Genomic DNA, 69,986 nt, shown 5'->3' with positions numbered 1-69,986 from the left:
GTATATTCTTGCCTCCTTTATCAAAGATAAGATGACCATATGTGCGTGGGTTTATCTCTGGGCTTTCCTGTTCCATTGATCTATACTTCTGTTTCTGTGCCAGTACCATACTGTCTTGATTACTGTAGCTTTGTAGAAGTCAGGGAGCCTGATTCCTCCAGCTCTGTTTTTCTTTCTCAAGATTGCTTTGGCTATTCGGGGTCTTTTGTGTTTCCATACAAATTGTGCAATTTTTTGTTCTAGTTCTGTGAAAAATGCCCGTGGTAGTTTGATAGGGATTGCATTGAATCTGTAGATTGCTTTGGGTAGTAGAGCCATTTTCACAATGTTGATTCTTCCAGTCCAAGAACATGGTATATCTCTCCATCTATTTATGTCATCTTTAATTTCTTTCATCAGCATCTTATAATTTTCTGCATACAGGTCTTTCATCTCCTTAGGTAGGTTTATTCCTAGATATTTTATTCTTTTTGTTGCAATGGTAAATGGGAGTGTTTCCTTAATTTCTCTTTCAGATTTTTCATCATTAGTGTATAGGAATGCAAGAGATTTCTGTGCATTAATTTTGTATCCTGCTACTTTACCAAATTCATTGATTAGCTCTAGTAGTTTTCTGGTGGCATCTTTAGGATTCTCTGTGTATAGTATCATGTCATCTGCAAACAGTGACAGCTTTACTTCTTCTTTTCTGGTTTGGATTCCTTTTACATCTTTTTCTTCTCTGATTGCTGTGGCTAAAACTTCCAAAACTATGTTGAATAATAGTGGTGAGAGTGGGCAACCTTTTCTTGTTCCTGATCTTGGTGGAAATGGTTTCAGTTTTTCCCCATTGAGGACGTGTTGGCAGGTGGATTCTTAACCACTGTGCCACCAGGGAAGTCCCCCAATTCAAGTTTTGCACCAGCTTACTTTTAAAATTCATTTACTGAGTTAAATTTATTTTAAGCTTAGTCAATCCTGACCATTCTCAAAACTCTTTTCTTGGGGTCCACTTTCCACAAAGCTTTTTGTCAGTTTCTGTATCCATTACTTTATTTTTCCATCTAGAAACAGCCACCTGTAAGTCAGACCTACTTCTTTTTCCCTTAATAAAATGCAATTCCATTCCTCATATCTTCTTTACTAAAAACACACATCCTACTTTCTTTAAGCAACCATGAACTGTCCTTTGTATCAGCACTCTGTAGATTGGTAAACATAAATCCAAATAATAATTTCCTGAAAAATGTGCTTTCTTACAGAAAATATCTCAGTGTGGCACCAAACATATTTATTAATAGTTCTAGATCTTTTGTTTCTCTGTAAAAGGAAGCCAGTGTTCAGTAATGAATGTTTCAGTATCTTATTTTATTCCTAAAGAGTTCACCCGAAGCTCTTATCTCATTTGAATTTTTTTCCTTAGAAGTTTGTTCACATTGAGTTACTTTCCTTGCTGACAAATTTACAACGGATATAACAAGATTTTATTTAGCTTATATTAAACCTAGATGCAATAAAAGTGTTATACTTAATGTTGATGACTCTAAAGACATGTCTATATTAATTAGATCAACAAACTTAAACATTAATACCAGGTATTAATTTAATACTGAATATTTCCCAGTTCATGTGAACCTGAAATTCACTTAGCTTAATTTCTCTTGTATTTAGAATTGCCTGATTTGTAAGTGCTTACTTTCCTTTAAGCCAATTAAATAGAGCTCATTTACAAATTAACCTCAGCAATATTATCCGAAGACAAAGACATACACTGAGACATACATATATCCAGACAGATCCAACGAGAGATCTAACTTCATTTTCTAAACTTAGTCATGAATTAGATATCACAGTGTAAAACTCACTAGTTTATAAATAACAGTTGGAATAAGAAAAATTTTAAACGGCTTCATTCCAGTTTTTTTCCTCAGCTTCAGGAATTAGAGATGGTCTAGATAAGTGTTCCTGACAGCCCTGGTCTCAAGGCACAGGGAGAGAAAATCAAGTTCTGCTAGTAGGACTTGTTCCTCAGTGTCAGAATTCTGAAAAAAGTAACAAGCTAGCTTTTTCTAATTGCACATGAAAAAAGAACCAGTTTTGGAATTTAAAAAAAAAAAAAAGTTTTTTTTCTTAACCAGTTTTCTCCAGAGACTAAAGAATATTGTGGCCACACTCAAAAATCATCTTTCTTTTTCCTTGGTCATAGTTTCATAGCTAAAATTTAGACCAATTTAACGCTCAGATTGGCCTGGATACAGGGGCAGACTGGCTGATAAAATGTTGTCCTGGCAGGGATTGTCCCTCCAGAGAGGTGGGCGTCTTAGTTTGATCAAAAGAATCTGAAGGAGTAAGGGAACTTGCGGGAGTCGGGGGAGCTTGGTTTCCCCCCTGAGAGTTGGGAGAAATTAGAAGGGATCATTTAGAATGTCAGGAGAGTTTTCCTGAGTCCATTTTCCCATACTATGGCAGTAAAGATCTAATTGTAAGAGACCCATTTTCAGGCCAATTTTTTCCATTCCCCTACTTAAATAAAGGCCAGGCAATGTTACAGCAGGACCTAAGCTTTCCTTTCTCAGCCCATCTGGCTTAACTGCGCTCCTAGAAATGAAGTCCAGCATTCTGGAAACATTACTAGGAGGCACCTGAAGGAGATTCAGAGCGTCCTCTGAATTTCCTTCAAATCCTGTGCTTGGTGGGATTTTGAGTGTCCTCTACTCTCCCACTGATCCCTGACCAGACATCTCTGGTCTACCCAGTCCCTCAAGTGAGGGGTTCCTTGAACCACTGCTGGTGCATTGCCAGGGCTCTCCTTGAGCACTGCAGTCTGCTTGAAGGTGGCCAACCCAATAGGCTGTCCGTTGCAGTGTATGGACTGCCGACGCCTGGAGTGAAGGGGGAACTCTGGAGGAATTGGAGTTGGCCGCAATGGAAAATGCCATGGGGGTCAGGACCTGAGGGCCTGAGGGGTGGGATTTGAAAAGAAAGTGAAGCAGAGAGCAAGAGAAAGAGGGCAAGAGTGAAAGTCAGAGGCCTCAAGCCGCAGCTGGGCAAAGCCCGCAATTTACCTTAAATTCCCTGGTTTTGGCACCAAATAAGATCTCAGGTGGCCTCAGCCTGCAGCGGCTTGAAGCAGGGTTTTGGTTCCCGGCCAGAGACTGAGGTCGGGTCGTGGCGCTGAGAGCACCAAATCCTAGCTGCTAGAACAGTGGTCAGTGACAAGGCCCTGGCCCTTTGGCTTTGCAGAAAAGAATTCCCACGAAGATGGAAAGTAGTGAAACAAATAAAGTGTCTATTAGGAGAAAAAAAAAGAGTACAGTACGTGTGGATAGACACCCAGGTGGGCTCAGAGAGACAGTCACGCCCTTGTGGTAGTTTGAATCACTTTTATGGGGCATTTCTTCCAGGTTTCCTTTGACCAGTCATCTTGCTTTGCCTGGTTCTGAGTCCATATTTGGTATATCTTAGGGTCCTCCCCTATGTGCTTGCACATCTCTTAGCCAAGATGGATTCTAGCGAAGAGGCCTATGGGTAGTTGACATCACTTACTATGAGTTGGCACCCCCTCGCTTTTTGACCTCCAAGGAGGCTTTCTGTGCATGTGTAGTCGGGGAGGTCTCCTTGACTTCAAGAATGAGGAATATGTGGTCTTTTATCTCTTATCTGGGCAGGGCCCAGCCTCCTCCATCATCCTGCTTTCATGGAGTTTCTGCTATTATGGAGTTTCTGTCCACAGGGGACAAACTTCAGCTGTTTGGCCTGGGTCCCATCTATCTCCTGCTTCACTATCACCTTTCATCCAGGTTTTGCTGAGTGAAATCTGGTCTCTTCTGCAAGTTGTTTGGGCACTTTCTGAGACCCTTTGTTTTGCTAGGTGTCCATCCCTCTGTGGGCAAACCCTGGGAACCTAGAAGTCTTTTCTGAAAAAGAGGATGTTTTTGCAGAATGAGAAGAACGAGTACTCCCATAACAAGATGTTGACTGGAAAAAAAACCCCTCACAACTTAAGAGCAGTGAGTTTCAGTTTTATTTGGGGACCTTACTGAGGACTGTAGCCCGGGAGACAGACTCTCAGAGAGCTCGGAGGAACTGCTCTCAAGACGTAAGGTAGGAGACAGTAGGTATATGAATTTTTGGCTGGGAAGTACATGTAGTCAAGCATGCATCTTGGTAAAAGATTTGTGCTAATTATCGAAAAACAAATATCTCAAGTTAATGATTTTAGTGTTTTTCTATGTGCAGGTAGATGCACAAATCTGGGGTGACTGAAATTCTTTGTTCGATGTGCATCCTAACTCTTTAAGGTCCCCCATATCCAAAACACAGAATGTGTCATCCTGGTTTTCTCCATCCTGAATTCCCCTCAGGGCGCACTGTCAGTGGGTGACTGCAGTGGGTTGCAGCTTCCTCCTTTCTAAAACCGATAATGAGGGAGACTCTTTAGGCTTTTTACTATTCGTGGAAAAGACTTTAAGATTTACGTTCATTCTTGACAAATCCTTAAAAGAGGCTGTGAATTAGATTTTGGGTGAAGGAGGCTTTCTAACCATTTGAATTTAAAAAGGCCTCTTTTCCTTTATTTTTTCCCTTTGGTTTCAGGTTCTACCTTATTAAGTTAATCAGGCTCAGTCTCAGGTCATTGTGGGCTGTATTTACATTTCTGAAATGTGGGGATTCGCAAGACAAACATAGTTGCTTTTATTTTTTTGTTTTTAAAAAATATTTATTTATTTGGTTGCACCAGGTCTTAGTTGTGGCAGGTGGGCTCCTTAGTTGCAGCTCATGGGCTCCTTAGTTGTGGCATGCAAACTCTTAGTTGCAGCATGCATGTGGGATCTAATTCCCTGACCAGGGATTGAACCTGGGCCCTCTGCATTGGGAGCTTGGAGTCTTAACCACTGTACCACCAGGGAAGTCCCCACAGTTGCTTTTAATTCCCCAAAGAACTGGGCTGCCACCTAAATGATACCAAAAGATTGATTTGCCCAACTACATTTTCTTTAATTTGTTTTCTTATATCAGAAGGAAAATTTCCAACTAAACTGGAAATCAAAAGATTTCCATATTCCAGAACTTTAGGGATCAGTGTATCATGCCTTCAAATGTTTGCAGAAGGTCCTCTTTCTGAGTGCACAAGTCAAACTCAGACCAATTTACCCTAGGGACAAACAAAGCAAAACAAACAAAACCCCCAAACCAAACTCCATTATTGCTTCTGTTAGCCCCTGAATATTAGACCCCAGCTTTTACCTCATACTCTGTGGACTCATGTAACCCTATTGGTTTCCTTTATCATGTTTAATTAACATTGCCTGAGAGACAGATTATATACCCTGTCTTATACCAGGCAGGGGAGCATTCCCCAGTGAGACATATTGTACATCCCCACAATATATCAGGTAAAAGAGATGAACCATCTTACATAAAGCCTGTTCAAATACACCAATTTTTTGGGACTTCCCTGGTGGGGCAGTGGTTAAGAATCCGCTTGCCAATGCAGGAGACACGGGTTCGAGCCTTGGTCTGGGAAGATCCCACAGGCAGCGGAGCAGCTAAGCCTGTGCACTGCAACTGCTGAGCCTGTGCTCTAGAGCTCATGCTCCGCAACAAGAGAAGCCACCTCAATGAGAAGCCCGCGTACCGCAACGAAGAATAGCCCCCACTCGCTGCAACTAGGGAAAGGTTGAGCGCAGCAACAAGGACCCAATGCAGCCAAAAATAAATAAATAAATTTATTAAAAAAAACACAAATACACCAATTTTTAATAAACTTTCATCTCAATTCTATCAACTCTTATACCTTTAACTGTTGCCCTCATTAGGACCCTATTAACCAGTCTTGGTCTTATAAGGAGTCCCAGAAACTTTCCATTTTATTCCCTGGCCATTTTACCCATTTCTGTATAAAAGGCTTTGGGGTCTCCAGTGAGGGGTTGAGCCAAGGGACCCAGGGCTTTTTGTCAATCTTTAACTTGATTGATTGGCATGTTGCCCTGAGCAATTGCTGGTCACGTATCTGAATGTAATTTTTTTTACCTTTTTGCCTTTAAAATTTTTCTAAACTGGGGTAAATAGAGTGGACTTCTTTGGGGCCCTTTAACATTAGGAGGACCAATAAGGGGTCTTTTTGGCCTCTCCAAAACATCCTTTTTGGTAGTGTTGTATCAAAACCGTTGTTTTAATGCTGTCGAAATCTGTTTCATTTATCCCATCTCTTAATAACCATCTAAAGATTTCCATCCTATAAACTAAGGGAGTTCTTAAGGTTAGCCATTATATTTCTTTGTATCCACCTTCTAGTTTGGTGTTTCCATAGATACCAATAAAACAACTGTTTACAATGAGAGGTTTCTAAAAATTTACCAATTTAGAAGTTTTTCCAATTTAAAGGATCAATTGTTAGGATTTTTAGTTGTGATTCAAACCAATAAGATGCAAGAGACATCCCCAAAAGAAAGTGCAGAGGATGTAGCCTTCACCAGAACCAGAAAGTTTACTCCCAAATATAGTCTAAGAAAGTAAAGGCCTTTGTTGTACAGGGACACAAGGAAGGTTGAGACAACAAAGGCGCTTTATGGACTGGGACCACTTATAACACGTTTCCCTGAAGCTGGCATAGCTGGACAAAAAGACTGCTTGGAATCCCAGTCTATGCAACTTTCTGCCAAATGTATACCATATGTGTACCTTCTCAATTGCAGAGACTAAGCTACCAAAACACAGTAGAAGATGCCTAAGATCAGGTAGAATATTTATATCTCAAAGGCATGGGGAGATGATGCACGTTCCTCCTAGAAGGGCATTTGTTTCCTTAAGGTCAGAATTTTGGAAAAAAAATAGTTTTAAAAACTTTTTGGCCAAAATAATCACAATTTTACCAAGGCTTTTGAATTATTGTTGCTTTCTGTGGGGAATCAATTTTGGTGTTACAAAAACGAAGTTGAGAGAGAGACGAATAGCATGAAGGAGAGCATTGCAGTGGACACTCAGAGGAGCGGGGAGGAGCAATGGAGAGCAGGTCCAGCTTCAGGGGCCTTTTAAAAATTCGGATATAATTTCAAGCCATTTTTTGTTGATTTTCTGCAAGAAGTTACTTTCTCATTTCCTCTTTTAGAAGCTTCTAAATACCAATCGAAATGAGCATTCCATTCAGTCTGTTTGATCTTATAGCCTGCTTTCTCTAGCTGTATACACCCAAAAAACCCAGTATTGGAATGTCCAAAGAACCCCGTTTTGGCCATTTTTAGGATGAGATCTCCTTTGGTATAGCTTCCCCAATTACGTATTTGCAAGTATAAGCTCCGTATGTAATGTACCTAAACCTGGCTGTGGTGTTAGTCATAGGTTAGCAATCTGTCACTCTTCTTTCTTTTGTTTAGAAAGCTTTGTTTCCCATTTCAGAGTCTGTTTTTCAGGATAAATTACTATTGAAACTGTATGTGGTGGGCCAGTGTGTTGTTTTTGAGCTGAACTCTCCTAGTTGTCACCCTAGAGTCATTTCAGGTCTTTTACACGTCTCAGTTTCTCCCTCTGACAGTCTAAAGCCTCGATGGGCACTGGGAACACTGGATGGCCAAATCTTTTTGTGTGTCCCCAGATGGGCCACTTTCTGTAAATTAAAGAATGGGTTTCCCTATGGGACTGCTGTGTGGTATAAAGGACTGGCCTCCACCACTCCTGCAAGTTTCTCAGTTGCCTGAGAAAGCCATACCTGGCCAGGAAGAGCTCTGTCCCTTATCTTTGGAGTTAAGAGCTCTTATATGGTATCTACACTATATTCCAACTAATTCTGTTAAAGTTGTCAATTCAAGGAAAGATGCCAACCAGCCCCTTACCTACTCACCCAGCCTGAACCTTCCCAGTGGCTCTCGACTGGGTACTTTCTCAGTATCTCTGAACTGAGAAGTCAGGTACCTTTTTCATCTGCCACTGAATAAAACTCAGGATTGTCAGCCAAGATGGTAAAACTGAGATCAGGAGAGACTCACCCAAATTCGTATGGACATGTAGAGAGGTGGACCGGCACAAGGGGCCTTGCTGGTACCAAGGCTCCAGGTCCTTGTAAAGTTCCGGTGAGGGGAAGAAGTCTCCTCTGGGCCCCTTTGTGGCCACTAAAACTGTCCACTGGAAAGTAAAACCCACACAACGTAAGAGCAGTGGGTTTCGCTTTTTTTGGGGAACTTACTGAGGACTATATCCCGGGAGACAGCCTCTCAGATAGCTCTGAGGAACTGCTCTCAAGAAGTAGGGGAGGAGGTTTGGGAAATAAGAATAATCAACTCTGAGTCTTGGTACAAGATCACTGCTAATCACCAAAAAACAGGTATCTCAAGTTAGCGATTTTAGTGCTTTTCTGTGGATGGAAAGGTGCACACATCTGAGGTGATTGGAGTTTTTCCTTAGTTATGCATCTTAACTATCTAGCGGCCAGGTATCCGAAATACAGAATGTTTCATCTTGTTTTTTTCCATCCTGAATACCCCTCCAGGCACACTGTTGGTGAGCAACTGCCCTGAGTGACGACTTAACTCTTTGTATAAGTGGATGATGAATGAACCTTGTTCTTTTTGTTTTCCGCTGCGAGGAAGGGAGTGCAGCAGAAAGAGCTCAGAATGGAGAGTGAGAGCGAGCCAGGCTGCATTCTAGACATATTACTTAGGAGCTGTGTGACCAGGAGGGAGGTGCTTATCCTCTGTGTGCCTCAGTTTCCCTTCTGATAAATGGTGACAGTAGAACCTATCTCGTCAGGTAGTTGTGTAGAGATTCTAAACCTATATTATCATCTCTAGTGGATATACAGCACCTTATACAGGGTAGAGTCTCCACATGTGATAAGTCTTATTAAGAAATCAAATGAATTACAGGAAATTGGAAGAGTCAACTTTCCAGAGCTGAGCATCCCCAAAGACTGTCTATTGCCCCAACGTTTGACCCCACATGGAAGGGCTGTACCAGGGTACCAAACCTGGGGAGGGCTGCATGAGCCCCAGTGGGGCAGCAGACCTGAGGCCTGGCCTTCTTTTTCCCACCCTCAGGGCTTGAAGAAGATCTCTGCCTACATGAAGTCCAGTTGCTTCCTCCCAGGCCCTCTGTTTCTAAAGACTGCCACGTGGGGCAACAAATACTGCCCTGTAACCAGGAGACGGGAGTGAGGAGCCATTGTCCTGGAGACCAGGTGGACCTCCCTGTGCACAGAACCGTCTGTCTTTTTCTTTCTCCTTCTTTTCACTCTAGATGCCGTCTTGGCCCCCTTTATCTCCCTCCCAACCCCCTTTTCATCCATCCTTTATTCAGTTCCCCACTTTTCTTCAGCAAAGTTCCTCCCCCACCCCACATTATCCCTCCTGCACTAAAGCCAACTAGACTATCCTTCCCTTCCATGGTTGCTTCTGCTGTGAGGAGCCCGACCAGACCCCTGGCCCGCAGAGCTCTGCTCTGAGCTCCCAGCACTGCCCTGAAGATCAGAATTGGCCTGGTGTGCAGGTGCAGGCCCTGCCTCCCAGTGTGGTTCCTGCCCAGCCCTGTCTGATCCCCAGTAAAGCCTTAATGATACCTGCTGTGTCTTGTCTTATTCCCTCCTGGCTTCCTGGAGTCACGACTGACTGCTGGGTGTGTGTGGGTGTCCATTTTTCCTTCTGTTGTCCACTGCAGAGGCTCCGTGGATGGGCATGCATGTGTGTGTGTGGCGGGGGGTTGGGAACAGGTGGGATTATACTATTGCTTGCTCCTTTCTATTTCTACTTCATGTACCTCTGTTCTTTAGCATGGGGTCTTTACAGAAGGGGGGCCCTTCTGTGCCTGGTTCCCTCCTTAATTCAGCATTCATGGGAAGCCTCCTGTCGGCTTGTGGTACTCTGTGTCATGGTTCAGGGGGCTCTTGGGTGTGCTGGGGAAGGGGTTTGAGTAGTCTACTGATAGTGTGGGATCCTGGTGGCCTACCTTCTGTCACCCTTTCCTGGAGGCTTTCCCTGCTTTAGATACCCTTCATCTGTGTTCTTAGATCTCAATAAAACATTCCCCCACTGTATTATAATTGTTGTTTTACTTGTTTTGCTCTCCAGCTCAACCATAAAGTCATTGAGGAGAGAATCCATGTCTTATTTGACTTTATACTTCTTATATCGATCATACTGCCTGGTGCACAATAAACATGTAATGAAATTTGGAAATTTGAAAGAATTATCTCTAGTTAAAGCCCTGGCGAACTCTACAGCCATTATATGGATTTAGAGCCTTGGATATAGTTATCTCACCCATCTGAGATAAAGAATACATTTCAGAAGGTTTAAAATCTACAGGTCTGGGGGAAAGCCATTAGCTCTCTCTAACTTAAGCATTTAGTAGGTTGTAGCTGCCCCTTGGATATCCTGATCTGAAATGGGCAGGCCTAGTGGGCTGGATCAAGTGTAGCCACTCTGTGCAGTCAAGAGGTCGTGTGGCCATTTTATGTTCGGATACCTGCAAAGTGTAGGGCTTTTTAGAGTACCATCTTATTAGCAGGTTCCTCAAACAGTGGCTGGATAGTGGAGTTGGGCCATCTTAAGGCACGGCCTCAAGTCTTAGCTCAAAACAGGGAGTAGCTTTAGAGAAGTATCCTGTTGAACATTTGTCCAGATGACCATTTCTTGCAGTTATTACATAAACAGCAGTAAAAATAATGTTAAAGTCCTTTAAGAATTAAGTGATTAAAGATAAAAGTGGTATGCTAAAACAAAGTCCAGTAAAGGAGAGCAGCCAAGATGGTGGAGTAGTAAGACTCTGAGTTCACCCTCTCTCATGAGCACACCAAAATCACAACTCTCTGCAGAAGAACCCATCAATCAAAAAGACTGGGACCTACCAGAAAAGATCTTCTATAACTAAAAGACACAAAGAAGGAACCACAACAAGATGGGTAAGAGGGGAGGACTCCCAATATAATGAAATCCCATACCCTCTATGTGGATGACCCTTTTTTTTTCTACCAATACCAATACAATTTTATTGGAATATGGAATGTGAACAGATGTTTTCAAACAAACAGTCTAACCTTATACAAATGTATGGCATTATTAAATAGTTAATAAAGATCCTAAAATGTGACACAGTGGTAGACACTTTGAGCTCTAGCTCACCTAGCTGAGGTGTGTGAGGTCCCCAGAGCTGTGGCATGGCTCTGTAGCTGGGGTCAGGGAACTGCTTGCAAACCATGAGTGAGAGTTCTGAGCCCTGCATCAGGCTCCCCAGTCTGGGGGTTCAGCACTGGGAAGATGAGCCCCCAGAGCACCTGGCTTTGAAGGCCAGTGGGGATTAACTGAAGGGGGAAAGAGATTTCACTCTTAAAGGGTGCACATGAACTGGAGGGACCCCCCTGAAGTGCTGGCCTCAGCCAACTAAAGAGTTCGGGACCTGCACTGTCACAGGCACCAAGCACCCTTAGACCAGAACGAGGGGCACAGTTAGGAGGTGGTCTGTGCTGTGTCAAGGGGCTCAGCTGCACTACAAGAAGTTCTTGGCTTACCCCTGGATCCTGACCATCATGTGGCTGGAGAAATTGGGCATGTGGATCAGGCAAAAGGCTGATTGGCAGCAGGTAAAGTTGCTGCTGTGATCTCCTTCTGGTTGACTGTTCCTACTCAGCAGAGACCAGAGCTGCCCTTCATCTTTCAGCCCTGCTGCCCCCTGTGTTTTCTCAACACCACAGAAAGACAAGAAAGTCCTGAGCCTGTCAGAACCAAGGAAGCTGATAAGAGGGTGAACAGAGACCTCGGTGATCTCTGAGAAACAGTGAAAGGTGACACAGGGTGTGAAAATTTCACCTCTTTTGAAAGGAATCTCAAGAAAGAAATACAGAGCAGAGCAAGAAGAACTACAGTCCTGCAGCCTGTGGAATGGAAACCACAATCACGCAAAGTTAGACAAAATGAAATGGCAGAGGAATATGTCCCAGATGAAGGAACAAGATAAAACCCCAGAAAAACAACTAAGTGAAGTAGAGAAAGGCAACCTTCGGAAAAAGAATTCAGAATAATGATAGTGAAGATGATCCAGGATCTCAGAAAAAGAATGGAGGCAAGGATCGAGAAGCTGCAAGAAATGTTTAACAAAGACGTAGAAGAATTAAAGGGTGCACACAAAATATCACACATACTGGGATCCAGAGCAAATGCAGTAATTTGATAGGATCCTGAGTCAGACCTACCTGCTGGTCTTGCAGAGCCTCCTGGAGAGGTGGGGGGGTGACTGTGGCTTACCCTGGGGACACAGATACTAGTGGCAGACATATTTAGGAACATTCAACCAAAGTAAACACTCCTGTTGGTTGCTGCCATCTTAGCTCAGTAGTACCAAGCCCTGGCCCCCCCACCAACAGCCTGTAGGCACCAGTGCTGAGATGCCTCAGTCCAAACAACTAACTAAGCAGGGGCAGTGTTCCGTCCATCAGCAGGCTTCCTAAAGACTCCTGAACCCATAGCCACCTCTAGACACACCCCTAGACGTGGCCCTGCCCAGCAGAAGGCCAAGACTCAGCTCCATCCACCAGTGAGCAGGCACCAGCCCTTCCTACCAGGAGGTCTGCACTAGCCTCTAGACCAGCTCCATCTATCAGGGGGTAGACACCAGAATCAAGAAAACTATGATCTTGCATCCTGCACACAGAGTCCACCAATAGCAGCCCATACCCTACCTTGGGACCAGCTGGGCCCTGGCCCTGCCCACTAGCCGGCCAATGCAACCTTCAGGACACTCTGGACCCCATACCCAACTGTATCAGGAACTGCTCCCACCTCCACCCCAATGATCTGAAATGAGGTCTTGAACCCCTGGGCCCTGCAGGCAGACTCCAGGAACCAGCTCTGCCTGCCAGTAGTATGGCACTAACCCCAGGATCTGGCAACAGCCCTGGAGTCTTCAGAAACTTGGCTCTACCAACCAGTGAGACAGCACTAGCTCCTTGGCCCCTAGGCTTCTGTAACCAGCTGCCTCATGGCCAGGCTCTGCTAAACTGCAGTTGGAGCATCTGCATAAGGCAGGACCTGGCAACAAGCAAGCTTACCAGACCACCCACATAGCCTGACACAACAAAAGGACCCATGCAGCCCTCTTAGGAGGAACCCCTAGAGCATATAGCTTGGATGATGAGAGGGGAGTGCACTGCTGGGATGCATAGGACATCTCCTGCAGAAGTCCACTTCTCCAAGTTTGAGAAATGTAACTAACCTACCACATACATAAAAATACAAAGAGCAACTTAGACAAAATGAGGTGACACAGGGATATGTTACAGATGGAAGAATGAGATAAAACCTCAGAAGAACTAAGTAAAGATATCCTTCTCTCCAGGAGGAGAATGGATGTACAGAGTGAGAAGTTAGAATTTGTTAACAAAGAGTTAGAAAATATAAAGGACAACCAAACAGAGATGAAGAATACCATAACTGAAATGAAAAATACACTAGAAGGAATCAATAGTAGTCTAAATGATACAGAAGAATGGATCAGTGAGCTGGAAGACGGAGTAGTGTAAATCACTGCCACTGAACACAAAAAAAGAAAGAAAGGAAATGAGGACAGTTTAAGAGACCTCTGGGACAACATCAAACACACTAATATGTGCATTATAGGGGACCCAGAAGGAGAAGAGAGAGAGAGAAAGGACCTGAGGAAATATTTGAAGAGATAATAGCTGAAAACTTCCCTAACCTGGGAAAGGAAACATTCACCCAAGTCCAGGAAGCACAGGGAGTCCCATACAGGATTAAGCCAAAGACAAACACGCCAAGACACACTGTAATCAAAATGACAAAAATTAAAGATAAAGAGGGAATATTAAAAGCAGCAAGAGTAAAACTAACAGATAACATGCAAGGGAACTCCCATAAGCCTATCAGCTGATTTTTCAGCAGAAACTCTGCAGGCCAGAGGGAGTAGAATGATATATTTAAACTGATGAAAGGGAAAAACCTACAACCAAAAATACGCTACCCAGCAAGGCTCTTGTTCAGATTTGATGGAGAAATAAAAAGCTTTAAGACAAGCAAAAGCTAAAAGAATTCAGCACCACCAAACCAGCTTTACAACAATTATTAAAGGAAACTTCTCTAGGTGAAAAAAGAAAGGCCACAAATAGAAACATGAAAATTATGAAGTGAAAAAGCTCACTGATAAAGGCAAACATACAGTAAAGGTAGGAAATCATCCACACACAAGGCTAGTAGGGAGGTTAAAGACAAAAATAATAAAATCATTTGTATCCAAAATAAGCAGTTAAGAAATACACAAAACAATTAGATGTAAAATATATGATATTGAAAACAGTAATTGTGAGGGGAGGAGAGTAAAATGCAGGGGTTTTTTTTTCTACTAAACATTTATAGAAGACTTAACACCTATCCTTCTGAAACTATTCCAAAAAATTGCAGAGGAAGGAACACTTCTGAACTCTTTCTATGAGGCCACCATCACCCTGATGCCAAAACCAAAAACATCACAAAAAAAGAAAATAACAGGCTAATATCACTGATGAACATAGATGCAAAAATTCTCAATAAAACACTATCAATCTGAATCCAATAATACATTAAAAGGGTCACACACCATGAAAAAGTGGGATTTACCCCAGGGATACAAGGATTTTTCAATATCTGCAAATCAATTAATGTGATACACCACATTAACAAACTGAAGGCCATATGACCATCTCAACAGATGAAGAAAAAGCTTTTGATAAAATTCAACATCCATTTATGGTAAAAATTCTCCAGAAAGTGGGCACAGAGGGAACATACGCCAACATAATAAAGGCCATATATGACAAACCCACAGCTAACATCATACTCACTGATGAAAAGCTGAAAGCATGCCCTCTAAGATCAGGAACAAGACAAGGATGCCCACTCTCGCCACTTTTATTCAACATAGTTTTGGAAGTCCTAACCACAGTAATCAGACAAGAAAAAGAAATAAAAGGAATCCAGATTGGAAAGGAAGTAAAACTTTCACTGTTTGCAGATTACACGATACTATACATAGAAAATCCTAAAGACACCACCAGAAAGCTAGTAGCGCTCATCAATGAATTTGGTAAAGTTGCAGGATACAAAATTCATACACAGAAATTGCTTGCATTTCTATACACTAACAACAATCAGAAAGAGAAATTAAGGAAACAATCTCACTTACCATCACATAGAAGAGAATAAAATACCTAGGAATAAACCTGCCTAAGGAGGCAAAAGACCTGGACTCCAAAAACTATAAGACACTGATGAAAGAAATTGAAGATGACACAAATGGATGGAAAGATATGCCATGTTCTTGGATTGGAAGAATCAATACTGTTAAAATGATCATACTACCCATGGCAATCTACAGATTCAATGCAATCCCTATCAAATAATCAAGGGCACGTTGCACAGAACTGGAACAAAAAAATTTTAAATTGGTATGGAAACATGAAAGACCCCAAAAAGCCAAAACAATATTGAGAAAGAAGAATGGAGCTGGAGGAATCAGGCTCCCTGACTTCAGATTATACTACAAAGCTACAGTAATCAAAACAGTGTGGTACCGGCACAAAAACAGAAATACAGATCAATGGAACAGGACAGAGAGCCCAGAAATAAACCACTAATGGTCAATTAATCTATGACAAAGGAGGCAAGAATATACAAAGGAGAAAAGACAGCCTCTTCAATAAGTGGTGCCAGGAAAACTGGACAGCTCCACGTAAAAGAATAAAATTAGAACATTCTCTAACACTATATATAAAAATAAACTCAAAATGGATTAAAGACATAAATACAAAACCAGATATTATAAAACTCTTAGAAGAAAACACAGGCAGAACACTTTTTGACATAAATTGCAGCAATACTTTTTGGATCCATCTCGTAGAGTAAAAGAAACAAAAGAAAAAATAAACAAATGGGACCTAATTAAACTTAAAAGCTTTTGCACAGCAGAGGAAACCATAAACAAAACAAAAAGACAACCTATGGGAGGGGAGAAAATATTTGCAAATGATGAGACTGACAAGGGATTAATTTCCAAAATATACAAATAGCTCATACAGCTCAATGTAAAAAAACAAACAACCCCATCAAAAAATGGGCAGAAGACCTAAGTAGATATTTCTCCAAAGAAGACATACAGATGGCCAATAGGCACATGAAAAAATGTTCAACATCACTAATTATTAGAGAAATGAAAATCAAAACTGCAATAAGGTATCATCTCACACCAGTCAGAATGCCCACTATCAAAAAAATCTACAAATATTAAGTGCTTGAGAGGGTGTGGAGAGAAGGAAACCCTCCTACACTGTTGTTGTGAATGTAAATTGGTGCAGCCTCTATGGAGAACGGTATGCAGGTTCCTTAAAAAACTAAAAATAGAGCTATCATATGATCCAGCAATCCCACTGCTGGGCATATATCCAGAAAAGATGAAAGCTCTAATTTGAAAAGATACATGCACCCCAATATTCATAGCAGCACTATTTACAACAGCCAAGATATGAAAGCAACTTAAATGTCCACCAACAGATGAATGGATAAAGAAGATGTGACACACACACACACACACACACACACACACACACACACACACACAGGAATATTACTGAGCCATAAAATAGGAAATAATGTCATTTTCAGCAACGTGGATGGACCTAGAGATTATCATACTAAGTGAAGTAAGACAGGGAAAGATAAATACCACATATCACTTATATATGGAATCTAAAAAATGATACAAACGAACTTATTTACAAAAGAGAAACAGATACGCAGGCATAGAAAACAAACTTATGGTTACCAAAGGGGTAAGGGTGGGGGCAGGGAGGGATAAATTAGGGAGTTTGGGATTAACAGATACACACTACGTATATAAAATAGATAAACAACAAGGACCTACTGTATAGCACAGGGAACTATATTCAATATCTTTTTATAACCTATAATGGAAAAGAATTGAAAAAAAAGAATGTGTGTTTGTGTATAATTGAATCACTTTGCTGTACACCTGAAACTAACACAACACCATAAATCAACTATACTTCAATTTTTAAAAAAGACATGAGAGAGCGGGAAAAAATGCCCAGATCAAAAATAAATCTGACATGAAGAAAATAAAGTCTAGTAGAGCTAAAAGTTAATGAAACTGGTAAGATAAGTCAGTAAATGTTTTTGGCTTTGCGGGCCATATGGTCTCTGTGACAATTGGTCCCCTTAGCAGCCAGAGACAATACATAAATGAATGGATGGAGCTGTATTCCAATAGAACTTCAAAAACAGGTGGCCTTGGTTTCCCTACTCATGATTGGAAGCTCAAGTTAAAAGGGCATAGCTACATTAAAGCTTAAATCTTAGATTTGAAATATAAAAGGTGATTATCAAGGAAAAAAGGAGCAAAATAACTCAATCCTTAAAAAAAGAAGGAATATGTGATAATGAAGTCAGTTGCAAATGAAGTTTTTCTAATCATTGTGGTCAAAATTATAAAAGGTAAAGACATACATTTTAAAGTCTGGAGTAGAAGCAGTAGAATGTATGTACTCAAACTGAGGCAACCAAAAAAGATGAATTTTCTTGTGGTTGGGATCTGGCAGAGTTCTTAAGACTTGGGATTCTTTGGCACCTCATGGCAGTGCTCCTACACCACTCAATGTGCACCTTTCCCTCTAGAACGAGAAAACAAGACACATTCTGAGAACATGGCTGCCTGCATTGGGGTCTCCTCCATTGACCTGTAATTACCTGCTGTTAATGACAAGTTCCATGCCTAGTATTCCTCCATTATCATTGTATCAGCAGAGAAAGATGAAGCTGATAGAGATCCCAAGCCAGGAGCCTACAGAAAATGGAAGTTTAGTCTTCCTTCGTGTCCCATGGGGAATAGTCCAGGCTGTTGAGGCAGTTTTGCTCCATGAAGTTATTCAGGAACTCAGGCTCCTTCCATCCTGTGGCTCTGCCATTCGTAAGGCTGCTTCCTCATTTCCTTGGTTGCAGCTATATCATGAGTATGGGAAAGAAAACAGAGCAAACCCAGGGAAGCGACTTCCCATTATACAAGTGAGGCAGAAGTTGCAAACATCACAAGTGATCACATTCCATTTGTGATCAGTTGTGTGGCTTTACCTAGTCACAAGGGTAGACACATATTTCAACAGAAGAATAGATTTGGTGGACAGCTGCAGTCTCTCCCACACCCAGGAGACTGAGGATTAAAGGTTAAACTCAAGCAGAAACCTTGGGTTGAAACCAGTGGTTTCAAGCAGGTAGGATAGAGACTAAGGTATTAAAGATAAGATGTTTATCTTCAGATAGACCTAAGGGGAGTGGCATATCCTTTAGTGTTCCTTCTTGCTGAAACAGGAAAATAATTTTTTAGAGGTATCAGGTAGCTCACTGAATCCCTGGGAGGGCCAAGGAGTTGGCATTGGAAGCTGGGTAGCTAGGAAGTGTGCCTAACCACAAGTGGGACTGTCCTAGAGACAACCCCACAGCCACTGCTGGGCACAGACACTGGGACTCCTAACCCTGACATGTGGCACTGGAGGTGAATGTGTCACCACTGTTGCCTCCAAAATCCTGATCCCTCCACCACTACCCATGCCAGATAAATTCTCAGGGCCTGCCTCTTTGGAACTGAGGTCCTGTACCACCGTGTGCAGTTAACAGAGCCTGGGTCACAGGCCCATGCCTCAGCCACAAGGGAGGCTGGAAGAGCAAGTGAATTAGTTAGGGTTTTAAGTTCTGCTGTATATAACTAAATAATAACAGTGGCTTAAATAGGACAGAAGTTTATTTCTCATGTGAAAGAAGATCTGGAGGTAGATAGTTAAGCACTGAGAATGTTGGCTTCATAGTAGGTTTAATGACTTAGTTTCTTAACTTTATGCTTCATCATCTTCAGCAGGTGTTTTCCATTCTCTATGTCACCTCATAGACACAAAACGGCTGCTAAAGCCCTGTCACATCTGTGTTCCCGACAGCAGGAGGGAGAAAGAGGAATGGGGCTTGCTCTTTCCCTCTTAAAGAAACTTCCTGATAGTAACATATAACACTTCTATTTATATCTCATTGGCTAGAACTTAATCATTTTGGAAATGATGTCTTCCTGGGAAGTAACATGCCCAGCAGAAGTGGAAATTCTGTGACAACAGAAGATGGGGAGATGGGATATCAAGTGTCAACTAGCAATCTTTTACCTTGGGGAGGTGGGACCTATAATGTGAGAAATTCCCCACCTATAAGAATGATGTTTAAAAGATGCAGAGGATAGATGCCTAACAGAAACATAACCTTTTCCACACGTGCATTTCCAAACAATCATCCCTACAGCCACCACAAGACACTCATGCAACCATCCCTGTACAAACAAAAACACGTGCACCCTCTTTCACCCAAAACAGGAACCACCCAAAGTGTCATCAACTACTGCATCCAGTTCCAAGTTTGGCATCTCGGGGTGACATTCAGACTGATATTTTGAAAATGACAGACTAAAGCATAATGTCAGTGACTTCCAGTTCATCCCATATGAAATAGTAAGGGAATGGGAGGTGTAAAACAGGGAAAATTAAGCGAGCTTTATAACTTAAAACAGCCTGCACTCAGATTTGTAGATAAGCTGTTTTGCATTTATCTACAATGCTTATAGGACGTTCTTCTTTGGTGAGAGGATTCCAAAGAGATGCTGCATAATAAGGCTTTTATACTAAACATTGATACCTGCAAACTAAAATTACTCCCTGGATCAGCTCTTGTGTCCATCCCTCTGGTGACCCCACTTCCAGGTTCATGATCGTCCCACTTTATTAGTCTACCACCTGATTGATAACAGAGACCAGCCTGCTCTACATGGTAACTCAAGACTTGGAAGCAAAGAAGAGGGTCCAGTCCTGGTGGATTCCAGAACATGCCCATTGTCCTATTCCTATTTAATCAGATCTGGCTTTTCCTAGACTCTCCTTGGTGGGATAGCCACACCCCCTGAAAAAGCATAGTCCTGCCTAAAAGGCCCAACAGCCATTCTGCATTTCCTACATTCTTCTACTTTTCTCCCCATTTTAAACATAATTTTGGAAGGAAGCAGATATGCTTTCAGTCACAGTTCAAAAAAAAAAATCTGTTAATACAGTTGGAAACATTACACCACAAAAGATAATCTCTCATTTTCCCTCCAACTTCTCACACAGCATGAACATTATCCTGTTTATCCTATTCCCACCCCTCGCCACCACTGTAAATACCCGCTCTAATGACAGTAACCTCAGGTTGGCCCTGGGTCTTCATGTGTCCTCTGCACCGCAGCACCTATTCATTTGAAATTCAAACATACTCACATCTATATAATCTTTTCTTCTGGATTTAAATCTCACGTGTGAAGCACCTATAGTTATTTCTATTGAAAACCCCCCCAAAACACTAAGAGCTCATGCCTGTTGGTCCTCAGCAATGTTTCATTACAATTTGGCCTAAGCAAGGAGCATGCCAGACCACGAAATCTCATCACCCACCCTCCAGACTCAGAGTTCTTTGCTGATCCCCGGGACCTCCCTGAACCTGAACTTCTATGCTGATTCCAAGCACTTCGGCCATCTGCTTCAAGAACAGGGCATTTCGTGTTGTGTTGTCTCCCAACCAGAACAGAGAGAAATTTTTAAAGTTCCTTGAGAGCATGAAGCACTTTTCTGAAGCAAACTCTTCTTTTCTCCTTCCATTCTCATTAGAAGGAAGGGAATCAATGCATCGTTGCGTCTACTTTGTGTCAGGCTCTATACAAGCTCCAAATTAAAAAAAAAATTGGCTTAAGTCACAGTCCCTGTTCTCAGGCAACGTACAGTTTACCGGCAGAGACAGACATTTAAACCAGCAATTAGAGTTCAGTGTGGAAAGTGCTGATGGAGGAGAACACTGAATCCTGTAGGAACAGGGATTTTAAAAGTCAGTGCATTTAAATTAGCTGGGGGGAGGTGGAGGAATGTCCGGCAGGATAAACCAAACCCCAGTGGCTTAATGCATATTTATTTCTTGCTTATGCTTCACGTCCACTGTGGTCAACAGGCCCTGGTTTTCATGGTCTGTCAGAGACCCAAACTGATGGAGGCTTCTGCCTGGCACCTGCTCTCAGTCATGACAGCAGTTGGAAGCAGATATGGCCACTCCCACACTGGCTTTTAAAGCTTCTGCCTAGAAAACGTGTATAATTTCCACTGCATTTAATTGGCCAAAGCAAGTCAGAATGTTACACGTAAGTTCAAGAAGGTAATGAAGCTTCCCTAAAAGGAAAACAACCAGAAATCTTTGGTGACCATCACTAATGCTTCCCACAAGGGTTATCAGCTGTGGCTCCTCTAGGCAGGGGCTTCTCAGCTTACCTTACACAATGAATAGGCATTAGGCAGGCTTAGTTGGCCAGAGCAAAAGCATTCCAGGCAGGGGGCACAGCAAGTCCAAAAGCGTTAAGATAAAAGAGAACATGGTGCTTCTGGATAATTTATATTTACAAATTTATATAGCATCCATCCATTCTAAATGTTTTAAGAACACTGGCTTACTCCTTACAAGGTCCCGGTGAGGGAGGGTTCATTTGTCAGAGAAAGTACAGAGGCACAGGAGGCCAGGGTTTACTGTAGCAGAGCCAGGACCCGACCCCAGGTAGCCTGACTCTAGAGTCTAGGGAATTCAGAAAAGCTAGAACCCAGTGCTCCGGGGCAGGGAAAGAGGCGGGCGCCTGCCAAGAGATGTAGCTGGAAAGGAAGCAGAGGTCAGATTATGAAGAATTTTGTAAACTGGAGGAGATTGTCTTTTTCCCGAGGCCTAAGAAGCCATTAGCCATATTCAAGTAGGGGAGTGACATGAGCAAGCCTGCACATTAGAAAAATCACTGGCTAAATGTCACTTCCTTCCCTCTCCCCTACCATCCACCTGAACTCCTTAAATCTCTTTGTATCCACATGGCTCATTGTGCCACCTAGTCCTGCAGCTGAAGGATAAGGAAAATGCAATTTCTGTACCAAGTCCAGGTGTTTTCATAAGCCCTTAAACTGTCTTTAAAGGCAGATCCATGCCCATACACATCAGAGTCCCTCACTCTACCCATCCCATCAATGAAATAACTCTACAAATTTTTCTTGAATCACATAAGTTATTTCCTTCTGAACTGGAAATGCCTTAATCCAGTTGCTCAACAATGAATACAAATGAATTTCCCTAATACTTTTTGGGGACCTCCTCCACCAACTTCAAGTCAGCGATCACAAGTTTTTTGTTTTAAAAAGTTCTTATTGACGCTACTTGCACAAACCCATCACTAGTCTACTAGTTTCACACTTGTGCGATCTCTGTGCCTCTGGGATGATAGGGCATCCACTTCCCTTCTTTCCTTGAAGGGAACCACTGTGAGAGTGTTCTCTTCTTGTCCGTCTTAGAATTAGAGTTAGGGGCAGTTGGGACCTGGGGGAGCCACATCTCCTGTGGAATGGATCTGTTCCTCAGTGACCTTCCCTGCTTTCTTGGTTTTGGATAACCGTTAAATGGATTTTCCCTAACAAACATAATGACTAGAAAAATTTGGAACATGTGATTTTTCTACAGTCTATCTGGAATTCAGGTGCAATATGGACCTATGCTTTTAAAACCTCTCCTTTACAATTGCCATGGTGCTCTCTTCTGTCATCACTTTTTCCCAGGATTCTTTTCTCAGGGGACTGCAAGGCCAATTTCCCATTTCCTTGCCTCTTCCCTGTGGTGAACAGACTCTAAAATGGCCCTCATAATTCCACCTTCTGGTACTCAACGATCTTGTGAAATCCTCTCCCTCTGAGTGTAGGCAGGACCTATGATTTCTTCTAATAAACTGCAGCAGAAGTAATGGGATGTCATTTCCTTGATTATATTACATAGGACTGTAGTGTCCCTCTTGCCAGGAGACTCTTTCTACCTTACTGGGTTTGGGGAAGCAAGGTCATCTTTGTTGGGTCACAGGATATGATTTGAATTTTAGAAGATATTGACAAATTATCCTCCAAAGTAGCTATACCAATTCACAAGTTCACCAGCAAGAAATCCTTATCAATTTCCCAAGCTTTGCCAACATTCACAGACTTTAAGTTTGTTCATCTGAAAAATGGTCCTCTTACTGGTATAATTTGCAGTTTCTTGGATTATAAACATTTTTAAAACTTTCTTTGGCTATTAATAGTTCTATTTCCATAAATCATCTGTTCATAGATTTTTGTCCTTTTTAAAAAAAAAACTGAGTTGCCTCCACAATGAGGTATCACTTCACACCAGTCATAATGGCCATCATCAAAAAGTCTACAAATAATAAATGTTGGCGAGGATGTGGAGAAGAGGGAACCCTCCTACACTGAAGGTGGGAATGTAAATTGGTGCAGCCTCTATGGAGAACAGTACGAAGGTTCCGCAAAAAACTAAAAATAAAGTTACCATATGATCCAGCAATCCCACTCCTGGGTATATATCCAGAAAAGACAAAAACTCTAATTCAAAAAGATACATGCACCCCAATGTTCATAGCAGCACTATTTACAATAGCTAAGACATGGAAGCAACCTAAATGTCCACTGAAAGGTGAATGGATAAAGAAGACGTGGTATATAGACACAACAGAATATTACTCAGCCATAAAAAAGAATGAAATAATACCATTTGCAGGAACATGTATGGACCTAGAGATTATCATACGAAGTGAAGTAAGTCAGACAAAGACATATATATCACTTATATGTGGAATCTAAAAAATATACAAATGAACATATTTACAAAACAGAAACAGACTCACAGACATAGAAAATAAACTTATGGTTACCAAAGGGGAAAGGCAGTGGCAGGGGATAAATTAGGAGTTTGGGATTAACAGACACTCACTAGTATATATAAAATAAACAGTAAGGACTTACTGTATAGCATAGGGAACTATATTCAATTAAAAAAAAAAACCTGGGCTTCCCTGGTGGCACAATGGTTGAGAGTCCGCCTGCCGATGCAGGGGATACGGGTTCGTGCCCCGGTCCGGGAAGATCCCACATGCCGCGGAGCGGCTAGGCCCGTGAGCCATGGCCGCTGAGCCTGCGCGTCCAGAGCCTGTGCTCCACAATGGGAGAGGCCACAACAGTGAGAGGCCCGTGTACCGCAAAAAAAAAAACCCCAAAAATCCCAAGTTGCCTTAATGAGAGTTCTTTACATGGTCTCTATACTGGTCCTTTATCTCACTTGTCATTTCGTCACAAAAAATTTTTATGTGGAATAATGTTGAATTTGTAAATCTTTCCCTTTATAGCTTTTTAAAATGTCTTAGAGAAATGTTTCCTACCCTATGATTCCAAACATTCATACGTTTTCATTAATACTTTATGTTTAACACTGGGCCTTAAACTCCAGATGACTTAATTTTAGTGAATGGTATGAAGTATGGGTCTATTATTATTATTTTTAATAAATTTATTTATTTCTATTTATTATTTTTGGCTGTGTTGGGTCTTCGTTGCTGCGCGCGACCTTTCTCTAGTTGTGGTGAGTGGGGGCTACTCTTTGTTGTGGTGCGCAGGCTTCTCATTGCGGTGGCTTCTCTTGTTGTGGAGCACAGGCTCTAGAATGCATGGGCTTCAACAGATGCAGCGTGTGAGCTCAGCAGTTGTGGCTCACGGGCTCTAGAGCGCAGGCTCAGTAGTTGTGGCACACAGGCTTAGCTGCTCCGCGGAACGTGGGATCTTCCCGGACCAGGGCTTGGATGCATGTCCCCTGCATTGGCAGGCGGATTCTTAACCACTGCGCCACCAGGGAAGCCCAGGGTCTATTATTTTAATTGCTAAGTAACTGTCCCACTCCTATATGTTGGTTAGTCTACCAGTTTAAAATATCATCTTTATCACATATATAAGGGTCTGTTTCTGAACGCTAGTTCTGTTGAGTTCATAGTACCACACAGTTTTACTTGTCTTCACCAGGTCTTCACAGGGGCTCTAGTCTCATTTAATACACTTGTCATCTACAGCCGTGCAATCTCACCTTTATTTCTAGTACTCTGAAGGGCTGGGCAAGAACCTCTAGCCCTTGAACTCAGGTGTGGGGTGGGGGAATGTCAACGTTGCAGTGATTGAAATAACATGTCCTTACTCTCCTTTGGCCTTTACTCCCAAGAGACATCCAGCTGGACACCAGTAACTGCAGTGCTATTTATTGAAAAGAGCAGAGAAAGTACAGGCCCCCCTAGGGACAGGATGGAACAAAACAAGCAGTGCAAGTATGCCTCCTGCTCAGCATATTCTCTTGTTGCCCCACTGGGCCATCTTGTTGTTGATGGGCATCTTAAGGAAGCGGTCAGACTGCATGTAGGCAGCTATTTTCTCCAAGGCCTGAAGGGAAAGCACACCAAACCTTATAAAGACTCTAGCCCAGCCCAAAGCCCCATTCCAAAACAGCAACACTCACATGCTGCCTGACTCCACCCCCAAGGCCCTCACCCCTGCCATTTCTTGTAGACAGTGCCTTCAAGGTATAGAAGCCAGGGCCTTCCCAAGACTTAAAGGCTTAGAGGTGTCCAACCTTGATCCCTTTAGGCAAAAGCTGGTGTTGGGCAAGAATCTACCACAATGGGGTCCCTTGGGGCCCGGGGAGAGTCTGTTTTTGTAAGAGAAAGGTGCAGGGAGCATCACCTCAAAACGGCGCATGAAAGCCTTCAGATTTGGAAATTCATCCAGGCACGTGGGCTCAAAGATATGGTTCTGATCTAACACATCATAGGTGAGGAAATCCACAAAGGTGAGCTAGAGGAACGATAAGATCATCAGGTCTGGGGAGTTCATTAACACCTGCAGAGATAGAAAGGGATCCCCTCCTTTTCCTTTCTTCCTACCTTTTCCCCTGCAAACCATGAGTATTTCCCCAGGAACAAGGAGAACTGTTTCAGTTGTCCAGGTAGCTGTTCCAAGTACTGAGGCTTCAGTTTTTCCTGGGAGAGAAGTAAAAGGGAGAGTGAGAATAGCTGTCATCATCTGCATGCGAATGGAGCAGAAATAACACTTTGGTTCCTCAATGCTCCTTTTTCTTGATGCCTTCCTGCTGAGGAAACTCACGTGGTCAGCGTTGTAGCAGAGTTTTATCAGTTGCATGCGAAAATCCATTATTTGGTTCTCCATCATGTCCACGCGAATCTTTTCTTCTTCAGTCTCACCACCTGTAGGCCAAACTGTCATTTGGCCTTATCCACCCCCAGGTGAGCAGCCCTCACCTCACCAGCCCTACCCCACTCACACATATTGTGCTTGCGGGCGATATAGCGCAAGATGGCGTTGCTCTGGGTGATCTTGTTCTTACCGTCCATGAGATAGGGCAGCTGGAAGGAAAAGGAAAGGCCAAATGAACAACCCGACTCTCTCTTGCCTACCTGCCTCTCTCTCCTGGGAAAGATAAGACTTGCAGGGAAGTGAACAGTAGAGAGAAGATGCTGTGTCAGGAGAAGGAAGAGAGTAAGTAAAAGTTAGTAACTGAGTCCACACCTGATTCTAGACAGGGGTGCTTAATCTGTGTGTGTGTGTGTGTGTGTGTGTGTGTGTGTGTGTGTGTGTATGCGTATGTGCACGCCATGGACACTTTTTTTTTTTTCTTAATTATTTATTTTTGGCTGCATTGGGTCTTCGTTGCTGCACGCAGGCTTTCCTTAGTTGTGTCTAGCGGGGGCTACTCTTCGTTGCAGTGTGTGGGCTTCTCATTGTGGTGGCTTCTCTGTTGTGGAGCACAGGCTCTAGGCGTGTGGGCTTCGATAGTTGTGGCACATGGGCTCTAGAGCACAGGCTCAGTAGTTGTGGCCCACGGGCTTAGTTGCTCCGTGGCATGTGGGATCTTCCCAGACCAGGGCTCGAACCCATGTCCCCTGAATTGACAGGCGGATTCTTAACCACTGCGCCACCTGGGAAGCCCTGGACCCTTTATTAGAATAAGGTTTTTAAACGCATAAAGCAAATTACGTATATTTACACGATTTATATAATATTAAAAGAACAAAATTGTAAGAGTAATATGTGCCTATGAATGCATTAAATAACAAGAGGTAATAACTATCATACTTTCAAAATATGATAAGTGTAAATAATATTTATTTATAATATCTGCAACACATTAATATAATACAAAAATATCCATTTTCTACTAGTGACAAAGTCACAGGCATGGCTAATAATCAAGGTCACTGACTGCCTATACTCACAACAGAAGGAATTGTTAACTTTTAGTTAGTAGAAATGAAAATGTAATTTTTTCTCCATCTAAGTTCAAGGACCCCTGAATTCTACCTATTCTATCCAGGTTAAGAGCCCATATTCTAGATCCCCCTAGAATAGAGAGGAAAGGAGCAAGGATATACTTGAAGACCTTCCCTTCTGTCCCCTATTCTCCTAAACCCACTTACGTTAGGAAAGTCCAGGTCTAGTTTGAATTTCATATCCAGCCACTGGCTTTTATCATAGTCAGGAGCTGTAAGAGAGAGAATGAAGTGGGATCCAACCTCCTTAATATCCGACCTGAGGAGAGTGGAAAGATCTAAAGACACACCCTAATTCCAATACCTCACATACCTAGACCCCCAAAGCTTAACTATTACTCATAAAGTGTTAAGACAGGGTTGGGCTATGGCAGAGAGAGAATCCCCAGATCACTCCCCACACTGGACACGGCAGAGAGCTCCCAGGTGACTGGGGCAGAAGTCCCACCCGACCTCGTCGTGATGCCACCCTCAGGGCAGAAGAAGACAGGGACATTTGGAGGGCCTGCTCGGCTTAGCGCAGCGTCGCACTGCCACCCAGAGGGGCATTACCTTCCCCGCACGTGTATCTTTTCTCTTCATAGGCTGTCTCCGTGAACTCCAGGAGCATGCGGATGGCATGCGCCAGCTGGGGAGTAAAAAAGCTCCCCGTCAGCATCTGCACAGCTCCCAACGGCACCCCCAAACCACGCCCGCCAATGCCCCGCCCCCTCCCGGCCCACGGTTGCCCAGACGCTGCATCCCGCCGAGCGGGTAGTTAAACGGCTCCTGAGACCTACCACGTTGGGCTTGCTGCCCTCAGCCCCTCTCCCCCAGGCCAGCGTGTCCAGAGGCGGGGCAGGGGTCGGCCTCAGCGGCCCGGGAGCTCGGCTGGGGCCGGCCGCGCTGCGTTAAGCGTCGCGGCGTAGGAAGTTTGGCCCCCGAGTAGAACCCCTTCTCTCGGAGACCACTGACCGTGAGCCCCCGGCCACCTCCGCGTCCGTCTACCAGACCGAGCGGCTTGGCAATTGAGACGGCACTCACCCCGCGAATATCCCAGTAACCCAAAATCATGGTTGACTTCGACGACATTTCGTTATTGCGTGCCTGCCTTCGCGGACTGGGGATAGTTGGCTAACGGGAGGGGCTTTATACCCGACGTAGGTAGGTGGCGCCAACGTGCGCGCCTGACTCCGCCCCCATCGTCGTCTTCCCCTCCCCCCCGAGTGTCCGCGTGGCCACGCGCAGGCGCGACTGCTGCAGTCCCTGGGGTTGGGGGCGGAGCGTCCCCGGGCTAGGCAGGGGAGGAGAGTGACCCGGACCTGGGTTTGGGTCTCTGCATTCTCCACGCGTGAAGCGGAATTGTGTTTGTTTACTAGTGCCAATTAGGGTGGGAGGAGCCCTAACAGCCTAGGCGGTGAGGGCCCTGGTTACCCCCGGAGAGTGCGATTCATGCCATAAATATTTATCTAGCGGGTGTGGGGGGTTTGGGGGGAGGTGGGCAAGAACCAGCAGGCGACTGAGACTGACCACCAGGGAATCTCTGTCTTTGGCGTGTGCATTGAGGATGGATGGAGAGGAGTTCGGAGCTGCTCGTTAGGTGTCTGGCCTGGCCTCTACAGCACAGCTACTTAGAACACAGAGCCCCTGTGTTCTAAGACCCCCTAGCCGGGGTTTGGGAACTCACATTTCCCCCTTAGTTTGGCTGAAGCAAAGATGAGACTTTTTTTTTTTTTTTTTTTTGCGGTACGCGGGCCTCTCACAATTGTGGTCTCTCCCGTTGAGGAGGGCAGGCTCCCGGATGCGCAGGCTCAGCGGCCATAGCTCACGGGCCCAGCCGCTCTGCGGCATGTGGGATCTTCCCGGACCGGGGCACGAACCCGTGTCCCCTGCATCGGCAGGCGAACTCTCAACCACTGTGCCACCAGGGAAGCCCAGATGAGACTTTTTAAAAGGACAGTTCACTAAAAGAAGAAAGGAAAAAAGTACAAACACATTGGGACAGATGCATTTATAATGCCTGATTTCTCCTCCTAAGATAACAGTCCAGTTACAAATTAACTTGGGTATAAGACTAACACTTAAGGAACACCTATGATATGCTAGTCAATAGTCTAGGTATTTCACGTATGTTACTAATTTATTGCAATTTAAGCTTCACAACAACTTTGTGAAGTAGGTTTTATGCCCATTAAGATTATTGAGGCCTGGAGAGGTTGGGTGAGTTGCCTTCCTAGGTTCAAGTTTCCATGGGTGGCCTGGGATTCAAACCTAGGTCTGTCAGCCCAATTTGTGTTAGTTCCTTTGCACTTGGATATCCAGACAGTCTCACCTCATCTCAGTCCTTGCTGGGAAATCTGGGGAGCATACTTTTTTTTATCTGGTTCTGGAGGGTTTCCCTGTTTCTAGGACTCCTTCAGCTCCATGAAGCCCCAGAAGGCAATGTGTCAATATCTCCTCTCCCCGTTCCCCCAAATTAACTTTTCTGGTTAACTTTTGCCCTTGAAAGTCAAACCTTAAGGGTCTCACTTTTGTTCTATTTTGTGAGGGAAGATGTTTGCTTTCTTATTCAGTGTTATCAGCTAAGAGAGACGATTTTCGGAGGCCAGGAACTTGAGGGGATGACATAGGCAGTCGAAAAATACAATATTCTGGCAGTGTTAGGGTCATGGACAAATTCAATTAAGAGAGACTAAGGGAAAATCTTAAGGACCCTTAATCCATAAGTACATCAAGCCTTATCTGTAGACTAAATCAATGAAAGTACAACCTGTTTTGTAGGGAGGGCAGTCTGTGACAGTTCTGAGATTAAAGAAGGCTATGTATACTAAATATCAGAAGCCACAGACAGTACAGGCTCTTCACTTAACGTTTGAGAGAAAAGGAAGCCAGAGAGTGAAATGACTTGCCAGAGTTCACACAGGCAGTCCAGTGTTCCAGTCCAGCGTTCCCTACGCTCTGCCACTAAAGAGACAAGCTGGGGAGGGGGCTCAAATTTAGCTCACCCAACAGGAGGGGACAAAAGTATTAGAAGAGAAAGTTGCCAAGTAGAGCGTGGACCACCTGACATGCTTTTTCAGTGCGTCTCTAGATCATCAGCCAGTATGGCTGATCAAAACCTACCACTGTCAGCCCCGGTACTCCTTGCTCCTGTGAAGTGTTGTGTCCTCAGCTGTGCTGGGTGCCTTGGAATATACTGGAAGAAGTGTACACAGAAGGATAAAGATGTCAAGGATAGCCTTATTTTGGAGTTTGTTTATAAAGTAAGGAGAGCTTGGACCATAATTCTCAAATTCTGGCTCAGCTCCAGTGAATTCCCGCTCACATTCAAACAGTCTGGCCCAGTGATGGATGTAGGGCTGCTGCTGTTTCATACCCAGTGTCCCAGCTCTTCCTGACTCTCTGCCTTTGGCCCCCATCAGGGCCAGAGGAAGCTGCAAGAGAGGCGCATGACAAGCTTGAAGATACTTTTATTGGGGAGGAGGGGGGCTAAACAGAGTCCTGACAAACCTAGGCTTAAGTGCTCCAGGCTCAGGAAAGAGATGCAATAAATAGATGGCAACTGGGGAGAGCCCTCAACACAGCGAGAAGGGGCACCATTCGTCTCAACCTCTGGGCTTGCTCATCTTCTTTGCTGTGTGAGCTGGGGTGTGGGGTTCGCTGCAACCTGGGGGCCTGAAAGAAGAATTCTCGGGGCTCTAAAGAGTTATCATATCCACCATCTTGCTTGTGAGAAAGTCTTGGTCTTGGAGGTGTTTGAGTTGCTGCCTAAGGGTTCATCTGAGGAAAGAAAAGGTTGAGGTGAGGCTGGTGGCAGGTGAGGGACCCCAGAGCTGATGCCAACAATCAGCTAGGAGCTTCAAGGCATGCCTGAGCACATGAAATCAAGCCCCTGGGGGACTGTCCTGTGGCCAGACCTGACACATTGAGTGCCACCCCAGGGTTGGGGCTGCTGGCTTGTCCACCTGACACTCTCACTCAGGGATCATCCCACATTTCCAGCGGGGGTCGGGATCCCAGGGTGGCCTCACCCCCAGCATCCTTCTGACAGCCTCCAGCCGTGCCAGGACCTTTGGGGCCTCCTGGGGACACAGCATCTGTAGCTCCCCAGGTCTCATGTGAAGCAGCTGGCGCCCCGTCATGGACCCGAGAGTCTTCACTGTGCTGGGAACAGAAACAGCAGAAACTGTCAGTGGTGGGGCGGAAGGACTGGGCCTGGGTGTCTGTGTGGAGAAGGGGCTGTTTAGGCTTGGAGACTGGGGTGACAGAAGAATTCACAGAAAGGGTATCTGGAGGCCAGGGAGTAAGATAAACATATTGGCTGAAGCTAATTTCATAGCTCCTGAGGTTGAAGGGAGAAGCGCCCTGGAAGAGACTCTTGTGATGGGGAGGGGTGCCTGATTATTATCTGAGCCCTTTACAGAGGTAAAGCCGTGGGACTTGGCACTCACACAGTGGAGAAGTTCTCTGCCTGCAACCAGGCTGTGACCTCCTCAGGCCTTGAGCTAAGTCGAAGCCCTGGAGCCTAGAATCAGGGGAAGTGGGGGTCAGAGGCCATCTCATCTCAGAGCCACCTACAGCCACCATCATCTGGGTCCCTTCTCTGGGCTTCCGTCAGATCACTTGTCTCACTCCATGGTTCGCTTGTCTGATAGGCACAAGGCTTGTTCTCTGCTCTGGTCCCACGAATAAACTCAGGATACAGTAAGCGTGTGATAATACTGATTAAGTTGAACCGGGACCATCTCCTCCACTTGTCACTGGATCCTCCCTGCCCCCACCTCTGACTTAGGCTTTATAGCTTCTGAATAGTCTAGGCTGTGTAGTACCGGAGGGAACGACTTGCTCTGGCTTCCAGGGAACCCCGACTGCAGGGGCTCCAGGATGTTGCTGGGGATGTAGCCGCTCCGTCCCATTTCATTCTTCACCAGCCACCACCGTTTACTCTGGTCCAGAACCTGCCAAGAGTCACTCCAGCGGTGACCCAAGCCTCTGTCCGACCAGCCTTGGCCCTCCCCCACCAGGCTTTCTCCCTTCTGGCCCTTCCCCACCTTCCCTCTCCCTCTCTAGGCCACGCACGCCATGCTCCCAGTAGCTTCCACCAACCACCACCTCCTTTTATCAGCTCAAGCCCATGCCTCACCTCCAGTACCTCTCCCTGGACCACAGTCAGTTCCCGTGGGTTCCTAGCTTCAAACTCATATAGGACTTGCATTTTCACGGCTGGCTTGACAGGTCTGGGTCTGGAGGGCCCAGGGTGGCGTCCGTGGTTGTGTGTCTCCTCTTGAGCAAAGTGCGAGTTGCTCCCTAACCTAGGGCTCCCCCCACTACCCCCGGAGACAGTCAGGATGGCCGGAGAGTGGGGCCTCAGAGACTGGGCCCCTGTCTCAGCCCCAGATACCTCCCCGTTGGAGTCTAACGGTGACTTTTGGGCTTCCACAGATTTTGAGGGCAGGTCCTTCTTAGGTGGGCTTGGGGTGTGGGCTTCTATAAGCAGAAGGGGTCTGAAATGTTGATTTCTCAGGACTCTTCCAGCAGTGGAATTTTCCGTATCTGAGCTCTCCTTTGAGCACTTAATACTCAAGCTCTGGGAAATCAGAGGTATGTGTGGAGAGTATTGAAAGAAGAAGGGATCGGAGCCTAGGAAGGTGAAAAACTGCCTCTTCACCCAAGGTAGGGGAGAGATGTGCCTGTACATGTATGTGCCTGGCTAGAAGAGAGCCCGGACGTCAGTGACATGTAGGATCCACAGATCCACAGATCAGCCCTGTCCCTCCCTCCCTGGAACCCTACGGTCCTGACTAAACCCAGGGCGTACCAGAGGGAAGTAGAGTCTTGGTATCTTGAAGGTTCCTGTAGGGGTAGAACAGAGTACGAGCAGGATGTCAGCCAGCGTGGTGGTAGGGAGGTGGGGTGTGAGACCACAGACCCCCTTGCACACAGCTGCCTCATATCCCCTCACCTGTCTGCCCACCACACAGAACCCACCTACCACTTAGGTGTCACGTGGCCATGGTTTGGACTGAGAGAGTGGACTGAGAAAGCCCAGCCAGAGACTAGGGCTTTGAATAGGACTCTGTGCTAAGCTCCCCTTACCTCGTAGGAAGGTTCTGGAAGCTGCCAACCGTCATAGAATGTGGGTTGGTAGGGCAGGGGCTCACTGCCTGTCCATTTGGACCTGGGGAAAGAACAAGGCTGAGTCCACTCTGTGCCAGGCTGTGGGATGTGGAGAGGGCGGAGATGACAGGGCCTAGCCTGGGGAATCTTCTAGGTAGTGGAGGACGTGGCCCACGTGCACTGATCAAAGGCCCCGGGACACCCACATAGGAGCGAACAGCTAAGCATGTGCAAATCCCACAGTGCAGGTATGCATGGGCCAGCCTCACCTCTGCCCGTGAAAGTGCAGACATATCAACACCAGAAGAGATGAGTACTTTATCTCACTGATGGGGGGTTTGACTAAAAGTGGTGGAACCGCAGAGCGTTAGGGCTGGAAGACCCCCGCGGGGTCTAACTGGTTAGAGTTCCCAGCAGCAGATCTCTTTCTAGCGGGTTAGTACGTGGAACTCCGCCTTGTGATCCCAGCACAGCACTCTGGCTGGCTCTAGGGTGGGAGCTGGTACTTGCCACTCAGCCTCCCCCTCACCCATTGCCTAGCACGCAGGAGGAGCAGCACACTGTTGGTGGTCTCCAGTCACGCTCTGCTTGCCAGCCTGGGGAATGCCAAGTCCCCTCTTCGAGGAAGTCCCCTCCCTACCTCTCGGAGGCAGAGGTGAATGCTTCCTCTTTGCACTGCTGCTGAACTCCAGACACCCTGGATTATTGCTCCTCTCACGCTGAATTGCACATGATTCTCACATGTCTGTGTTTCTTACTTACGTTGAACTCCTTGAGAGCTGTATCCATAGTACAGTGCATGGGACACAGGAGGCAGCTAATTTATTCAACGGGGACAAGTAAATGATTCCCCCTTCTGAATCGTTTTTATCGGCTCCTTTTCTTTGCCCTAAAAACATGCTCAGGTCTTCCCTTGACTCTGTTACTGTGCCCTTTAAGCTGTCATTCTACTCCCTTATCTTTGTCCAGTTTTTTGAGGACGTGTCCACATGCCCTGCCTGCATTTTCTTACCTCTGGTTCTTTCGTTATGCCTTGCAACCTGACTTTTACCTTTGCCATTGCTCTGTTGAAACTAGTTCTTCTAAAGTCCTGATAATCTGACTGCCAGATCCAGTGGCCTTGTATGGTCTATATCCTTCTGGATTACCACAGAATTTAGTGTTATTTATAGTTTTGGGTCAATTTGCCTAAAATCAAATAACCTGAATAAAATTTACCTGAAATTTAACTATTTTGAGAGTTTTTACAACTCTTTAGTTATTCTATTTTCTGTGTTTCTGTCTTTCGTCTCATTCATTCGTTCATTTTTGGTTACTTTAAGAAATGAGAAAACATCTTAGGCCACATCTGACTTAATTTTATATTTAAAATAATAAACAGAGTCAGAAAATAGAATAGAGGTTACCAGGGGGCTGGGAAAAGAGAGGAGTGGGTACAGAGTTTTGGTTGATTGTGTAACGGGTACAGAGTTTCTGTTTGGGATGCTGAAAAATTTCTGGAAATGGATAGTGGAGATGGTTGTACAACATTGTTAATGTACTTAATGGCATTGAATTATACACTTAAAAATAGTTTAACTAACTTTTATCCTATGTATATTCTACCACAATAAAAGAAATTGATTACATTAAGTTATAATTTATGTCTTTAGATGAATTGGACACAAAAATCCTTTAATGGGGCTGAATTGGAAAAAAAAACCCTGCTCATTAGGCAAAAAGAATCCTAGAACCACTGGTTTTTTTCCCAGTTGATTTCTCTTTCTCAAACCCTCTTCTTGGACTACCCTGTTGGCACAGTGGTTAAGAATCCGCCTGCCAATGCAGGGGACATGGGTTTGATCCCTGGTCCGGAAAGATTCCACATGCCGCGGAGCAACTAAGCCTGTGCGCCACAACTACTGAGCCTGCGCTCTAGAGCCCGCGAGCCACAACTACTGAGCCCGCGTGCCACAACTACTGAAGCCCGCGCACCTAGAGCCCGTGCTCTGCAACAAGAGAAGCCACCGCAATGAGAAGCCTGTGCACCGCAACGAAGAGTATCCCCTGCTCGCCGCAACTAGAGAAAGCCTGCATGAAGCAACGAAGACCCAACACAGCCAAAAATAAATAAATAAATTTATATAAAAAACCCCAACCCTCGTCTCTCTTGGTTTTCATGCTTCTGCTTTTTTGTTTCTCCTTTTAACTCTCTGGAATTTCTCTTTGCCTCCTTAACCATGTTTCCTTTCACCACCTTGAAGTCTCCCCAGGCCCTTCTCTCATGGGGAGAGCAGACCATGCTTGTTAAAGTGAGCTCTGGGGCTCCCACCACAGTGCTTACCTCCAGGTGGCCCCAAATATCACTTCTGTACTGACTGTTCTCAAACTTGTAGCCAGGTCGGACCTCTCCCCCAAAGCCCAGGCTACCCTGTCTCTGCACAGGTTCCATTGACACCTCAGCTCAGCATATCCAAGCTGGTTTCATCCTCCCCTCCCCACAGCTGTCATCAATTTGGCCTTGCCGCCCAACTGCCCATCTCACGGTTCCACCCGCGTGGAATATCTCTTTCTCTCTTAGCTCCTTGGCTGCTGGGTTATTGATGTTACATTTGCAGCATCTCTTACATCAGTAATTGTTAAAATCTGGGCAGGAATTGAGACAGAGTTTTCACTTTGTCCTTGACAAAAATGAGAAAAATTTTAGTAGAAGGTTGCCAACTCTCCTTCCTTGGGAAGAATTGTTCTTTTTTCTGAAATAATGCTTTCCTTCAGTGGTGGGCGATGGTAAGTGGTGGTTCCGTTTTGTTTTCATTGTTTGTACTTAGCCTAATTAAAAGTTGGACACTCCAGGTAGAGTCCTTCAATTTGTTTTGAGATATTTCATAGAATAGAGGTTACCAGGGCCTGGGGAGTGGGAAGAATGGGTACAGAGTTTTGTTTAATTGTTTAATGGGTACAGAATTTCTGTTTGTTTTAAGACACAATGTAGAGCCTGCCACCTCCTGCCCTGTGTGTCCTGCCCTATGCCCCCACGTCCCTTGCCTCTGATTCAGTTAGGCTTTGTCGTCACTTACTGGCTGGTGGTCCAGGCTATGCCCAGCCCCTTCCAGAGGTTACTCTCAGGTGGGCTTAGACAGGACTGCAGCAGATCAACGGCCTTGGTGGTGAGGAGGGGTGAGATCACTTGGACTGCTAGGCCAGGCTCAGGGCACTGCTCCAGGATCTGGGGAGGGACAGAAGGTTTCAGGAAGCCTGGGCTCTTGCAGGGCCAGACAGGAGTGGGGAAGGGCCTGGGGTCCCTGGCTTCCCACTTTTGCAATACCGTGTTGCCCCAGGCCTGCTCCTTCCTGCCCCCACTGGTGTCCTTGGAGTTAAGGACAGTGCATAGTGGGGATGCCGTCTTGGGGTCAAGGAGAAGAATGTGCTGAGGTGAGCAAAGGGCAGATCCACAGACTCCCTCTGCCCCCTACCTCCCACCCAGGCCTCTGTCCCATCTTAACTTCAGCATGTCCCTCTGCACCACCCTGTCCTCCCCCGACTCACGGAGTTCAGAGTTTGGAAGAGGAGGTGTATGAACACAGGGGCGCCTGTATCCTGCAGCATCGTGGCCAGGTTTCCCTGAGGATACAGGGCGAAGCCTGTTACCACCCTTCCTCCCACCCTACTTTCACCAGGACCCCAGGGCCCCATTGTTCTGGGCCTTGATGGGGAGCCTGGCATTTCTCCAAAAGTCCCAAGAGTGGGAAGAAGCTGGAGAAGCTTGGGATGTCCATAAGACAAGAGAGGAGGGGACTGCTGAGGTGGGGTGGGGGGAAGGGCTGGGGAACTTGTGGGGAGCCACATACCAGGAGGTTGAAGCTGTACTTGATCTTCTGGAAGCAGTCGATGTAATGTGCCTCTGTTATCCCTGTAGAAAGAAGTGGGAAGGTGGTGGGTCACAGATTATCCCAAGACTCTCCCCCCACTCCTCTCCCCTGGCCCTCAACACTCACCCCCCTGATGCTTTATCTGTTTCTTCCTCTGTCTCTTCTTCTTATGACTGGTGTTTGACTGGTCCTCCTTCAGCTTTTCCATGAATAGCTCGATGTCTCTTAGGACGTGGCTCAGCACCTCCTGGACCCCAAACAACCCATGGTCTGAGTGGGCAGTTAGGCCCACCCTGGAACTCCCAACCCTGACCCCCCGCCCCCTCCTACCACAAGCCTGAGCCTCAGGCCCAGCCCAGGGTCTGACCAAGGCTCCGTGTCCCTCCTCAGCCCAGGCCCTGCCTTGGTCATCCTGGCACCTGGCTCCTTGGGGTGATGGAGACGACTGGTGTCCTCTCTTGGGCCAGGACCAAAAATCCTCAAGGAGCCCAAGACAGTCTGCAGTTACCTGATCCTGTCCTGGGTCCCCGGGGGATGGGGACCTCCTCGAAGGAGGCAAAGTGAAGGCACTTGAGTTTTGGATGATGGAGTGGTGTGGCAGGGGCCTTGGGGATCGTGGTGTGTCTGCAATGGAAGGGAACCATGGCCCAGAATTTCTTTGACCTTTGATGGGAATCCTCTCCTCCCACTGGCCCCCACGCCCAAGCTTACTGTGCTCTGGGGTCATCCAGTGGTGCTGCTCTGGAGGGGGTCTACACTCCAGAGGAGGTACCTGCTCCTTAGGGATCGGCCTTTCCAGAAGAGGCCCCCTGCATCTGTCCTGACCTGAGAGAAGGGCTCCGAATCGGGGCCTGTGAGCACATGGTGGGGACACAGCTTTGACAGGGTTCTTGGGACAGAGGCACTGCCCACCCTTCTGCCCTAGGACCCAAGGGTACCACTCCCTCTCTCCAGGAGCCCGACCAGCCCTGCTCCCTGGTCTCCATCTGAAGCCTTCCCTGACTCTCCCCTGCCTCATCTGCCTGCTCTCTGGGGCCAGTCCCTCCCACGTCAGCCTCTGAGGCCAGCCTCCAGTGTTCACTGGGCCCCGCCCCAGCCCCTTCCCCATGCCCATCTGTGCCCTATTTCAGCCTGGCCCCTCCCCAGGTCTATGCCTATGTTATTGGGCCACAGGCTCCCGGGCTCCCCCAGATGTGGGGCAGACCTGAGCTCTGAGGTCCTGCAGGTGGGCTGGGGCAGAGGCTGCCTACCTTTGCTCTAGCTCCTCCTCCAGAGCCTTCTGCAGGCTGATCTTCAGTTGCTCTGCCTGCAGGAAGCAGCAGTCAGACAGGCTGGGGATGGGGGGTCGGGGAGGAGTGGGGGGGTGATGGCTGTTTGATTCCACACCTACTCACCCCCACTTCCTGGCACTGGAAAAGCAGAGTGCTAGTGGCTGGCAGGCCTGAATCCTGCACAGTGATGGACAGGACAGAGTTGTAGGAGCAGGTGTTGAGTGCCACGTCCATGTCCTTGATGCCGTCCAGGCGGTAAGATTCCAGTTCCTCCTGGGCCAGGCAGAGAGGTCAGCTGTGAGGTCACTGAGAGCCAGGCTGACTCCTGGGAGCTCCTGACCTGGGTTGCTCCACCCTTCTAGTGGTCTGGGATGGGGCGTCGTCTCCCCTGATCCCTGTGTCTCTGTCCCCCGTTTCTTCCTAGTCCTGGGTATGTATTGTGTATGGGGAGGGGTGGTTGCCATGTGGGACATGCATCGATGGTGTTCATGCCTGGTGCTTGCTTTCCCACGGCCTGGGTCAGCTATGATCCCTTGCGGGGAATGGTGGGAGGCTGACCTTTGTCTCGATGTCCAGCAGCTGGAGCCGGCCATCCCTGACCTGCAGGAGCAAGTCCTGGCTCCACACCTGGCCCTGAGCATCCATTCCCTGCAGCTTTTGCAGGGCATCCTTGGGCTCCTGGACTCTCTGCGTCCCCAGCTTACATGTCAGCAGGTGCTGAGGGGAGAGGAGAAGATGCAGGACTGGGAGAAGGTTTGGAGAAGGGGATCACAGGTGGGAATGCGCAGGGCTGGGGGGTGGGGGAAAGGCAGCAGAGGGGGAAGACATGTCCCTGGCCTCCTTGCTGGGGAGTGCCATGCCATCCTTATAAAGCAAGCTTCAGGGGCCTGTGTGCTGGCCAGAGGCAGTCAGGCTAGGATGGGGCTCCCAAGTCAGGGTCTGAGGGGCTGTGGGAGGGGGTTTAGGACTCTGGAGGAAGAACAGTCATGGCCTTTAACAGTCCAGGCCAGCTGAGGGGGCTAGATCGTGGTAGATGTGGGCTTCAGCTACCCAACAAATAAGTCTGAACTCCTCTGGGTGGGATATATATAGGATGCTCAAATTCTGTCCCCGGCTTCCTTTGCCCTCTTTGGAATCACCATCCCAGCCTGGTCCATCTCCTCCCTGACCTAGCGTTCCTGTCTCCGTGCCTTTTCTCATGCTGTTCCCCCTGCCCAGAAGGCGCGTTCCACCTCTGCTAGCCCATCACCTCCCAGTCTCTCAGGAAGAAGTCAAGCCCCCCTTCTCCCTGATTCTTGCCCAGAGAGGTCCATACTGACCTCTCTCTCCACTCAGGCCCTTGCCCCCAGCTAGTCTGATCATTCCAGCAGTGTTTTTATCCTTGAGGAGACCCCTCCCTTCTCCTATCCAAACGTTGCCTTCACCAGTCACAGTCTTGCCCCTCACCCTCCCCTCCAGGCCCTGGTTGGGGGGAGGTTGTCTGCCTCCTGCCCCTTGATCCCACAACACCGCCCTCTGCATAGCTCCCAGCTCCTCTCCCAGTTCACACGGCTGGCATATTCAGGAGCTCTGACAACATGACCAAGTGCCCTGGCATCCTGGACATGCCTCTTCTTGCTCTTGCCTGCTAAACCTAACCAAAGCCAGTTCCTAACCCCCATCCCTCCATGAAGCCCAGTGCTCCTGGGCCCAGCCCAGATGGCTGGGGGGCCCTGACCTCTGCCGCCCTCTGGAGCCCCCAGACGGTTGCTCCAGCATCCCTCGCTGCTTCTTCTGCTTCTTCTCCGGGAGGGCCCTAGATCTGCTGCTGCCCAGGGGCGGTTTCTACCCCAGACCTTCAACCTGACCTGGTGTCTTCTCTTCTCTGCCACACCCTTCCAGTCTGAGCTTTCTCTGTGGTGTCAGCAACTCTCCAGGCAACTAGATGTGGCAGAGCCAGTGCAGGGCCAGAGCTTCCATTGTAGGCTCTAAGCTGCGCAGGCCTGCCCCGGGGAGCTTAAGCCCAGAAAGCTCCGCTCTCAGACAGTGGTCCTTTCAAGTCCTCAAACAGGGACCGCTAACCTCACACAGTCCTTCCTCCAGCTGGGGCAGGGGGCGGACTGGGAGACAGGCGGGGATGGGGTGGTGGCAGGTGCCTCCTGACCCATCCCTCTGCTGCTTGTTCCTGCCCGGGGATAGGACGTCCACCACCTCAACCTCTAGCCTGGCCTTCCCTGCCCATCTTCCTTCCCCACATTCAGCAGATGCTCAGTTAGGCTTGCTGGACCCAAGCCCACCTGCTCTGACTGGGTCAGGCCATTGGCTTCTGTGGCAGAGACTTATCTCAGATGTCTGTTTTTTTGTCAGGGCGGTGGACACACGGGAAAACTTGGGTTGAATCAGGAAACTGTCTGGGGCCCCCGGGTTACTCACCTCCACCCTGAACTGCAGGTGGGTGGGCTCTGAGGTGAGATTCTGCAAGTACTCCTTCCGGTGCACTGCCGTGGCCCAAAGCAAGGGAGTGGGGGCAGAAGAAGGAGGTGAGACATATACAGCAATAGGGGTTGGTCAGCTTGGCGAGGGAGGGAATGGAGGGCAGGGGGTTCAGGGAGCTCAGTGGGAGGGAACGGGAGAGGGCACTGGAGGGACAGCTTACAGTAAATGGCTCTGCTGCTGGGCCGGGACATGTTGACACTGCTGAGATGACTCCCTAGACGCCAAAATGAATGGAAGAGACAGCAGTCAGGGCTGGGGAGAGGGATACTGGGGCAGAGCTGGGCAGGACAGCTGTTGCAGCCCATCCCTGACCCGGGTCTGAGGCTTGGACCACAGGTCTTTCTGGATCCTTCTCCAGACGTACCCTCTGCTGAGGAGCCCTCCGTCTTGGCTGGGCCTTGGAGGCCCCCAGGCAGGCTCCCAGCTTCCCATTATTTGGCCAGTAAAGCTCATTCCAATGGGCTCAGGAAAGCTGGGTGGACAGGAACTTGGGACCAGATCCCATCCTGGGCCTGAGTGTAAAATATGCCAGATGGGTGTGCCTAGCTTCTGGAGGGAAGGAATTAGGGTCAGCAGCCTTCCCTGCCGAAGCAAGCCTCTTGTCCAAGCCTGTTTCAATTCCTCAAATTAGGAGGAGGCCAATGTTGGCTCTTATGCTGGGGACCCGCTCAGGAGGGGTGTGTGTGTGTGTGTGTACGCACATGCATTTGTATGCACGTTGATGATGCGGCTCTGTAGGATGTGTCAGTGATCTGCACTTTCCTGAATGTCTTACTAAATCTTCTGTCTCTTTGCCTTTCCATTCTCTGAACCCTCTTCTCAGAGTCCCTCCCCACACAACCCTTTAAATTCCAGCTCAAGGGAATAGACATGTTTCCAAAGAAGATATACAGTTGGCCAATAGGCACATGAAAAGATGTTTAACATCACTAATTATTGGAGAAAAGAAAGTCAAAATCACAATGAAGTATCACCTCACAGCTGTCAGAATGGCTATTAACAAAAAGGCAAGAGAGAAAAAATAGTTGGTAAAGAAGTGAAGAAAAGGGAACCCTTGTGCACTGTTGGTAGGAATGTAAAATAGTGCAGCCACTGTGTAAAACGATATGGAGACTCCTCAGAAAATGAAGAATAGAACTACCATATGATCCAGCAATCCCAGTTCTGGGTATTTATCCAAGGAATATGAAATACACACCCCTGTGTTCATCATGGAATTTATAATAGCCAAGATACGGAAACAACCTGAGTGACCATCAACAGATGCAGGATAAAGGAGATGTTGTATATACAATGGAATTAACCATAAAAAAGATAAAATCTTGCCATTTGCATGGACCTTGAGGGTGTTATGCTAAATGAAATACGACAGAGAGAGAAAGATAAATAACGTATGATTCCACTCTTTTGTGGAATATAAGAAACAAACAAACGAAACAAAATATATAAACAGACCAAACCAAACGAAAATGTAGATGCAGAGGACACAGTAGTGGTTACCAGAGGAGAAGGGGCAGGAGGGAGGGGGAAATGGGTAAACGGAATCACTGTGTGGTGATGGATAGAAATTAAATTTTTGGTGATGAGCATGCTATAGTGTACACAGAAGTAGAAATATAATGTTGTGCACATGAAACACATAATGTTATAAACCAAGGTTAACTCAATAATTAAAAAAATCTAAATAAATAAATAGATTCCAGGTTAAGGATCACCTCCTCAGTGAAGCCCTCCTTGACCACCCCACTCCACCCTTCCCATCATCCTAATGCCACACCAAACCTGGTACGTTCCTCTCTAACAAGAGCAGCCACCCTGGTTAGTGCTGTGAGCCTAATGCTAAGTGCCTTATGAACCTTATATCATTTCATTTTCACTACCATCGCTTATACTTCCTTGGCCCTATGTGCTGAGCACTGTTCTACAGATGTTACCCCCATCAACTCATTTAATCCTCAGAATAACCTTGCTGGGTGAGTTCTGTTATTATGCCATTTACCAGATGAGGATGCTGAGGTTCAAAGAGGGTAACAGGCCTGAAATCTCAAGTAAGTATTTGATAGAGAATGAACCCAGCCGTATCTGACTGCAAACTCCATGCTTTAACTGTCTATATATGTGCCTCTGTCACTGGGCTGTGACCTCCTGAAGACGGACTTATCTTGCCACTGCTGTCCACACAGCGCCCTCCTGGCATAGAGGGGGTCTAGAATATGTATATGTTGAAACGGAATGGAAGTAAATGAGGTGCGTGTGTATGTGCAGGGTGGGGCGGGAGTTAGCTGAGTGTGTGTGTCAAGGTAATGTGTCACTTTAATGATGTAGGTATGCATCATGAATAGGGTGTCAGTTCCGTGGGTGTCCGTGCATCTGCGTGGTGCCTCTGAGCTGTCCAGAAACCTTGGAATATCCTGGGCAAAGTGTCAGAGAGCAGCCCACGCCCCTGTTACTAGGACTGTTATGAAAGTAGCAGAAGATCTGATAAGATGACTCAGTGCTGGGGAAATGGTTGCTAGTAAACAATTAAGGGATTGTGGCTGGGTCTCTGTTTTCCTTGTTTGGGAGGAACCCTTTCCCCACCAAGGGTAAAGGGGTACTAAAAGTCTGCTCTCCCTCTCCCCACCTGCACCTCTCAGGCTGCAACACTTCCTGCTTCTAGATCCAGAAGACAAAGAAGAGAAAATGAACGGTGTTTCGGTTAGCTCCCCGCCAGCCGCCTCGCACAAGGATGGTCCCTGTGGGTCTCTGTGAGCAGGTTCAGGGAAATATCTGCTGCTCAAGATCCTGATGACACAGGCAGGGGGTGGGGGGATCCTCAAGGTGGGGCGTGGGGATGGGGGATGAAAGGTGGGGGGTGGAGGAGCAGGGGCCTCCTTGCCCCTGGGAAGGGGGGATCTCTGGCAGCCCAGTTTCCCCATTTATCCCCCAAATTTAGGGACCTGGAGTGGGGAAGGGGTTCGGGTCTGCATCACGGACCCTGGGAGAAGCAGCCCAGAGATGCGGCTGGAGCCCTGCTTCCTGTCTGGCTAGCCCTTGGCCGAGTCCCAAGCTCTTCTTAGGGCTGCTCGTCCTGGCTACATCTGACAATGGGCAGGAGGCCCTGGCCTGGGAAGCCTCACTGAGTTGCATCCGGCATCCCCCGCGGCTTGGGTGGGCCCTGATCTCACCGAGGGCCAGTCCCTTACCTGGGTCCCAGTGAGGCCTGGTGGCTGGTCCCCCCGAAGGCGCAGTTGTTTGAGCTGCTGGTCTGATGCTGGTGGTGGGAAGGCAGTGGCTTCTCTGCTAGAGGCGCAGCCACAGGCAGAGGCCCTGTGATCAGGTGAGCCCTGACGGCGCAGACAGGTCTTAACGCTGGTGAGGCCATGAGGCAGCCACACCTGTGCTCTTTGGACTCTGATGGGTGGGAAGGCCTCCTAGGCCACCACCTGCCCAGCACCAAAGCCTGGGCCTGTGGCAATGCCTGCGCCGACATGTGTCCCAAGCTTAGCCAGACTCCTGCTTCCCAGCTTCCTCCTCTGCTTGCCTCTGCCATTAGTGTGTGGCCCCCTCTTGCCTCCCCCTTTGGGTACCTCCTCTGAGGCCCCAGGTCAGCAACAGGCACCAGGGTTGGGACCAGAAGGAGAGGGCACCCATGGTTCGGGAGAGTCTGGCTTCTGTGGTCAGGGCACAGGCGGCTGGAGGTGGGCCCCAGCCTTGGGGGCAGCTGTGGGCTGGCACGTGTGCCTGTGTGTGCTGCGCACATGGGTTCGTGACCGTGTGTGCCCAGGTGGTACCTGCGAGCAGGATGTGGAGTTTGTGAGAGCAGATGAAGGCTGGGGGCCGGGACCACCATGGGCATTAGGTGGAGGGATAAGACTTCTTCCTAGCAGGGCCCACCTCATTCTGCCCTTTCTTCTTTCCCCTCTGACCCAGCAGGGAGCCCTCTCCCTCATCCGCTCTTTCCTGCCCTACCCTACCCCGTGCCCTCAGACCTCTGGTTGAGCCTGGGTGGCTTCAGCAGAGATAGGAAACTGAGGTCTGCCTCTGTGCCTATTCGTGAACTTACCCAGTCCTCGTGCTTCATGGTGTTTAAAAGCCTTCCTTGGCACCCAGGCTGCCTGCCCTCTGGGGGCTCACAGTCTAACAAGGGAGGTAGGGTGTAAACAGGAAGCGAGGCAGGAGGGGAGAGGAGGGAGGGAAATGCCCGTGTCCATGCAGTGGTGGGTCTCGCGGGCAGAGACCCGGGACCCGTCGGGTTAGGATCTGTGCTGGAGAGCCCTGTGGTCTGGGGGCAGAGCCAGCACGCCCACCCTTCGCTTCCTTGGGTCCATTCCAGGAGATCTCAGCCTCCTTCCCTGCCCCCACTCCAGCCAACACCGCCCTGGATGGCCTGGAGTCCAGGAAGGGGGTCCTGGCTGGGGGCCTTCCCCACCTAGGAGAGTCCACTGGGCAGCCAGCTTTAGGGGCCCAGGGATCAGGTGGCTGCTGAGCCAGCCCCCAGCCGTGGCCACATGGGACCAGCTCTCCTGACCTCCCTGGCTGTTCTGTTCCCTGGGTCTCAGCCTCTTGGTCCTTCAGCTTCTTTCCAGATAGGACAGCCTGTCCCTTCGTTGCCTCCCCCAGTGCCGGCACCAGCCCCGGCCCAGGTGCCCAGCCAAGACTATGTCTCTTATCTTACTCAGCTCAGGCCAGGCCCTGCCCTTCCCACAGGCTTCTCCCCATTTTCGCATTCAGGGGCCAGCACAGCTGGCACTCTCATGGAGGGTGGGGGAGGGGGCTGGGGGAGGGGCGTAGCCCACTGCAGAAATCCGTGTGAAATCTTCAGGTGGAGAAACAAAGAGCTCCATCTGCATCCTCAGCGTCTTGCATCTGCTGGAGCCTGTAGGAGTGCCCTTGGGAGCAGTGTGGGTATCCTCAGACAGGAGCCCTTTGCAGCTTGGGTGGGGCTGGGCCTGGGACTTCTTCAGTGCCAGGCATTGTGGAACCACTCCAGTAAAGAGGGGCATTAGGAGAGATGGAGAGGCCAGGCCCCTCATCCCTGGGGACTGGGGGACCAAACTGATGCTTCTGCACAAAGAAAGCTCCAAGTGTCAAAGCAATTCTTTGGCAAAGTAATCCTGGCTGGGGCACCAGGACACAGGTGGGAGGGGAAGGGATTAGGGACTCATTTCATTCATTCACTCATTCATTCATTCATTCACTTATACATTCACTCCACAGCTATATACTGAGGGCTTCCTCTCTGCCAGGCACTGTGCTACATGCTAGGGACACCTTGGAACTCAGCCTGAGTTCAGTGTCTCCCTCCAAACCGCCCAGCCTCTCCTCCCATGTTCCCAGCTCAGCAAAGGCACCAACACCAGCCAAGCATGCAAGCAGGGCACTGGGGCCACCCCAAGTCCTCCCTCAGCCCCTGTACCTGGCCCATCACCCATCCTGTGGGTCCCATCTCCTTAGCAAGTTCGTACAGATCCATCTTCCTCCCACCCCACTGCCGGGGCCTGAGTGTCCCCCACTTGTCAAATTGTCTGCCTGTGACGGTGCTGGAGTCTCCTACCCTCCCAGCCTCCAGTCTTGTTATTAGTTCCCCTCCTCCTTGCAGACAGGGGATCTTCCTTAACTGGAAATCTGATCATTCACTCCTCTGTCTAAAACCCATCACTAACTCCCCGCTCATCTCAGGATAAAATCCAAATGCCTTATCATGGCACTTAAAAAAGATGCACAAATTTATTAAAACTTGAAGATATCTAACAATTTATTGGATAAATTCTTATTAATTGTAGGAACCTAGAAGATCCAGGAATTCAATTTCAAAGGATTTAGAAAGAATTCCTTCTAAAAGCTTTCACTATTACATTCTTTGTTAAACTGGGACTTGGATCACTTTGGGCATCATTTCGCCCCTGAACCATTGCCTTGATAAATTAGTCAGCCGCAGCGCATGAAATGGTGGCTAGATGAGAGACTCGTATTCTCTCTTACCCAAATGTAGCAAACAGCGCCATAGGTCCTACTTAATGGAATAGGAACTTCATGAACTTGAGGCTCCTGCCTCTGATTATGGCTTTATCTCCCCCTACTTGTGCCACTTGCACTTTACACTCAGCTTAGAGAATGATTTGTGATTCCTAGACACGTCATGCCTTGGTACCTAGCTACCCGCTGTTCTCTCTGCCCATGGGAAAAGCCCACTATGCTTCGTGTCTACCTGTAAGCTCTGCCTCTTCTGGAAGCCTTCCCACTGCCCAAGACTGGTGGGGACTCTGGCCCTGGCTTCCCAGATGCCTTGTACACATGTCCCTCCACTACTGCAGGTGTCACCTTGAGGGGTATGTCCCCATCAGACTGGAATGCCTGAGACCCCAGGGTAGTTTATTACCACAGTCTATAGAGGAGAGGAGGACCTGTGGACAAATACATACACTGTGGCATCCCAGGCACAAAGGACCATACTCTGTTTGGGGGCATCAGAGAAAACTTCCCAGAGAAGGGGATGCTGGGGTCAGTGCTTAAAAATCACGTAGGAGTTTGGCCTAGCAATGAAGTGGGAAGGGAATGCCAGGTGGAAAGAGTAAAAATCCTGTTGGATGGATGGGTGAAATGGAGTATTAGAAACTGGGAATGGCTAGAGTGTGTGTGTGTGTGTGTGTGTGTGTGTGTGCACGCATGTGTGTTTGAGTATGGCAGGCAGGTGGTGGCAGGTGACAGGGGATAAGTGTGTCTTTATCATCTGGTGGTAAGTGGAGTCACTGAACGCTTTTTTTTTTTTAATTAATTAATTAATTAATTTGGCTGCTTTGGGTCTTCGTTGCTGCGCGCAAGCTTTCTCTAGTTGCGGTGAACGGGGGCTACTCTTCGTTGCGGTCTGCAGGCTTCACATTGCAGTGGCTTCTCTTGTTGCAGAGCACGGGGTCTAAGTGCACGGGCTTCAGTAGTTGTGGCTCGCAGGCTCTAGAGCGCAGGCTTAGTAGTTGTGGCGCAGGGGCTTAGCTGCTCCGCGGCATGTGGGATCTTCCTGGACCAGGGCTGGAACCCGTGTCACCTGCATTGGCAGGTGGATTCTTAACCACTGCACCACCAGGGAAGCCCCTCATTGAAAGCTTTTGCACAAAGGTGTGACAAGGATGTCGTTGGTCCCTGCCTCCCGAGAGGGCCCTGCCACTTGCTTGTTCTCAGGGCATAGAGAGAGGCTGCTGAGGAATGGTGGGTAGGGATGGACCCAGGTGCACAGGTTTTAGACTGAAGGGGCCAAGGAGCCCCTTCAGGCTACCCTGGCCTGGCCCGGGAAACAGGCCTGGGCTTCTCGGAAATTCCAGAGCAGACCCTGATCGGTAGTGGGGATCTCTGGAGGGCTCTGGGGGAAGAGAGCTCTGCTTTCCTGAAGAGCAGTGAGGGAGATAGGCCAGCGCTCTGGTTATTTGAGGAGAGAGGCCTATTTGTGGCTGAAAGGCCTCCAGCGGTGGGGTGTCAGCTAGGAGCACCTCAGGCTCGTGGAGCTGAGTGCCAGAGCAGCGTGCAGCCCGAGCTCTGGCTGGCATCCTGCACAGACGAGGCACGGCCTCCACGTCAGATTGGGGGCCTGGGGCCTAAGTCATGGTGGTCACGGCCAGGGGCTGGTGCCTGGCCCCCGGGCTGCTGGGAGTCACAGAAACAGACCCCATCTCTGCTGCCCCCAGTGCTGGCATGCAGGGCAAATTACTTCTATGAGCCATACAGAGTAAATAAGGGCGATGACATCCCTGCACTTGGAGCTTACATTCCAGGGGTAGAAGAAGCAGACAGATATAGAGTGGGGTCCAGGGAGTAGCTGGACGGGCCGGCCTCGCTGGGAGAGAAGGGGCCTGAGCCATCGGGAGCTCCCGCGCGCACGGCCTCTGCCCTGGTTCTCTGGAGCCTCCACCTCCCTCCCGGCAGAGGCCGAGGAAGGAAAGAGGTCTGGCAGCAGGAGGAGGCTGGGAGGGGGTGATCTGAGGGCAAATGGTCAACTCTGTGGGGCCTGTGTGGTGTCGGAGGATTAAGTTTTCAGGGAGGAAGGCTGGGCCTTAGGCATTCCTAGAAACAGCCCCATCCAGGGACTGGGAGACTGGGCTTAGAATCTCAGGCCTGCCCCCATTTGCCTAGCTCACCCTGAGTTCCTCAGTCTCCTAACCCCCCAAGCCCAAAGCCAGTTCTCAGGCCTTGTTTCTCCTTCCTTCTCCTAACTGTCCATGGCAGCAGGATGTTTTTCTAGATGACAATCTAGATGACATTCTCAGTACCCCTCACCCCACTTCTGGGCAATTGGTTCCGCCTCCATATCCAGCCTTGGATCTGTTGGGTGACACTCCAACACATGCCTCCTCTTCCCTCCCCTCCATCTTGCATCCCACCCCTCATCCAGGGAGGTAGGTGGTCCCAGGGGCCCAGATTCATCCAGCCTCCCCTTACCCAGACAGCCCTGGTGGAAAGGCCCTCAGGGACGTCTGGAAAGCTCCTCACCAGAGGCCTGAACCTTGGACTGTGATTCAGAGCAGGCTGCCAGAAAACCTGGCGTACAGAGGAACCATGGGTCAGGACGGGGAGGGCTGCTTAGGAAGGGGCAGTCTCTAAGAAGGGCCTTTCCTTGATGATCTCAAGGGAGGGGACGGACATGGGCCCAGCTCACTGTCCCAAGAGGGACAGCAGCCTGGGTCGCCCTCCCTGCGCCTGGCCTGGCCGCCTGTCATGGGTGTGCAGGGGAGCGGGCTCACCCAGCGCCTCTGTCATGCACTTCTGCTCCTGTCTCCATTTCAATCCACTGCCCAAGGTGAGCACGATGCAGCCATTCAAAGCCGCATGTAAAAGTCTACTCAGTGATGCGCAGGAAAGTTCACAGTGCGGCATTAGACGGAGACAGCAGGCCACACGGTGGTAGATACTGTGAGATCCTAGTTTTGTGAAATAAACAAAGAAGTACATAAATTGAAATCATATAAATGAAAACAGAAAAAATCTAAACAAAACTTTTAATCAGTAAATCGAAACAGAAAACATTGCAATCGTAAATCTAAATATAGAAAATGTTCATGATTTTGTATTAGGTGAAAAAAAGCTTGTTACAAAATGGTAATACTCAATTTTGTAAAAAAAAGAATTGTAATCACGAAAATCTAAACATAGAAATAAACGTCAGCATGTGAATCTAAACATTTATTCGGCCTCTATTCTGTGACAGGCACCTATCTGTTGAATGCTCACAACAACCCTTTGAAGTAGGTTCTGTTATTTTCATCTCCAAGTTAGACAGGAAGAAACTGAGGCACCAGGAGGCGAGAGGTAATTTATCCTGGGTCACAGCCCAGAGATGGCAGGAGTGCCATTGGAACCTACGCAACTTGGCTTGAAGAAAAGGTACTTGAAGAAACAATGTCAGGTATCTTCAGGGCTTTTTTGCAGGGAGGCTTCTTCTTTGTGCTTTTCTGTATTTTCCAACTTTTCCCCAAAGAGCATGTTACTTTTGTAATCATTGTCTCTCCATTCCTTCTGCACCCCATGCAAAATAAATGGGAATTTTTAAAGTAACAAAACAACACAAAAATGTCCAGGAAGGTGCTCCTCCTGCAGCCCTGGGACTCAGTCCTGCCCAGGGGTGTCTGCTGGTGGGTGAGCTCAGTAGCCTGGGGCCCCAGGAGAGCCAGCGGGAGGGCTCAGCCCTCCCCTCTGCGCTGTGTGGTCCCTGAGGGTCCCAAAGGCCTTGGGCTGTGCCCCTGAGGAATCTCAGGTCTCTCCATGGAGGCCACCCAGCACTTGGGCTGGGGTCAGGCCATACCCTGGTTGGCCTTGAGAGGTGCTGGACATGCTGTGCTGTCCCTCCTGAGCCTTGGGCAGGGCGGGGGGGGATGGGTGGGAGCCTAGGGCCAGCTGAGCAGTCTCCGTGGTTTCTTGGCCCTCACACCCGTGCCACATAGTCCCACCCCACATGGCTCCTCCACAAGAAGTAAGGTGCCCTTCTGCAGCATCCAGCTGCTATTGGGACCCTCTTAGCGACCAGGCCCTCACTACCTCTCCAGCAACGCAGGCCATGTGGGACCCTCCACAGCCCAGAGCAAGGGCCGCAGAGCCAGAAACACTCAGTGTGAACCCTAACTCTGGCTCTTAGCTGTGTGGCCTTGGAACCTGAGTTCGCTGAGCTTCGGGTTCATGGTTCATCAAAAGGGCTGATGATGACGGGGAGGATGACGCAAGACAACATAGGTCACATGTCTGGAGCAGGGGAGGGGCTCCGTAAATAGGCTTCCCAGCACTGGCCTCCCTGTAAGTCCTTCTTGCTGCTCCCAGCTCTCCCTGCAGAGCCACACGGAACAGACCTGATACCTCCAAGATGTCTCTTCCCTGGCAGGTCTTCCCCAGCTCCCTTGGCAACACCAGCGTAGCATGGTGCCAGGCAGGCTGCCACCTTGGTCTCTCCAGAGCACTGTCTCGAGTACCTGGCTCCGTGGGAATCCCTGGGAAGCCTGGTTGAACATACAGAGTCCTAGACTCCACCCATGCAGAGTCCAGGAACGAGTCCCAGAGTCCAAAGTTTTACAGTTTCTCCAGCGGTTCAATGGGAGCCAGTGGGCAATGTCCTGCCTTAAGTGTGTCAGCCAGGAGAGACCGGTGCTAGGCTGCTGCCCGACCAGCTTGGGCCTGAGAGGCTGTCCTTCTGGCCGCTTCCCACCCTCCCCACTCAGTCCCCCCCATGGGGTGCGCTTGTGCCACAGACAGGCAGCATCCTTCCAGAGAAGAGTCCCACCATGCTCTGCTCTGAAACTGGACAGCAGCTCAGGCTGGAACCCCAGCCTGCCCAACTCCGACCCAGAATATTTGTCCAAAGACAGGCCTGAGCGCCAGCCTCACCGGGCTCCCAGAATGAGCCCGATGAGCCTGATCTGTGGCTGCACTGACCTCCCCAGCAGGCTGGCAGGGCCATAGCCTTGTGCAAAGAGCACAGAACTCAGGCCACCAAAGACCCTGCCCTGAGAGGCCTTCCCTGGATTCCAGAACAAGCCTCAGAGGGAGGGGCCAGCTGCGGAACAGCCAGTGGGGGGGCTGCCCCTTGTCCTGGGACTGGGATCCAGAGGCCTGCAGAGAAGATGCTGGGCATCTCCAGCCCTGAGGCTGACCATGTCCCAGGGAGAGTGTGGACAGCTGCAAGGCCCCGCGGGGGGTGGGGGGGGGGAGGGGGGGCGGGGCGCTGAGCCCCAGAAGGGCAGTGGTGTCTGTGACTCAGGGCAGGCACCCACTGTACCAGGCCCTTCAGTCCTCTCAGAATGTGGTCCCCTGGGCTGGAGGGGGCCTTAGGGAGATCCACAACCCCTTAATTCCTGGCCCCCTGAAACACTCCCTTGGAGAATGTGCTCACAGTCAAGGCAGTCGCTGTTCCAGCCAGCCAGCCCCGACTGTTAGAACATTCTTCCTTAGGCCAGTGTCAGGCCTGCATTCCTGGAACAATCACCTAGTGTGTCTCCTCTTTTAAGGAAAGCTCTTCACATGTTAAGAGATAGTATCAAGTTCTCCCGGAGCTGCCTAAATAGTCATCAGTGCCTGAACCCCTGGGGGCAAATTTAACTCTTGGAACCTCAGTTTCCTCATCTGCAAAATGGAGACAACCATGGCTACTACTTATTGAACGCTTGCCCTGGCCTGACAATGCACTAAGCATGTCCCACGCCCCGAACAGCGGTGATTTAGTAAGAAGTTTTCCTCACCCTTGGCCAGCCTCCCAGGCCGAGCTCCGCGCTGGCTGGGAAGAGGTGTGGGCTCCCTCTGCTGGTCAGTAGGTGAATTGCAGACAGGAAAGGCGAGGACACGGTGGAATCATAGGCAGTCTTAGTGAGTGGGACCTCAAAGGTGGCCTGGCCCCGCCTGGTATCTTACAGATGAGGAAACTGGGGCCAGGGCTGCCACCTCATTGAATGAAGTTTGCCTGCATGGCCTCTGGCTTGGGGAGCTCCCCCGCCTGTCCCCCGCAGGGAAGCTGGGCAGTTCAGTCCTAATGGGCTCTCTGACTCCTCCACTGTCCCGCACCTTTTTATCCCATCCACCTCACTTGGTCTGGGGCTGCCCAGAGGAAGCGCAGGAACTTGTGTGGTGGGGAGGACACAGCTGGGCACAGACACAGGGCAGAGGCTGAGGCCCCAGTTATGCCCTTCCACCAGCAAGCTGCAGTTCCAGGGAAGGTCCTGAAGGGCAAGGCAGGGGTCAGGAGGGGTGGGTTGTGGTGTCCATCCAGAGAACACCATCCCTGGGGAGAATAGGGGCCCCAGAGGGCTGGGTCTCCCAGCCTGTGCCCCTCAGGGACGCAAGTGGGAGCTTCAGGGACATCTATGTCCTGCCTGGATTCGCTTATCTACCTGTTAACAAAATTGGCAGGTGAGGCTCAAAGGGGCTTCCAGTTAGGCGCACTAGCAGACTTGGAAGATTCTGGAAACTTTGCAGCTTCTCCATGTTTGCCATTTATAACAGTGGCTTTCATTTATTGAACATCTCTTTGCCAGGAGCTGTGTGATGTGCTTTACGGGTATTATTATTTTTTCTTTCAATAATGCTACAAAGTAGGTATTATGAAGGCCATCTCACAATTGGGGAAACTGAGGCTTGGAGAGGTAAGGAAATGGTTATGTATCTGAAAGAGCTAGAATATGAATCCATGTCCTCTGATGTGAACGCCTTTCCACTAACCACACTGCCTCTAGTTTGTTCTCTCCTCCCTGTCCCTCGGTGGTTGGCTATAGCACCTCTAAAATGAGCAAGACCTTCCATCTCCACCTCCCTCCTCTCTCTTGCCCACTGTCCCTGGGCGAGTGCAGCCACTCCCGAGGCTTCAGCCATGGTCTAGGAGATGCCTCCTCTGATGGCTCAGGCCCAGTCTCTCGGCACCTCTGACACAGCTCTGGCCATCCCTTGGTCGGCTTTGGCCAATGTCCCCTAAACATTTCGGGCTCACCATGCTGCAAACTGAGTCTGTTCCTCCTCATGCATGTGTCCTTATCTCAGTCTGTGGTCCCACCATCCACTCCCCACATCCAGTCACTGAGTCCCGGGTTTTTCTTGTTTAAAACTCCCGAATGCACTCACGGTTTTCCATCCCTGCTGCTACTGCCTTAATTCAGACATTCCCCACACCCCTGCACCTCACCCCTTATTCCACCACAGCCTCCCAAACCTCCCACGTGTCTCCTCCCCAGGGATTCTCCCTTCTGCTGCTTCCCCACCTCTGCCCAACAGATCTTCGTAAACTTCAGATCTACACACATCACTTCCCTGCTTATAAATCCTTCAGTTACTCCCATTGCTTTAAGGGGAAAAAAATATTTTTTAGCTTCGCCCATGGCTCTTGAGACCTGCTTTCTGCCTTCTCTCCCATTCACACCCATCCCACCCTAAAGCCATCTGCACAGAAGTACCTGGAAATCCAGACCTTGCTTCACCTTCTGCCACCCCATCTTTCTAGCCTGATTAATGCCTATTCCTTCTTCCCATCTCACCTCCAACATGCCCTCGTCCTGGAAGGCTCCCTGGATTCCCTTGCCTCTCAGCCGGTTCAGGGGTTGTGGTCTGAGAGGACGTGCCGCTTCTTATATCTCTGTCTGAAACCTCAGTCCAAGATATTGGTGAAGACCTTCATTTTCTCTTCTACTAGGCAAGGAAATACTCGAGGACAGGGTTTTTTGTCTTTTCCGTGTAATACCCACAACCAAGCCCGTGCCTGCCACCTAACAGAGGATCACTGAGTGAATGAATGAGTGAGTGAATGAATGAATGAAGGTAGACAGGAACCAGAAGTTAGGAAAGCAGAAGGGGCTGTGAGTGGAGGGAGTGCCCTGGATCCTGCTCTGAGGAAGGGGTCGGTGTCCCTTGGACACATATTTCTCCCAAGTCCAGCTGCATGTCAGGGGGCCTCCCCCTCTTCGCCACCTCTCCCTGACAGCTGGCACTGCCAGAATACTAGTTCTGTGACGGTAAGGGGGCTGGAGGATGACCTAGAGTTTAAACTGAGACCATCCTTCCCCTCCCGAGGGACCCTGCCAGCCTCCTCAAGGCTTTGGGGGCTGATGGGAGAGACGGAAGTATGAGGTGCTGGGATTGATCACCTGCCCCACCCAGCACTGATTATGCACCGACTGTGTGCAGGGCCCTGTGCTGAACCTCTGAGCTTGCGCGCATTCCAATGTGAGCATCCTTTGGTCTAGTTGCAGATGAGACTAGGGTGAGCACAAGCCGCAGGGGACAGGAATGAACTCTGGCCGAGTGCTGGAGGACAGATTCGGCAGGGTGAGGACGTCTGAAGCTGGGGCGTTCAGCCAGGAGGTGACACTTGTCCAGATCTTGAAGCAGAGAGAAAAGGCAAGGGCATTGCTAGAAGGGGGATAGTCTGCATTGAGGCTGGAGGTCAGGACACACTGGCAAGTGTACTCTAGGGACAAAGAACAGATGCTTTACCTGGGCCCAAGGTCTGGGGAGGAAGTGGTGGGAAATCAGTTTGGAAAGGGACACTGGAACCAGGTCCTGGAGGACTTTGCCCGGCTAAGGAGTTTGGACTTGAACAGTAAGTAAGGTCGAATGGTGAGACCCACAGGGCAGTGGGAAGGTTGGGCCTGGGGTGGTCTTTGTCTTCGGGAGCAATGCCACTCAGGGTGGCCAGGGAGCCCCCAGCACTTTCCCCAGCCTCGTCAGCCGAGGGGCCATTTTCTCCGAGGCCAGCAGGGGGCAGGACAGACCCACGATGTTTCCTTAGCCCAGGTCTGGGGTGGGGTGGCCCTTCTGGAAGTGGGGAGGAACACCAGGCCCAGAGGAAACAGGCCAGTTGCTTACAGCTCCGTGTGTGTGTGTGTGTGTGTGTGTGTGTGTGTGTGTGTGTGTGTGTGTGTTGGGGTAGGGGTGGAGGCAGGCCGGCTCCATTCCTTAAAAAGCCAGTGTGTGGCCATTGAAGCTGCCAGGTCAGGTGACCTGATGGGACAGCCCTGGGTTGGGCACCCACCCTTCTAGGGCATACGCCTCACCCGAGTCCAGCTCTCCAGCTGTGCCCCTCGCTTTTGGTATCCCCAGCCCCTCCACCTAATGAGGGAGCCCCAGCATCAGGAAGCATCTGAACTGGGTGCCTGAGGGCACCCCAGCTCCTTTGGAATCAAACCAAATCCAGGAAAGCAGCTAGGAGAAGGAAGTCCCATTCCCCTACTCACTCCCTTCCCCACAGTGGAGGAGGGAAGGTTGTCAGGACAAGCAGAAGTCATTCACGTGCGCATTTGACAAAGATTTTACTCGGTGGCTTCTGTGCTAGAGAGAGGGACACAACGATGGGAGGGCAGCATCCTGGCCCAGACCCCCCAGTGCACAGGGCCAAAGACTCCCACGACTTAGCTGGTAAGGGTTGAGGGGCTATGAACAAGTGCCCGGAAACCCTGAGGAGGAGAGGATGCTTCTGCTCATTGAGGGCTGCAGAAGTTTTGACAAAGGAGGTGATACTGAAGCTAGGCCCTGAAACATGAATAAGATTTTGCCAGATGGAGAAAAAGGAAAGGCATCCTGGATGGGGGCACGAGCAGAGCGAAGGCACAGAGGTAAGGCTGTGTTCAGAGAACACTGATGAACAGATATGGTTATATATGATCTTCACCCCCCCAGCTTTATGGAGATATAACTGACATGTAACACTGTAAATTTAATATGTACAGCATAATAAATTGATATATGTATATATTGCAAAGTGATTACCAAAAAAAGGTAGTTAACTATATGCTTTTTATGTGGCAATCATCGTGCTGTAACATTTATTTATATTATGTTTCTAATTCTCACATCAACCCTCAAGGTGCCATGATCTCCACTTTATGGATAAAGAGACAGATGGTCAGGGAAGCAAAGTGACAGCCCTGGAAAGAAACTTAGGAGCTGACATCCCAGTCAAGGACCATGTGACCCTACTCCGTCTCCATAGCACTGGCGTTAAGGTGGGGATGGGTGGGTTGGAGGGATATCACAAAGACCAGAAAAGTCCTCTTCCTCCAGAGGACCCCACCCTTGGCCCCAGCATCTCTGGCTAGGCTGTGACATCTTTCGGTCAAAAACGTGTTCTCAAACAGCCATCTATTTGCCGGTCTTTTCACTTTTTCTTTTCCTTTTAGAAAAGTTCTTGTGCAAATTCTGTTCTCGTGGGTCAGAGATTTTGTCAGGGTCAGACAGAAAGACAAGGAGGAACCCTGGGGTGTAGGGAGAGGAGGAGGGGCTGGACCAGACCCCAGGGTAAGTCCGCCTGCCCCTCCAACGCTTGTGCTGGTATCTAAGGGCTGGCTTCTCTCCCTAGGCTCCCTTTGTCTCCCTTGCCTGAGTGGGATGGAGGTGCTGAGAGAGCAGACCTCCCTCCATGGACCTCCTCTTGCAGATGAGAGAGAGGCCTGCTCCTACAGGGCTTCCCTCCTCTGCAATCGACTGTCCAAGCCTCCCCTCTAGGCCTTGGGACAGCCATCCTCACATCCTCCAATGGCCCCTTCTTAGAAATCACCCAGTGCTTCTAAACTGGGGGCTGTCATCTTTTCCTTGCCAAGGGCCCCTTAAAAAATCAATTTATATACATATATTGAATCATTATGTTGTATACCCGAAACTAATAGGTTATATATCAATTATACTTAATAAAAAGTCATTAAAAATTATAAAAATCTGGATAAATAATATAAGATCAGAGGAAGACATATGAAGATTAAAAGCAGGGACTTCCCTGGTGACACAGTGGTTGGGAATCTGCCTGCCAATGCAGGGGACATGGGTTTGAGCCCTGGTCTGGGAAGATCCCACATGCTGCAGAGAAACTAAGTCCGCGCGCCACAACTACTGAGCCTGCGTTCCAGAGCCTGCGCTCCACAACTACTGAAGCCCGTGCCTAGAGCCCATGCTCCGCAACAAGAGAAGCCACCGCAATGAGAAGCCCGCGCACCACAACGTAGAGTAGCCCCCAGTCGCCGCAACTAGAGAAAGCCCGCACACGGCAACAAAGACCCAACACAGCCAAAAATAAAAGCTTACTTTTTTTCATTTAATGTCATATCTTGGGCATCCTTTTCACATTGACACCTGTAGATCTACCCATTCTTTGTATTGACTGCAAAGTCCATTGTAAAGATTCGAGTAACCAGTTCCTTTTTTTGCTGGACATGTAAGCTGCTTCCAGTTTTTACTATTACAGACAATGCTGAGATGAACAACTATATTTGCAGATTAATTGTCAGCTGATTAAAATTTGAATATATGTTACCAAATTGCCTTCCAAAAACACTATAACAATTTACAGTTCCACCAGTAGTGTATGCGAATGTCCATATTCTTGCATCTACACTAATATGAGTATTATCAAACTTTTAAATCTTTGCCAATGTGATAGGTGAAAAGTGATATGTCATTAAAAATTTTTAAGTGTCTTTAAGAGTGAGGTTGAGCATATTTTCCTATATTTATTGACTATTTTACTTTCTTCTCTTTTTGTGAATCCCATGTTACTGACCTTTGACCCTTTTGAGGGAGGGCTATGCATCTTTTTCTCATTGATTTGTAGGAGCTCTTTGTATATTAAGGAAATAAGCATCTAAGATCCATTTTATTATCTGCTATACACTCCACGTTTGGAAAAAATTTGTTATATAGAGATTGTTAAGTTATTACTTCTTTCTCCATTTTCTCAATCTGGTTCTGGTACACGGACCCTCAGAATGCTTATCAGCACGAGGTGGTCTGCATTGAGCTGATGTAATTCCAGCCGAAAGCAAAGCCTTAGACTTTTTGTTGATCCCAGAAGCCTCACTGTGGCTAAATGTAGGCTGTCTGTTGGCTTTCTGAAATACTTGAGGAGCCCTAGGGTCTGGGGCCCTTGCGTGGGAGCCACAGCCACAGCTTTGGCCCCTTGGGCGCGGCTCCCTTGAGCAGCAGTGTCGTCTGCACCTGTGCTCATCCCTCGGTGCAGCTGTGGATTCCTATGTTCTGGTGAGTGGGCTGAGTGTTTGCATATTTCTCCTTTGTTTATAGACACTTAGTGATGTGGGTCCCTCTTTTTGTCAGCAGAAAGTCCCTGAGGCAGGACTGAGCCTACCCCCAGGCCAGGCCCAGTGGGACTTTACTGGTGCTGAGTCCTGGGGATGGAGGAGGGGATGGAGGAGGGCAGGAGGGGTGGCAGGAAGAGGCTCCCAGATGGCCCCAACCCCTCTGGCCTCTCCACTTCCTCGGGGGAATCTCCTCAGAACCACATCCCATTCCCTTAAGGTGGGGTGTGTAGAGCCCCGGGCAGGATGAGAGCTGGTTTGCAGAGCCTGCAATTGGGGAGTGGGGTGCTAGACACCAAATATGGAGGAGTGGGGGGGCACAGATTTGGGGGGTTGGGGGCAGGGGGAGGTGGTTTCCAGTCTTTTGGGCACCCCCCCCCAATCTAAAGGTGGTTCCACTGGGGGAGGCACTGCTGCCTCCTAGTCCTGGGGGGGAGGGTGGGAGGGTGGATCTGAGATCCCAGTGGGAGCAGGGACTGGGGGTGGGCAGGGGTGGTGGGAGAAGGAGAACCCTGGTGGAGCCTTTGCAACGGACTTAGAAGCCTCCAGTTTGGTTTGTTCGTTTAACCCAAGGCTGACTTTTATGAGACCGCCACATTCCTGGGGATTGGCAAGTGAAAGTGATTAATGGGGCTGGCTATGGTTGCGGGAGCAGCAGGAAGCAGAGGCGGAGGAAGCCCAGAAGAACCTGAGCTGACACCCCGAAGCCCCAGGTTCCCAGAGCTGTGGCGGGTGCTGGGGTGGAAGGGACTTGTGGTCCTGCTGAACCCCGCATCGCCCCCCCGCCCCAGGGCTGGAGAAGGAGAGGTTCTCCTGCCTCTTCCAGGGTGAGAGCGCTTCTCTGCCTGGTGAGCAGACCCGAGGCTGGGCGGGGGCAGAGTCAGGGCAGGGTCAGAGGCAAGTCCACCCGGGTTCTGTCCTGGAACCGCGCCTGAGGCATGTGACTCATCCCCGGAGCCTGCGCTTCCTCTGGAAAACAGGACCAGGAGGTAGCTTATAGATAGCGCCTGGTTCCGCTCTCCTGATACCTCCTTATCTCGTGGGCTCCCTCAGCCGATGAGGCCTGGGCCCACACGGAGTCTCTGAGGAGGCAGTGAGAAAGCACCACCCCGTCTTCCACACGGTTTACTTTGGTTCTGCAGAAGTTTACCTCACTGAGTAAATACACAAATCTACCACGACGACGAATTTGAACGCTGCTCCCGTATACAGTGCGACTCGGTAGGTGTATTAACTTCTGTTTCCCTTTCATGCCTGTCAGAGCCAGTGATGATATAAGCAGGTAGGGTAGGGGGTCCTGGAGAAAGAGAACCAGGCATGGCTTTCTTGACATAAGAGAAGCCATTTTTGGCCTAAGGCATTTTGGGATCTAAGTCTGGCCACGATGCTTGCCCTTGAACAGTTCTCAGTAACTAATGATCTTAAGGGAAGTGAGGGAATGCAGGAACAAAAGGAAAGCAGTCAAGAAATAATAGTTCAGGAATACAATAAAGTCCGAGTTCCTCCTCGAGGATACACATTACAATCTGATACCTGTCTTTAATGCTGCAGGAACTAAGGCCCCCACCCAGGTGGAGGACGGAATGACGTTGAACCTCCTGACTTCAGTCAACTAAAGCCTGGACTCTGTTGACCTTTGCCCCAATTCTGTGCTGAATTCTCCTCTGCTCAAGCCCCTTCATGAATATGCATGCACCCCTAGCTTAAAACTTCCCTAATTTGCTGTTCGGGGGGACACGGCTTTGGGAAAGGTCCCCGGTGTTCTCCTTAGTTGTGGCAAGTAACAATCAATCCTTCCTTCTCCAGTCCTTTGGCTTGGTTGTGTCTTTTGGTTCAACACCCACCGACAGGTGAACCCAGTTTTCGGATAACAATGACACTCAGAACATGGTGGTGAAGAACGCAGCTTCAGGGCCAGAGCCGGAACCAGACAGATGAGGAGAGGGCCTACCTCACCGGAGCAGGCTCTGTGGGCTGGTTCCACATCTACACATGGGGCCTGGCAGGATCCACTGCTCCTGTGAGGGTCAGAGGAGGGCTGAGGGGCCCTTCTCCTTGTCCCAGCCAGGCCCTGCCTGCCTAAGCTGGCTGGGAGAAGGAGTCTGACTCTAGGCCGGTTGGTCTCATCCAGAACATGCATGGGTCTTGAAATCCCTTTCAGCTCTTAAGTCTGAGACCCGAAACTACCGCTAGCCCCAGGTCTGGGCTGTCCAACTCCACGATCAGTTTAGTGGGCCAGTTCAAAGAGTAGGCCTAGGCTGAGAACTCAGGACACAGCCGTTTGCGGGGAAGAAAGGTGGATCCTCTGGGGTGTCAGAAAAGGCCTAGAACGTGAAGGAGACATGGGGCCCCCAGCTGGAGGTGAGAGAGGAGGTGCTTGAGGGTAGTTGACACGGGACATGTGTGTGCATGGGTGTAGTGGTGTGCGTGCATGTGTACATGTATGTGTGTGTGTGTGGTTTTGTGTGTGTATATCTTTAAAAACATTTGTTGCATTTTCCTGTTTTTCTAGAGCAGGCCTGGTTGGGGCAGCGTCTGTCCTGGAACTGCCAGGGCAGTATGTGTGTGTATTGGGCTGGATGTGATAAAAAGCGGCTCTCGATAAAGCCACAACAAAGGCCTCTCGATTTCTTTGGTGTTGTTTTGGGGATTTTTTTATGCCTCTGCCGCCCATGAAATCAAGAGCTTCTATTTCATTCATTTCCTCAAGGAATGTATTGAGCGAGGCCCAGGAGACTGTACTCTAGGTCAGAGACTGGGCCTGAGGGTCCCAGAGGTAGAGAGATAAGACGTGGCTCCTGTGGGCCCGAAGCCCACAGCCAGCGGTGCCCTGCAGAGAGCGGGGAGGCTCGCTGGGATAGCTTGGGCCGCGGGCTGCAGGGGCCCAGAGGGCTGCTCGTTCTGCCTGGGATGGGCAGCAGGAGGCGCCACCTCCACGGTGGCCTTGAGCCTACAGTGAAGAGTGGATGAGCATCCGCGAGGTCCCCACGATGGAGACAGGCTCCTTGTCCTGAGGTCCCACTTGTGCCAGAGGTGTGAAAGAGCCCGGGCTGTCAGAGAACTAGAAGTAGTGCGGTGTGGCCAGACCTTGGGGACAGAGAGCGTGGAGACAGACAGATGAAGATGTTCATCGTGAGGGTTACTTCTCTGAGTTTTCTGGGGCCTGGCGGAGGAGTCTGGACTTTAGTCCACGTCAGGGGTCACCTGCTCAGCGGCCTGCAGGGCGGGGGTGTGTGAAGATGCCCGGGCAGGAGGCTGCCCTGCGGAGGGCAGGTCTTCTCCCCAAGGTGGGCCGGCACACCCAGTCGATGTGTGGCCCAACTCAGTCTTCAGAGAAGCTGGAAACCCATATTTTTATGGGGCACTTTTATTTTTAGATGTTAGTAATTAATTCAGATTTAACACATAACAAAACAAAAACACACAGGCAGGTCAAACAGGAAAGGTCTGCGATCCAGATGTAGCTCAGAGGCCGCTAGTGTGACCCCAGCTTGCGGTGGGAGGGGAAGCACCCGAGGGTCTGAGTGGGAGCGAGGGGATCAGAGCCTGCTGGCTGTGGAGGCATCTTGGAGACGGCCGTAAGGAGGGCAGGGTGCAGGTAAGCCGAGAGACCAGCTGAGAAGCGGAGAGAAAAATCTCCTTCCTCTCTCTTCATACATTTCCCAAACGCTGATTGGGCACGTGTTCCGGGCAGGCACCGTTCTGGGCCATGCTGCTAAGGGGATGCCCAGAGGTGGAGCTCCGTCCTGGTTAAGAGTACTACAGGCACCCAGAGGGCTCCAGCATTCCAGGTGGGACGCTAGTGTCTTTGTTTTCTGGATTCTTATGCCTCCTTTAGCCTCATTTCCCCACCTGCTGGCTGAGGTCCAGGCGAACTCTCCTGTTCCCTCCCAGGCATCTTTTCCTGTCTCTGTGGGCCCCGGGGCTATACTTTGGGTCCCAGGTTAAAACCGCCCTCGGCAAAGGCTCCGTCACAGCCTATTTTCTGCATTGTGCCTCCACTCCGGTTGTGCCCCCCTTCCCTTCTGGAGTTTATCGCTGCCTCTTTTGGAACTCACAGTTTCTCTGAAAGCTCGCCTTTGCACTGTAGCTCTGCCCTGCACGCTCATCCTCCAGTGACTAGATCCCGGTGGGGGAGGGGCCTCTCTCCCTGTTCCCCAGTCTTCGCATCAGCAGGAAAATAGCAGAGCTTTTGCTTGGGACCCGAGCAGACAATGCCTGTATTCATGCATCTAGCTGAGCAGCCAGTCTGGGCCTACGCTAGTCTAGGAGTGCCCACATGAGACCTGGTTCCTGTCCTCAAGGCAGTCCCAGGAGAGGAGAGTAAGGCCTGTCCACCAACAACAGAAAAACGACTTAATGCCAGAGGGATGGTCCCCATGAGCCAATGAGGGCTGTGGGAGAGCAGAGACCCAATTCTTAGTGCTAGGCATTTGACCTGCATGGACTCGTGGAATCTCACCACAACCCATTAAGGTCAGCCCTATTATTGTACCATTTTACAGGTGAGGAGACTGAGGCTCAGAGAAGTGAGTAAACAGCCTGAGATGGCATAGCTGTGAGTTGCAGCAGCACTTTGTTTTGACCCCAGGGTGGTTGACTGCCAAGTCCACTTCCTTCATGGGGTTGAGGCTTGGGGCGTCAGCTGACAGCCAGCCTGAGGTGGTGGCGGAGGCTATTTCAGGGGTGGGGTGGGAGGGCTGGGGAGCTGCTGAGGCGCAGCCCCAGTGGCATCTGCTGGACTTTCCTGGAAATGAGGAGTGCTTCAAGCTGACTGATACGTTATTTGTGGGAGAGCCTGGCTGCTGGAGGGGTCCAGCAATGCCCCCACCCTCCTCAGGCTCTCGCCCAGCCCTCTCTCAGGTCTCTGAGTCCACGGCACACGCCTCTCCCTTCTCCTTCCAGACGAAGGATGAGCACTGGATTAGGAGCCAGTGGGTCCTAATCCAGGAACTCACCCATGACCTCAACTCTGGACCTGTAAAATGGGCATAAGTACTGACTAACCTGCAGGGACTTAGTAGAGATCAAAAACTTGAAGGTTACAGAAGGAAACTGCTAGAAACCTTTTGAGGTGCGATTCACTACGTATTTATTGAGCATATACTCTGTGCCAGGCCGTGCATTGGATTTTAGGAAGACAGTTCCCAGGAAGACAGACAAAGTTCTTACCTGCATGGGGCTTAGAGTCTACAGGGGAGGCGGGCGTGAAGTAGTGGCCCAGATAAATACGTTGAGTACAAAATGAATCGTGCCCTACAAGATGGTTTAACCGGGACCAAACGTGGGGTCAGGGAGGTTTTCCTGAGGAAATGGGATTTAAGCTTAAGCTGAAGAAGGATGGGGGTGGTCAGCCATGTACAGGGCAGGGAAGGGCCCTCAGGTACAGGGCGTGAATGCAAAGCCCTGGAATGGGGAGCGAGCCAGAGGCTTGTGACAGGACATGAGGGGGAGGGAGGACCGACAGCTGGGTTAGGCACGGCCTTGCAAAAGGGGGCTAGCGAAGGAGTTTAAGTGACCTAACAACAATAAACCTGATCTCCAACCCTCGTCTCCTTGTCCTGGGCCCCTGGAGCTTCTCTCTCCCTTCTTTGCCCTTGGTGTCCACTCTGTGTGATGAGAAACTGGGCTTGGGGAGGAGGTCTCAGCCCCCGCCCCCTCCCTGAACCAAGGGGCAGCTGATTGAAAGCAGATGCCTTGCCCTGGTGCGGCCCTGGTGGGAGCGGTGAGGCTGGCTCCCCACTGCTGACCTCAGACCTGCACCGCTGGCATGTCCAGGCCGCAGACTCTCTGTCAGCAAAGCCGCATCCGTCCTGCACAGAGACGGTCACTGTGGCTGCCCACACCCTCAACCCAGCAATTTCCCTGCCACGGTGAGAAACCTCCTGTGCTCCTGGGCCAGGGCCCAGCCTCCTCTAATTGGGCCTGGAGCCCCGGCTGGAGGAGGGAGAGATGCCAAGAAGGTTCTTAGAAAGGCACGAGCCTGGGAGAGGTCCCTGTCACCCTTACCTGGTTCCTCAGCACACCTGTACCAGTGTCATGCCAACTGGGGCACCGTTTTCCTATGTGCCTCAGGCTAGGCTCTGGGCTAAATGCTTTAAGTCCTCCTACTAAATCCTCACAAACAGCTCCATGAGGTCCCTACTGTTGGCAAGGTGCATGACTGAGGCTCAGAGAGGGTGCGTGTCACATAGCTGGTAGATGGCAGAGCTGGGGTTTGAACCCAGGTATTAGGTTCTAAAAGCTGTGACTCCAGTGGTCTCTGGCTGTTCCTGTACCCTCAGACACTCCCCGTGTCTGGTGTTCCTGAGGGAGCCCAGCTCAGCTCCAGGCTGCTCAAGGCCCACAGGCTCCTGGAGGTCTTAGCACAGGGCACTGAGGTAGACCCAGAGAATGCTGCAGCAGCCTCTGCGCGGTGGGAGCCCCTCTCTCGAGCAGCCTGAGCTCTGGGCTCTGTCAAGGGCAGTGTGCTTGCTGTTGATTCAGTTTGAACCATGCCCAGTGGTCCCTTCAGAGAGGGGAGTTACAATTTTGACGGTCGCTTCTGAATCCCCCTGGGAGCACCTCTGGCACACCTCCCCTTCACTAGGTCCTGCCATCACACTCCCCAGTCCCCACGGTGCACCTGGAGGAATTCAGGGATCTCCCAGAGATGCCTCCTGGGTCTTTCAGGAAACCTAGTGCCACCCTGACTGCCCCTCGCTCTTAGGCCACCCTAGAAATGTGTCCTCTTTCCTCTGCTCCCACAAGGCTGCCCACCGCTCCCGCAGACCCATCTGGTTTCCTTGGTCCATTTCCCCCTCTTTTGTCCAACCCAGCATCTTTGCTGGATCCACTCCTTCAGATAGGTCTTTTTGCTCTCAGTCAGTCGGTCAGTCAGTCAACAAGCATTCATTGAGCCATAGGGACAAACTGACAAGAGCTCAGGTGCTGGGGCCAGCCATCAGGGATACCAGAATGCAACCCTCTCCCGCCCTGTTCCAGGAGCTCACATCTGGTGCTCCTGGAGCATGAAGAAAAGGCTCCCCTGCTTCCCTGGCCTCAGCTTTGTCTTCTCCCTGCTGTCTAGTTACTGAGAAGAAAAATGATGCCCCGTGGAGACCACTTTTTTCTTTGTTCTGTGTGAGAGTTACCTTGGTGGTCTGTGGGCAGGTGAATCAGCACTGAGGCTAACCATGGAGGGTGGCCAAGGTGTGCTGCTTTCTGGGGACTTTCAGACACAGAGGAGTAGCGAGATCGTTTGTGCTTTAGGGTCTGGAAATGAGAAGTAGCCCCAGCCCCAGCACGGATCCTGGGGAAGGAAAAGGGACTAAACTCTAATCTGTGGAGAGTGGACCCAGGAGCCCTGCAGACTCAGCATGGGAATGGCAGCGTATGGTCACGAACAGCATGAGAGTGGGTAGTAACTCTGGGAGCAGGACAGGGGGCGCTTTGGGCTGTACCTGGAGTTATCCTCCTGGAAGATCCATGTGGCCTGTGGAGCTCTGGGTGGCACAGGACCAGCTTCTCCTTCTGACCATGTGGGAATAGTGTCAACAGGCAGCGGGACTGGTCAGATTTCCAGGGCTCCTGGGCCCCTTTGGGAAGTTGACCACCCACTTCGGAGCACATAAGACTTGAGGTTCTTGGACAATTCAAAGGGAGAGGAAGCTTCAGGAGGAAGGTATAGATTTCCTTCAAGTATAGTAGACTGGGTCTGGATAGTTTTAATTAAAATTCCAAAATCAAAGAAATGCAATAGTATTTGTACCCCAATTTTCTGTTGCCACTCATCAAGGTTACTAAATATAACAGCAGCTTCTATATTCCAAGAACTTACTGTGTGCCACATATGCGCCAAACCTTCCATATACATTATTCTATTTGATCCTCAAAACAAGAGACGTGCTTTGTATCATCATTTTACACGTGAGGAGACTGAGGCACAGAGAGGTTAATCAACTTGCCCAAAGTCACACAGCTAGCAGAGCTATGAACTGGGCTTATAATCCACATTATCTCTCACTCCAGAGTCCTTCAACCACAGATCCCACCCTACATCTGCATCTAGGGGTTCCTATCTGTGGGGGTACCAGGAGATCTGGGCCTGCAGGCAGGAGTCCTGGGGTCTGGAGGCCCCGGGGCCTGACATGGTGGGGCCACTGTCAGGTGCCTGTCTCCCACAGCTGGATTCCATTACAGTGTGGATGGCCGCCTTTAGAAAGCAACCTTCTCCTGGGCTGCGAAGGAACAGGGTGACCACAGCCAGTGAACACTGGGGCCCCTTGAGTTTCCATTGCCCGCCCGGCAGGGTTTCACAAACCCGTTGACGTTGACAGGGCAGCCTGTGTGGAGAGAGCAGGAAGCCTGGGGGCCCTGTGGTCTGCTGGCATTGCTCAGAGTTTCCTTAGCTGAGCTCTTCCTGCAGGGCCCTCTTCAGGGCTCTGCCAGGCCAGCACCCCCTGTCCTGAGGGCTGCTTTGGCCTTGTCTGGCCCTGAGAGACAAAGCCTACTGACCCCAGGGTCTCTGAAGGGCCAGGAAGGCCCTGTCCTCTGGGCGCTGAGCCTTGGGGGAGCTTTGAGATTCTGGCGATGGCCTCAGGGTGTCTGAAGGCTCCTGGGGACCAGCACTGTGAAGTGGAGCAGGGACAGTGCTACCTGCAGTCAGAATTGCCAGCCTCCACGCTCAGCTCCAATGTAGACTGGGGCTGTGACCTCTGGCAGGTGTCTTACCTCCCCGAGCCCCCTTCCCTCATCTGCCTTACAGGGGTGTAAAACCCTTGTCAAACAGGAAAATGCTCTGCAAGTATTAGTGGCCCTCACCTGGCCGTGGCCTGACCTTAGGACCCATTGGTCCTCCCTTGTGGAAACTGCCAAGTCTGAACTTACAGGTTCCCACAGAAAAGGGGAAAAGCATTCTAGGTAGAGGACAGCCTGAACAAACGCTCAGAGTCAGGAACACACACACACATGTGTTGAGCCCTTTGTGCCAGGCACTGTCTTAAAACTGTCTGAAATATTTTACATACGTGAACTCATTTTTCTCTCTTAATATCCCTATAAAGTAGATACTAGCTTGCCCCATTTTATAGCTGAGACAATGGAGGCCCAGAGAGGTAAAGTAACTTGCTCAATATCACACAGCTGGAAGTGGGGAACCAAGATTGTAACCCAAGCAGTCTGCGATGAGAACATGAGTGGAGGCAAGGGCAGTGGGCCTGGAAAAGACATCAGGGATTTGGGCACATCTACCTTGTCCTCTGTGGTAGGGCCAGTGTCTATTACAGTGCCTGGCACACTGTGGGTACTCAAAGGTGTTCCTGAAACCTAGGCTCTGCAGAAGGTGTGGTCGGCTTATTTATCTGGGGACACTGAAGTTTTGCACGATCGGGGAAGCTGGACTTACTGGGTTGGGGGAAGTATGGGCCCAGGGCTGAAGCCTAGACTGTCTCATTGCCTCTTTGGCTTGAGATTTGGTCCCTGCCCAAGCCAGTCCTGGGACAGTAGTCTCCTTCTCAGTGGGGCTGCTGGACCCCCACTGGCAGGAGGGCCCACCAGGTAGACAGGCAGAAATTTTAAATAGTTCCTCAGTCCCCCTCTGGACCCCTCCCCTTAGGCCCTGCCTCTCCTCCCTTCCCTCAGGTACTGGCACACTACCTGCTTCCCTCCCTGTGGGATGTTCTTTGCTCCCGGAGCTCAGGGTCTGGGGTGGGCTGGACTTCTGGGGGGACACACACAGACTTGGAGGAACGTGTTTGCTGCCGGCAGAGGCTGCTGAGAGACCGGCCTGTGTGCCGGGCTGGAGAGCTGGTAGCCTGGTGAGAAAGGACGTTTCCGTGCTCTGTGGCACTCAGACCCCACCAGGAATGTGGCTTTGGGCCAGGATCTCTCTGGGCAAGAAAGGATGACTCGGCAGAAACAGCATCCTGACCCCACAGGATAACTGGAGCCGTTGCATTGGGGGTGGATGCCAGGCGGCAGGGCTGGTGAATTTATGACCCCTCCACCTCAGCCTTCATTTCCACCCTCCCCCCAGCCCTCCTTTAGATGCCCTTCTCTGGGCTGTGGTTTTCAGACTCTCAGAGTAACAACTTTCAGACAGACTGGACGGGGGGGCCCCCCAGCTCTTCCCACTCCAAGGGATGGAATTAAGAAATGGTGGGGAGGAAGCAATCTGCCATTGAGGCCCCCAGGTCTGGCCAAGGGCAGGCACCCAGCATGACTCAAGGTGGGGGGCACTGGGCAGTGGAGGGAGCTGGCCTGGGCCGGGCACCGGGGAATTCCAGCTCAGCAGAGCCAATTGGAAGCACATGTGTTTAGACAGGCATGGAAACCCACAAAGCTGCTTTTCCGTTCCTTGAGTCCAGCTTCTGAAAAATGAAGCATCTATCACCAGGAACCCTGGGAAATGTGTCCCTTTGTCACCAAAAGCTTTCACGGAACAGGCCAGTCATTACTGGGGAGTATAATGGCACTCTAATTGGTGCTAGCCTTCTGCCCACTTGCACCCCAGGTCCTGAGCAGAAACGGATGATGGTGGTGGTCAAAATGAGGATATTGTTATAGCCCCAGCCGCTGCTGCTGTTAGAATTCATTACGTGTTCCGCACATACACTGCTAACCATTTTTACCTATTTAATCTCACGCGTTCCTCATAAATACCCTATAAAGTACGTATGTACTGATCTCCTAATTTTAAGAAAGGAAACAGCTTTGCAGAAGATTAACTTGCCTGAGGTCGCCCAGGTACTCAGTGGCAGAATAAGCTTCCAAGTCTGGGATCTTAGTGACTGGCTTGATTCATGACCCCCTTCTTCTGCCCCTTGGGGGAAAGAGGAAGGCAGAGCGCTCATGGCTCTGCCCCCTTCCCTGGGTGCCACACGGTGACAGAGGCTCACCAGGGTTGGCCCATGGAAACACTGACCCCTTTCTGGGAGCCGTTGCAACACTTGGCGGTTTCCCGTGCAAAGCATCTTGGGCTCTTGGGGTCTGGGACTTGGGGCTAGACGGCACGAGTCTGCCCTTGACTTACTAGCTGTGCGGCTTTGACACTTTACTCT

General features: G+C 49.3%; 2 protein-coding genes and 1 pseudogene across 6 annotated transcripts; 1 reads left to right on the top strand and 2 right to left on the bottom strand.

Moving 5' to 3' along the window:
• Positions 1-10,009, top strand: part of LOC117202672 (glutathione S-transferase Mu 1-like) — a 16,444-nt pseudogene extending 6,435 nt beyond the window's left edge.
• Positions 10,010-25,148: 15,139 nt separating this feature from the next.
• LOC101278682 (glutathione S-transferase Mu 3) lies at positions 25,149-28,409 on the bottom strand. Its single transcript, XM_004263148.4, has 8 exons — positions 28,270-28,409; positions 27,799-27,874; positions 27,394-27,458; positions 26,241-26,322; positions 26,063-26,163; positions 25,843-25,938; positions 25,643-25,753; positions 25,149-25,342 (listed from the first exon to the last, which is right to left on the bottom strand). The coding sequence occupies exons 1-8, from the start codon at positions 28,315-28,317 to the stop codon at positions 25,244-25,246; spliced, it is 678 nt and encodes a 225-aa protein (XP_004263196.1). The 5' UTR covers positions 28,318-28,409; the 3' UTR covers positions 25,149-25,243.
• Positions 28,410-30,677: 2,268 nt separating this feature from the next.
• On the bottom strand, positions 30,678-41,177 carry EPS8L3 (EPS8 like 3). 5 transcript variants are annotated; one of them, XM_012533458.3, is made up of 18 exons: positions 41,097-41,177; positions 40,874-40,938; positions 39,020-39,178; positions 38,585-38,734; positions 38,441-38,496; positions 37,902-38,041; positions 37,699-37,814; positions 37,317-37,437; positions 37,170-37,231; positions 36,868-36,942; positions 36,399-36,547; positions 33,322-33,403; positions 33,044-33,078; positions 32,369-32,552; positions 32,055-32,183; positions 31,677-31,750; positions 31,257-31,389; positions 30,678-31,005 (listed from the first exon to the last, which is right to left on the bottom strand). In XM_012533458.3, exons 1-18 carry the CDS (start codon positions 41,125-41,127, stop codon positions 30,994-30,996), a joined length of 1,773 nt encoding a protein of 590 aa, XP_012388912.2. In that variant the 5' UTR covers positions 41,128-41,177; the 3' UTR covers positions 30,678-30,993. The 5 variants fall into 5 exon arrangements, with proteins under 5 accessions (XP_012388912.2, XP_033290643.2, XP_033290662.2 ...); XM_033434752.2 differs by having other exon boundaries at positions 31,257-31,384; XM_033434771.2 differs by lacking the exon at positions 31,677-31,750.
• Between the last annotated feature and the right edge of the window lie 28,809 nt (positions 41,178-69,986).

The sequence above is a fragment of the Orcinus orca genome, chromosome 1 (genome assembly GCF_937001465.1).
Source record: "Orcinus orca chromosome 1, mOrcOrc1.1, whole genome shotgun sequence".
In the NCBI taxonomy this organism is placed as follows: domain Eukaryota; kingdom Metazoa; phylum Chordata; class Mammalia; order Artiodactyla; family Delphinidae; genus Orcinus; species Orcinus orca.
This window is presented reverse-complemented; position numbering and strand designations above follow the sequence as displayed.

Excerpts from the sequence above, each read along its gene's own strand:
- LOC101278682 (XM_004263148.4), bottom strand. The coding sequence starts at position 28,317 with ATGTCGTCGAAGTCAACCATGATTTTGGGTTACTGGGATATTCGCGGG. Across the intron at positions 27,875-28,269 it reads GTTACTGGGATATTCGCGGG|CTGGCGCATGCCATCCGCAT; the intron begins GTGAGTGCCGTC and ends TTTACTCCCCAG. Across the intron at positions 25,754-25,842 it reads CATGGTTTGCAGGGGAAAAG|CTCACCTTTGTGGATTTCCT; the intron begins GTAGGAAGAAAG and ends TCGTTCCTCTAG.
- EPS8L3 (XM_033434752.2), bottom strand. The coding sequence starts at position 41,127 with ATGTCCCGGCCCAGCAGCAGAGCCATTTACT. Across the intron at positions 37,815-37,901 it reads CTGGATGACCCCAGAGCACA|ACACACCACGATCCCCAAGG; the intron begins GTAAGCTTGGGC and ends CTTCCATTGCAG. Across the intron at positions 37,438-37,698 it reads GGGACCCAGGACAGGATCAG|GAGGTGCTGAGCCACGTCCT; the intron begins GTAACTGCAGAC and ends TTTGGGGTCCAG.